This window comes from Mytilus edulis, chromosome 8, assembly GCF_963676685.1.
Source record: "Mytilus edulis chromosome 8, xbMytEdul2.2, whole genome shotgun sequence".
NCBI classification, from domain to species: domain Eukaryota; kingdom Metazoa; phylum Mollusca; class Bivalvia; order Mytilida; family Mytilidae; genus Mytilus; species Mytilus edulis.
Window position 1 is genome coordinate 53,845,529 of NC_092351.1, and position 72,089 is coordinate 53,917,617.

The 72,089-nt window shown below is 32.2% G+C and overlaps 3 protein-coding genes across 3 annotated transcripts; 1 reads left to right on the top strand and 2 right to left on the bottom strand.

Moving 5' to 3' along the window:
- The first annotated feature begins 9,993 nt into the window (after positions 1 to 9,993).
- Positions 9,994 to 11,946, top strand: LOC139484194 (uncharacterized). The gene has a single exon (XM_071267927.1). The coding sequence runs from the start codon at positions 9,994 to 9,996 to the stop codon at positions 11,944 to 11,946; it is 1,953 nt and encodes a 650-aa protein (XP_071124028.1).
- A 6,529-nt stretch (positions 11,947 to 18,475) lies between these two features.
- LOC139485875 (uncharacterized) lies at positions 18,476 to 32,924 on the bottom strand. The gene is made up of 3 exons (XM_071270524.1): positions 32,810 to 32,924; positions 22,021 to 25,226; positions 18,476 to 18,589 (listed from the first exon to the last, which is right to left on the bottom strand). The coding sequence occupies exons 1-2, from the start codon at positions 32,814 to 32,816 to the stop codon at positions 23,347 to 23,349; spliced, it is 1,887 nt and encodes a 628-aa protein (XP_071126625.1). The 5' UTR covers positions 32,817 to 32,924; the 3' UTR covers positions 18,476 to 18,589; positions 22,021 to 23,346.
- A 7,813-nt stretch (positions 32,925 to 40,737) lies between these two features.
- LOC139487043 (cyclic GMP-AMP synthase-like receptor 2) lies at positions 40,738 to 46,638 on the bottom strand. The gene is made up of 2 exons (XM_071272061.1): positions 46,562 to 46,638; positions 40,738 to 43,091 (listed from the first exon to the last, which is right to left on the bottom strand). The coding sequence occupies exons 1-2, from the start codon at positions 46,566 to 46,568 to the stop codon at positions 42,241 to 42,243; spliced, it is 858 nt and encodes a 285-aa protein (XP_071128162.1). The 5' UTR covers positions 46,569 to 46,638; the 3' UTR covers positions 40,738 to 42,240.
- Between the last annotated feature and the right edge of the window lie 25,451 nt (positions 46,639 to 72,089).

Below are 72,089 nucleotides of genomic sequence, written 5' to 3' on the forward strand. Positions count from 1 at the left end.
GTGACAATCCTAGTGTGTCTAGGATAAATAATAAATCGAAATGGCACTGCCTAGACAGGCCCACTCTGTGGTTTCAAAGATGCAGGAAACCCAGAGATACTTTCTTAAGGGGTTGATCATCACCCCTATTGTTGAGTTGGCTTTTTCTTGTTGTAAGAATGAGCCATTGGATCTTGATAATACAAGGATTTTATTGTAAAATTTTATTTGTTTGTTTGACCATGGGTTTCTGGTTAAACCCATAGGAGATGCTCAGAAATATTTAGATGATAAATGTTTTTTTTTTGTAATTCTATTGTGATAGTTGCTGCTTTTTCACATTTCTAGTTCTGATTGCAAAAAGCAAACTTGTGTTTATACAAAGATTCTAAAGCAAATTATAGATTCATTGGAAGAGGTTCCAGGTCTAACAATTAATTTACTCCCAGCTGTTATGGGAAAGGCAATATCAGTTTTTTAACTGCAGATGCTCTGTTGGTCAACTAGTGTACTATACTAGTAGGCAATTCCCTTCATTGAGAGGGAGAGGTTTCCATAAAGGGAACAGAGAATTTCGAAGAGGTCACTTTTCTCAACCAGTTGCTATATATACAGTAGATAACTTAATATTATGATTTGGAAAATGTTTCTAATGATCTATTGATATTAGATATATTAAGAAATGGTTATAAAATTATTCTTAATGATGTACCACAAGGTTTATCATTTTTGAATTAAATACATTTCACCTTTCATAAGGATGAATTATTTTCATTAGTCCAAAAATTGATAGCTAAGGGAGCTATTTAAGAGGTTGATCGATCAATGGAAAATCAGTTTATTTCCTATATTTTCTTAGTTCCTAAGAAAGATTGGTCTTCAAGGCCTGTATCTATTTGAAAAATTCAAACAAACTTAGTTTGTGGCTTATCAGCATTTGGAGCAGGACCATTTATCTTTTGTTTAGATGTAATTCTTTTTAGAATAATTATCTATATATATATAGAGAGAGAGCTAACATCTATAGATCTCACAGATGCATATTTAGGTATCATTTATGATTATATCACAATTTTCTGATTCATGTGGGAAAGACATTGATATGATATTTATGTTTTTTGTTTTGGATTGGCTTCTGCATCAAGAGTGTTTACTAAGGTTTTAAAACCTGTCTTATGTATTTATGAAATAATGTCACTTGAGGTATATACATGCTATAGTTTATACATTGATGATTCTTTTATTATGGATCAGAGTTTAGATGATTGTATTGTGAATACAGAAGAAGTGGTGCAAATGCTTCATAAGCTGTGCTTCGGAATAAATTTTGAGAAGTTGGTACTCATTCCTTGGAAGCACATTGTTTTCCTTTGTCTCATTATTGATACTGAGCTATTTAAGTTTTTTCTGACAGATGAGAAATGGTAAAATTATCTCCCTTGGGAAATTTTTCTTAAATAGAATTGTGTAACTGTATTTTAGATGATTTACATCATATATTGGTCTTGTGAGGAATGCTTTAAATGCAGTATCTGTGGGAATGATACATTGCAGAAACATGACGAGAAATAATGTTGAAACACTGTATAGTTGTTACAGTGTTTATTATCATCAATAGGTGACATTTTTTAACAATTTAAAATCAGAAATTAAAAATTTGATTTATAGACCCATCCAAATAAGTTTTTGGATTGAACCAGATTCCTCTGACAAAAGAAGGATTTGGGATCCAAATTTGAAGAAAATGTTTCTGTTGGTAGAATTTATTGGAGCTTCTTTAAGAGTATGCACTAATTTAATATAGATTTCATAGTATTGTTGGCTATATTTTTCTTTTGGAGAAAAAGTTTTAGTCAGAGAGTTATACAATCAGAAAATACTATTTCAGTAGCTTTTATTATGCAATAGGAGGTATTAAACCTCTTTGTCACTTAACATACTTACTACAAATATTTCATTATTTGGGCTTGGTGTTCAAGAAAGAACATTTTTATCACAGCTCTTTATATTCCTGGTAAGAAAATTTTTGATGCTTATCATATGTCTAAAAAATTTACAGATTCAAAAGGATGGCAATTGAAAGAAGATGTATTTGTTTTGTTGTTATTACATTTTCATTTTCAAATCTGTAGATAATTACTTCATTGTCTTTAGACCAACAAGCTCCTTTCAGAGATGTTTGTATTTTTCATGATCAGAATTAAGACCTTATATTTTCCCATCTTTTTCATTGTTGGGGATAATTATAAAGAAAATTATTTGTGATAAAGTTCAGAAGGCTCTTTTGGTTATCCTTTTTGGCTTGATCAGAGTTGGTTTTCTTTGCTAAGACCAATTTTAATTTATTTGCCAGTTAAACTGCTAAGCATAAAAATTAGTAACAATGTTGACTGAAGATAATGTCTTTCCGTCAGGAAGAGACTTAATTTAACTGTATATTGTAAAAAATATAAGTGAACCAACACCTGAAGGGTTGATTGTGCAGTAGGGTAAAAACATGTGTATTATACTCAGAAATCACTTTAATATAAACAGGAAATTTCAGAATCATTTGTAAAATATATTTACACTTCATCTTGGAGACCTTGCATCTATAATCAAGCATTATCAATATTTTTTGAGAAATTTCCTTATTTGGTGTGATCAATTCTTTATCACCATCTAAAAAGGATGTTATTGATTATTGAAATTTTTGTGAACACAAGCTTTTCATATTCAGCATGTTTAATGTGAATTTTCCTTGTTCTATGTTGAAACAGACTTTATCCTTTAAGAAAAAGATGTTACTTAATTTGTTTGTTTACTACATGTATTTGTGTAAGGTTGCTTAAACCTGAATCTGCAATTGAAGAGTTAGATACTCTTTCACTTGGGAGATGAATTTAGTGCTATCTTTTTTAGGTTCTTAATATTCATTGGAGTATTTAACATTGAAGATTGTCTTTTATACTTGTGTCTTTTTTTGCCTTGACTACATCTGCCTTAAAGTACTATCTTTATCAGCTGTAGATTTACATTCTATGTCTTTCATTCAGAGACATGGCACTTTATTTTTTCATATACATGAGTTTTTGAAAAATACTAGATCTGTTAGTTAGTTTACCTAATGAGGTGATCAAAGGTTTTGATAAACCAAAACTTTGTGTTGTTAAGACAGTGATTTATCAAGTTTTGTGTACAAAATAGGGAGAGAATTCATCTAAGTCTTTTCGTAAAGTTTAGATAGTTAGAGAAAGTTCTAATTTTATCCGAGGTTTTAAGGTTAACTCATTTAGAGGAACCTCTTCTTAAGTGCATTTTGCTTCAGGATGTTCTATTAAGGACATTATGGCAACAATTTTGTTTGGACATATGGTAAAACTTTTTCAAGTTCTATAACAGGAAAGTAAATAGTATCAGTACTAAAACACAAATACAATTCAGTTGTAGTTACTGGATGATCTTGTGATTTTTATCCTTTATTAAATGTTGGCATTTATATAAAAATTTGTTTTTAGTTTGTGTCTACACTTTAAACAAGCTAATTCATTACTTGAGACCGAAGGCGAAATATGAATAAGAATGTTCCTTCATCCAAGCATATCTTGGATGTGCAGGATGAAGGTCATTCTTAGAATATGAGCCTGAGGCTCGAAAGTAATTAATTCCCACCCTAGGGATTATCAGTCAGACCCACCCTTTTCCACTGGGTTTTATATTTGGTCGACACAAACTTGCTTTAAATTATGACAACAGGTGCTTATATACTAGGGTCAAGGTCACTGGCCAGCTATATGGTCTGGTCAGGTATAGTTTGTTTCTTTAAACAGAGATATTATATGTAAGCTTCACCCCTCAAAGAGAAGTTAAGCTAATTCATTACTTTCGAGCCTCAGGCTCATATTCTAAGAATGACCTTCATCCTGCACATCCAAGATATGCTTGGATGAAGGAACATCATGCGCAGTGTACATTGTCTTGTTTTTGGACATATATCTGGCATCTTAATTTTTATCCACCAAACATCAATATAAAAACGATCCCATTTTAGTGCAACTGTAAATTTTTATGATAAAACAGTTATTTCACGGAAACAGTATGTACAGAGGCATTAGAAGTTTGTTGCTTAAACTGTTCATAGAAGCACGATATCAGTTCAAAGTACCATTATAACAAAACAAGCCATATAGACACAGCACATTAGCAAACATGTTATGTTGGTAATAGTTTAAGTCTAGTGGAAAATAAGAAATGAATTTAGATAAAAACGTGCATACTACCGTCTACTGATGGAACAAATATTCCCAATAGAAATGATCATAAGTAAACATTTTAAAAAAGATCAACACACATATTCTTACCACATATTCTTATATCTAACCAATATAAAATTGAGAATGGAAATGGGGAATGTGTCAAAGAGACAACAACCCGACCAAATAAAAAAAACAACAGCAGAAGGTCACCAACAGGTCTTCAATGTAGCGAGTAATTCCCGCACCTGGAGGCGTCCTTCAGCTGGCCCCTAAGCAAATATATACTAGTTCAGTGATAATGAACGCCATACTAATTTCCAAATTGTACACAAGAAACTAAAATTAAAATAATACAAGACTAACAAAGGGCAGAGGCTCCTGATTTGGGACAGGCGCAAAAATGCGGCGGGGTTAACATGTTTGTGAGATCTCAACCCTCCCCCTATACCTCTAACCAATGTAGAAAAGTAAACGCATAACAATACGCACATTAAAATTCAGTTCAAGAGAAGTCCGAGTCTGATGTCAGAAGATGTAACCAAAGAAAATAAACAAAATGACAATAATACATAAATAACAACAGACTACTAGCAGTTAACTGACATGCCAGCTCCAGACTTTAATTAAACTGACTGAAAGATTATGATTTCATCATAAGAACATCAGGCACAATCCTTCCCGTTAGGGGTTTAGTATAATACCATCATAACATATATGAGAAGAACATAACCCGTGTCATGCCAACAACTGTTCTTAGAATAAATGTGTTTAGTTCCGACGCAAAGACCTTATCAGTGACTCAATATTAACGCCAAAATATGCAATCTTTAATGACTTGACAACAGTATCGTAATTATATCCCTTCTATTCAAAGGTTTTGTAAGTTTCTGAGTTGAATACTGACACCTTTGTGCTTTATAAAGAATATTTCCATAACAAATTGGATGTGAAATACCTGAACGTATAAGAAGTCTGCATGTTGAGCTATGTTTACGAATGATGTCTTTATACCGATGATAAAATTTAGTAAATGTTTTGACTAGTTTTCGATATCGAAAACCCAGGTGTAATAGTTTTTCAGTAATACATGAATTTCTCTCGTTAAAATCTAAAACATTGTTACATACACAAGCGAATCGTACAAGTTGAGATATATAAACACCGTAAGATGGTGACAAGGGAACGTCACCATCTAAAAACGGATAATTAACGATAGGAAATGAAAAATCATCCCTTTTATCATAAATTGTAGTATTCAGCTTTCCGTTAGTGATATAGATATCAAGATCGAGGAAAGGGCAGTGGTCATTGTTAGTATTATGTTTATTTAAAGTAAGTTCAGCAGGATAAATTTCATTAATTTACATACTGAAGTCGTCATTATTGAGAGCCAAAATATCATCCAAATATCTAAAAGTATTATTAAATTTGTTTATCAGATGTTGTTTTGATGGGTCTTTGCTTATTTTTGTCATAAATTGTAACTCATAACAATACAAAAAGAGGTCCGCAATAAGTGGTGCACAGTTAGTCCCCATTGGAATTCCGATAATCTGACGATATACGGAATCCCCAAAGCGAACAAAAATGTTATCTAGTAAAATTTCAAGGGCATATATAGTATCAAAGCATGTCCAATTAACATAGTTTTTTTGTTTATTGCTACTAAAAAATGACGCCTGTACTGATTCGGGTGTGTCTATTCTGTGTTGGACTTAGCTTTATTTAATCGGGTTTAGTTTTCTGTAATTAGTTAACACTTCAGTTTCATTATGTATATCTGTTTCATATTCATTTGATAAAGTTTACTGTTTGCAATAGCATGTATTGTTCTATATAATATGAATTTTCTGATCCCGGGCATAAAAACAATGCCGTATTTGGCACAACCTTTTCAACTTTTGATCTTCAGTGCTGTACAACTTTGTACTTTTTTCACTTTCGATCTTTTATATCTGGGCGTCACTGGTGAGTCTTGTGTGGACGAGGCGCGTTTTTGGCGTATTGAATTTTAAACCTGATGCTTTTTGTTATCTATTAATCATGTTTTTCTTTGTCTAATATGTTCTCCTATTTATTTGTATTGTAGTCCTGTAATATTATGTTGTCATTTCAATGTTATATTTAACTTTGCCATTAAAGTGCGAGGTTTGGCATGCCACAAAACCAGGTTCAACCCACCATTTTTATTCCCCTTTAAAAATGTCTTGTACCAAGTCAGGAAGATGGCCATTGTTATATTATTGTTCGTGTCTGTGTGTGTTGCATTTTAATGTTGTGTCGTTTGTTTTTTTCTTATTTTTGAGATATTAAGATAAGACGTGGCACGGTACTTGTCTATCCCAAATTCATGTATTTGGTTTTGATGTTATATTTGTTATTCTCGTGGTATTTTGTCTGATGTTTGGTCCGTTTCTGTGTGTGTTGCGTTTCGGTGTTGTGTCGTTGTTCTCCTCTTATATTTAATGCGTTTCCCTCGGTTTTAGTTTGTTACCCCGATTTTGTTTTTTGTCCATGGATTTATGAGTTTTGAACAGCGGTATACTACTGTTGCCTTTATCTAAAAGAGTTTGAACATATATATTCACATTCTGATTTTTTGAATACCCATTTAATTAGGTGTGTGAATTTTTTCTTAATGAGAATGTGAGGCAATGTGGTATACAGGGTAGAAAAATCAAAACTTTGAACAGCTTCAAAATCACCAATATAAGCATGCAATTTATCAAGTACTTCCAACGAGTTCTTGACACTCCAAAAGTAATTTATTCCACTATTTTCGAAGGCCTTATTTGAACAATTTATTATAAGGTTTTTAATTGTACCAAGTGTGCTGGAAAGATGAAAGAAGAATAGACAATTTAGTAGTTGAACAATGGCTTGAAGACGAAATAAATCTATATTTGTAAGGGGTTTTGTGTAGCTTCGGAAGCCAATACATAGTTGGGACTTTCATTGTATTTGGCTCTGCTTGTTAAGCGGTGGCTAAAAGTTTATGTTTGTTACAGATTTCGTTTTCTGAAAATGGAGTCAGTTGGAATGTTGGTGAATTGGTGATTTCCTGTATACTGACAAGCCATTTTAATAACACTGGTAAAATGAAATGTGTCAGATTTATTTTAAAAAAGTTATTCAATGAGGTTTTTAAATGAGTTTACAGAGACAAATTTTATTTATGCATCTCAATTTTCAAAACTGTGAAACTGTTAAGCATTTTAAGGAGTGTATTTATTAAACTAAAGCGTGATTTGGTATAAGCTTCTTTGTTTGAGTTAATCGTATGTCAGTTTTCTGTACAAACGTAAAAATGAAAACTAGACAAAATATTTATTTTTAGGTAGAATTGGGATTTTTTCTAAACATATTCCATTTCTAGATTACATACTACACACATGTGTGTACAAACCTGATCAAAATTTTAAATCATTAAGAACTGAAACGAGACGTGTAAAATTATACCACACGGATACTTTGTTAGTACCCAATGCAACTGAAATCAACAAAATTGATATAAAAAAACACCATCTGTATCCGAAAATCATTTATAGATATGGCTAGTATTTTTTTCTTATCTATAACATTGATAGATGATGGAAATACATTTAAAGTTGAAAATCCTTTTTTTTATTTTCCTCAATGAACAATGAACGTACGTGCTCAATTATCACAGGACAAATTACATGTAAATCCCACATGTAATACGTCTATGATTATGTACTTGAATCAACTCTCATCAACTAACAATGACATTTTTTCCATCAAACATGCACATTTGTAGCCATTTAAACTTGTTTACACTCTTTCCCTCTTTCCCTCTTTTTTTGTTTCCAGCGCCAAAGTATGCTTGACTATATATTGATAATGTAAACAGCATTATACCGATTTTCTTAAGTTTTAAAATAAAATTCGAAGTAGAATGAATAGTCTTTAAAATCAAGTCAGTTTAAAGACATTTATATTTGATTATGACTTATCGGTATTATCATTCTGTATCATGCATTTAATAAAATAGTTACGAGTTATTTCGATTAAAAGATTGATATACTTCATTTTTTTCTATCACAAGGAAAACAATAAAGAACCAATCTATATTAAAGCAAATATGTATGCATTACTAGGAATGAATGGACAAAAAACTTCGTATTTTTCTTCTACATATTACTTTTAACTACTACAATCAAAACAGTTTAAAAGCCAAATGAAGTATGAAATTGTAAAGCATGCAGGACCAACACCTCGAAATAAAAATAACCCATATTGTAAATTCATAAAAGATATTGCGATAAAAAAGTTGATATAAGGGATATCTTACGTGTCTAGATTGGTATTTTTCAATTTTTTTGACAAAATAGTAATTGAAAGGATCAGCTTTGATGTTTAACTGTAACTACTCATACTTCGGTAAATTATGTACGTTTTATATTAAATTTTCTCTTGTGCTTGGTAAACCTCACATTCATGTAAGACTTTCCTGTCCTGTTTTGCATCATGGTTTTGTGTGTTATGTTGTTACACTGCTGTCACATAATGGAGTTAATATATGAATTATTTATTACCAAAAATTGGCCCAAGTCGTAGCTGAGGGACAGGTTCACAAACATGTTGAGCTCCAACATGTTCTTTTTGTTCTTTTACGAAATGCCAAGAGTTTGTAATTCAGTGTTTGTTAATTATCCCTATATGTGTTATTCTATTCTATTTGTATATTTTGTTTAACACAGCGTTTTGTCAAAACCGTGACTTACGTTATCAGTATATTAGTATATGTATCGTACTTTAATATTCACATGGTGGTCTTTTGTTCTTATTGATTGTTACTGTATTGACCATTAAAGTATCAATCGTATTTTATCATCGATAGTTTAGAACACTTGTATCATATGCATTACCCAGTGGATGCATCATAAGGACATTTAAGTCATTTAAGGTTCGTTAAAAAAAAAATAACACACTTGCAAAATATAAAATAATCAGTCGAAAGTACTTCTACTTGGACGAATAGACGTTTTCTCGTTGTTTCATATTAATTTGCTTTCTGAAATAAAAAAAAGCTCGACTCATTTCCCACGAGAACAAATGTTATTTATAAAATGATTTTTCTATTACATGTAGCCAGTCGGTTTGCATCAAATTTTACCATTTAACTAGTATCATACATAATCATTTTGAATCGATCTTATGACTACTTATATTGCGATGTTTGCAGTCATCTATTGTCATAGACTTTATTCCAAAACCATGCATTTCAAGCACTTTATGTGTTTTAATAGAACACTAACAAATGTTTCTGCTATATTTATTTTCATATAATATACAAATACTTCTAAAGAAATTATTTGTTAACATTACCGATATGCTACATTATGAATTTAGATTTTGAGAAATTAACGGTTGCCATCAATATTAACCTACCCTACCGGAGTACCTCATATCCCCTAACATGAAGGTGTTTGACGCATGATGTGTGTTGCTCAAGATTTAACGTTTATGTCGTACTTTTATAGGATGCTCTTTGTCCTTGGTCGCTTTTCAAGGGTTTTCTTTTCTTAGTGTTTTCAGTTTATCTTCGACTTGAATATCACATTGGTATCTTCGTCCTCTCGTCTTAAATGGTTAAAAGCAATGTTTTCCCAATCAACAGAGTTATAGCAAAAACTAATGTATTTTCAAGATGAATTGCAATCGCAAAAATTCGTTGAAGCTAAATTGCACTAGTTAATCTATGTTAACACCAATCAGATGAACATTGTACATCTTTCTCTATAGCTTTATTGAATACATGTTTATTTCAGACACAGACACAACAATCACATCATTAGCACTGTATCGTTATATGTGTCAGAACATAGTTGGATCAGAAAATGAGGTTAAAACACTCAGACTCATGAACACAGTTAGGAATAATATTGAAAGTGACATGTTTCAAACCGTTATCACAAGTGGAAGTTTTGGTGAAGGACTCGAGATGAGAGGAAGCGATTTGGATATAATGTATGTTAAAAAAATCATGGAGGTGTTTGAAAACGTTCAAAATACTAATAATTCAGACTTTTTTTATGCGTTAATGGAAACAGATGATGTCAAACCTGGTTTCACTCAGTTGGTATTATACAACATACAGTTGGCAAACTGCGTTGTGGAACTTAACGGAAAACAATATTTCTCAAGCACAAAATTTAAACAACAGATCTTGGGTAAAACAGATCATGTAGTTCATGGACCATGTGTATCAGATTCAGAAGGAAACTATGACCATGCCGTGTGCTTACATTGTACAACATGGATATCACAAGCATCACAGTGGATAAGAAGATCCAACAACTCATGGCCAAGTTATAATGTCAAACAAAGTATTTTGAAGCATGGAGTACTATTTGTACCAATCGGAGTTAAGGGATCGCCAAAAGAGGATACTGAATGGCGAATGTCTTTTTCTGTTGGCGAAAAATTTCTAATTAATACTTTTACACACACTCAACTTATATGTTATGCCCTCCTTAAAATTCTTTTGAAAGATGTAATAGAAACTTACACCGAATGTGAAGGCTTGCTCTGTTCATATTTCTTAAAAACAATTATTTTCTGGATATCAGAAGAATTACCACAATCAATATGGAAACCAGAAAATCTTTTAAATTGTTTTATGCGATGTTTTAGCAGACTGATTTATTCTGTCGACTATTCAGTTTGCTTACACTACTTCATTCCAGAAAATAACATGTTTGAGAACAAAATAGAGGGAAGCGCTCGTGAAATACTTTTAGAGAAACTTAATCACCTTTATAGTTACGGATGCCGATGCATTTTATTTTCGGATCAATTATCCAACTTTCATGATTCAATGTATAACATTAACATAGATCAACATAATAACGCTTTTGGAAAAGTGTTGAAATCCAAATCATTATTTGTGTCAAATGCTTTAATAGATAATTTGTATTCGAAATGGAATGCATACAACACTGGAATACATCAGATAGTTTCCTGTGACAAATCATCAAACAAATATATATATGTATACTATATGTCATTGGCGTATGCCTCAGTTGTGCAGTCTATCTCATTAAACAATACAAAAGGTAATAATAAACACCAATACACACAGTACAAATCACGTCTTTGTACTCTGCTACAGAATATTCATCATGACGCTGTTACTGGATGGTTGATGTTAGCATCATTATTTTATAACTCTAAACAATATAGTAAAGCGTTACACATCATCGCATATTCTTTATCGAAGTATACTCCTGAAAAAATACACCGTATCGTTGATATGTCGAATATTCATTACCAATTGCTCAAACTGAAATTATTCCAGAAGATAAGTGTACCTCAATTGTGGAAAATAATACTTGTAGATTTAATGAAATTCACCATAAACTCTTCGCTTATACCAAAGGAACTAAAAATGGAAGTAGAAAATGGATCATATTACATTTCATCTATAGTTTATTCCTATTTTTTAAATATTTTATGTCATTATCAACTCAATAATGCCAGACAATGTCAGGATTGCCTGTACACTTTACAACATGTTATAGAAGAAAACTATTTTATAGAAAATAGTGAACAATTACACTCTAAAGCATACACTATTCTTGGAACTGTTTTTCAGTTATTAGGAGACAGTGAATCCGCCCGACAAGCATTTATGCGGTCAGTGGAAATAAATCCGGATGAAAGACACAACACTTCTGTAAAGAGAATGTCACTAATGAGCTTAGTGTGATATTAGTGTATTTGGTTGAACTATTTGTTAACGGCTGACAAACATAAGATTTAATGTAAAAATATTCGATCCTTCCTATGAACAAATAAATTGTAAATTAAAGAAACTTAATATAAATATATAAAAAAGTAATGTGTTATGATTAAATGGATTTTTTTTCTAGAAATGTTTTTTTTTTTTTTTTCAGTACAAATCTTTTAACTAGGAATTCAGTTAGGTGGGAAATACAAGAATACTGAGTGTTGTAACATATGTTTCGTTCAATGTATCAACATCTTTTTACCACTTATATTTAGCCATGTTGCACACTACCGGTATGGAGAGATATTGGTACCTGCGTGGACTAAGTCACACACATTCTTCATTGCAAGTCTTGATAAACGAATGCTGTAAGTATGACCACATGCCACGGCAGGGGTGGCAGCGGTGTGCGACGTTTATCTCACTTTTGAAGGACTTTCCTGTTTGGATGATCTAACAATAAAAATTGGCGACTACATGTATAAAAAAACTTACAGTGTTTAAAGTGGTGCCACTTATCAATATATCATAACTCAGTTAATCTTGCAGTTTGATTCGAGAAAATGACTCTTAATGTCGAAATAATGGTTGAGGACAACTCTTTGGTTTCTTTTGTTGTGATTATGTTTGTCTTCCAAAAGATCAAAATTTGATTGAATCATTGAGAATTTTTTTTTCTCAAAAATTGAATGCTGCGTTTTAAAAATGCAGTTTGTAGCATCTTATCAAAGGATTTTCATCTGTTTCCATCAATGAATCTGAAACGATTTGAGGAACCATCAACAAGACAGAAACCCAACGACACCAAATAAAAGACGTTACAAAGATGCAACCATACAGATGAGTTCTAGTTTGTTTAGTTCTTCAAAAAGAAGTTCAGAATAATAAGGTCTTTTTAGTACCTTCTCATGTATTGCTTCAATTGTGATTGATGTTGATTCGTATTTCTTGTTCTCAGGGACTCACACTTGATAAGGGTTTCTGCAAGGCATTCTGAAATCCCGTCATTGTAAAACATTTGCTGACACGTGTTTATTTATGAAAAAAAGAATTAAAAGAATCTCTGTTAGCCTAGTTCGATTATTTTCATTCATATCATGTCATGTATGTATAATACAGGAAGATAATAGCTAAAATTAAAGAAGAGAAGAAAAATGGACAGTGCGCATCCACCATTAAAGAAAGAAGCACTCGCGATCGCTGCTTATGAAATGAACGACAGTGACGTCGATGATGTGGACCTAACAGATCTAAATGGCATAAACCTACCACCACCAATAAATATTGCTTTTGAAGCTAATAACCGAATTGAAGAAGTAATGAACCAGAGACTCAGCATAGCGAAAGCCAGAGAATAAATGGTGTACGGCGAAACATCAAATAATATGCCGCCTTTTTGTCAAATGAATATGAGAAACATCCCTCATCTGGGCATTCTTGAACCATATGTTAAGGAACCAAATAAAGAACATCACTGACGAAACAAAAAATACATTTACGAACAGAATTATCCGAACATGAGACGGTTCCTTAAGGAAAATATGGTAGGAATAACAAGTATTAGAAGCGAGGCGAAGGACAAAATTGGAATTACAAGTAAGAGTGCAGGAACAGCAAGATGAATAATGTAAAAAATAGGAGATTTTAAAGACCTTAATGACAGAAATCTAGCCTAATTCAAAGCAGCAATCCGTAACAAACAATCCGAAAAACACTATGGACCATATGTACAAAGGAAAATAAACAGGGACAATTCATATAATTACTCATAAGTGTGCAAATGTGTTAGCATGTTGGCATTGGATTTTTATTTTTCTTGTTTGATAAAACAAGTGTTAATCTGTCATCTTAGATGGATTTAAATTTTCACAATATCACTTATACCACTCCTCCATACACCTAAGTGGAGTTATGCATGTTACTTAAGGTATCATTATATTTGGAAACACTGACATTAAAGGTCAGCTTAGGTCAACATCATGATTTATCATTGAGTAGATGTACGATAAAATTTATGCATTCAGTTTCCATTTGTCTGTGATTGCAGCCAGCTGGTTTTTTTCCACTGGCGTTTGTTTTGATCTCAAATATAACTATCAGAATTACAATCGTCAATATAAAGCGCTCGTAGATTTAAAAATAAAGAAAAAACTGTTAAACAAAAAATAAGAAAACTCCTTCGGGTTTCTGGAAGGAAAAGAGAAAAAAAATAGCACTGGTATATAAAGTTAACAATATGTATATAACTTAGCCAACTGTCAATTGACAGACGAACAATACATAGTTCTAGGTAGAGGTTTAAAATTTTTACCCATGCTTAGAAGTGTAATATAGGCATAATTGTAGTGACAGACTTTAATGAATTTGCCAGAAAACTGAGATGATCTGAGATGTGGTTTTCATTTTGGTAAAACAGAAAGTCGATGAATGCATGCTTTCCGACAGAAATTATTCTATGAACCAACACCTGCTTGATTTGAACTTGAAAATTAGCTAGATCTAGCAAAGTTTGAATAAGTTAATCTTGATTTACGAAAAAACTACTATAACTTCACTAAAACACAACAGCTAGGATTACGATCTTTGAGAAACATGCCTGAATAGTTTCGACAAAGGAGGCGCAATTGTTATATCATAAAAGACACACTACATTAAAGAAATTTTAAGGCAGTTAAAGTCTATCCATTAAATGGAGATGGGGCAATATATGTACTAGATTCTTCGAATGTGGTAATGTTAACGTTTTCTTCTGTTTCGCAGGCCAACTCCGGTAAACATGTATGCTGGCTCATTTTAAAACTGAGAGACTTGCACATGTGTGATGCGATTTTCGGGCTTGCAAGTGTGATTCGTTTTCCCGTCAAGTGCCCAACCCCGAAATATAGTGTCACTCTCCTCAGGAAATAACCCCAACATTCTGACTATTAAAATCATTAAAACAAAATGTCCTTCGTAATTATTTGTTCAGGTTTATTTTTGTATACTTTTTTTCACATCACATCAGCTCTATAAAACACCAGTCCTAGTTCATTTATGTCATTTTTTTAAAATCACAGCTTCCACAATTGTATGGCGGACGAATCTTTTAATAAGAGTCATAAATCTGTGTTCCTAATCTCAAGGTCTAGGTCCATTAGGCATATTGTCCCAGATACAAGAACCTTATCTATTACTGATTAGAAATAATATGCAAACACACATCAGCAGGATATTTGTCAATGGTGAGATTAATGGAATAACTCTTGATTTTCTTTGAGGCTCATTGAAAGAGAGACCCTGATTAAGTCTTTTTCTCCTTCTTAAACTTCACAAATTAAGTGAACTAGCTATTCAAGGGATATATTTAAGGCCTGATCGGGATTACATTTTAATCTCTTTTGATTGCACCAGCATGTATACCAACATGGGGTTCTATGAATTATTCAATCTGTTAGACAGGCTTATAGTAGTGCAGAAAAAGAAGATTTCCCGATAATATTACCGACATGTGAAACAATTAAATCGTTAGTAGCCACAGTACTGAAAACAATCATTTTGAATTGAGTTACCGATACTTTGTACAGAAAAAAGGCGCTAGTATTGGAAGTAAATACAGCCCAGAGCATTTGAGCATTCGAAGATATCAATTAAATTATTGAAAAAATTAAGTATAAGAATAAGATCTTATTTTACAGAAGGTATCGAGATGATGCGTTTATCATAGCTCATTCAACACGAAAACAAGTTGAGGATTTAAAAAAAAATAGCAAATGATCATCACCCTTAATTAAAGTTTACTTATGAAATTTCAAACGAGGAAAACTATTTTTCTCGATACAGTCATACATAAAGGGATGAGGTTCAGGAACACTGGTATCCTTGTTATAAAGAGCTACCTATTAGCTCAAACCTACTAATACATTTGAATATTTAGATATGACATCTTTGCATAACCAAATAGTCTTCTCTGCATTTATAAAAGGTAAGCTATTCGCCACCACCGAAACAACAGCAACAAACGGAATTCAAAAGATACAATTTGTAAATTCGTAGGCCATCTTAAGCAACGGGGATATAAGGAGCATGAAATACATCGTAACTGTGAATCGGCTCTCAATATCGAACGGTCAGAGTTACTCTACTTTAAACAAGAATCTGACATTCAGATATCACTAGTAGTTGTAACTAAATATCACTTTTCGCTAGGAAATATAAATAAAGCCTTGCGAAAACAGTATAAATAACTACTTAGCCATTTCTAAAACCACCAATGGTTGCATATAGTAGATATCGGCACTAAAAAGAAATACTGACTATCTCGGTAGTCAAAGCTTAGAATAACATGAAGGATAGGGTTGGGCCCCTGATGAAGCACTCAACCTTTATACGAGCCATGGAATATTATAGAGTGTGTCCTATTCTGTACTGCACAAACACGATGTGTTGGGTCCTGGAGAATAGGCAAAAGTAGCTGTTAGGTACGTTCAGACATCTAGCATGAACAAATATCTCCTAAATACTTTTACAAAAACTTAATTCATATGGTATGCCCTCCTCAGAAGAACTACCACAATCGATATGGATACCTGAAAACCTTTTACATTGTTTCGTGCAATGTTTAGGCAAACTGATATATTCTGTTGACTATTCAGTTTGCTTACATTACTTTATACAAGGGAACAACATGTTTGAGTACAAAATAGAGGGACGCGCTCCAAAAAATACTGTTAGAGAAACTTTATAGCCTGCATTCTTATGAAACGCGATGCACTTGATTTTCTAATCAATTTTCTAACTTTTACGTATCAACGTGGATGGTTGAAATTGAAGTACATAAATTGCATTCTACGGAGGTTGCAAACGCACTTAATTCATTATTATCATGTTTGACAAATGATGTAGTTAGTGCTTTTGATTGGGACTCTTATGCAAAATATTAGAGGTTTACATCAGATAGTTACCTTTCATCAATCCTCACTAACATACTTGTATACTTACTACATGTTATTGTGGTGTGGACGAGGTACTCAGACTATTCCACTTAACAGTACAAGAAGTAGTAGTAGACACCAGTACAAACAGTATAATTCCCTGTCTTTGTACTCTGCTACAGAATATTCAACATGACGCTGTTTCTTGGTGGCTAATGTTAGCGTCGTTTTAATACAAGATAAAACAACACGAAACAGTATCAACTATCATCGAGTATTCTATATTAAAAAAACACTCCGGAAAAACTTCTCTATGTCATGGATGTGTCGTGCATTCAACACCAATTGCTTAAATTGAAATCTTACCAGATAAAAAAAGTATTGTTCAATTATGAAAAAAATGCTTACAGATGATATCATATTTCACAGTAACTCTGAGTTAATACCATATGAACTGCAAGTGGAAATAGATATGAGCATTGTAAACCATAACATTGAGCGTTTAGCGTATGCTAATTGTCTTTTAAACTTTCTTTGTTATTCTCATTTTAGTGATGATGGACTATGTGACTATCAATTTATGAAAGATTCAGCGCTAGCATTCAAATGTAAAAAAGATGTGTTATGATTGCCAATTAGATAAATCTCCACAAGAGATCAAAATGGCAAAGAAACTAACAAATATCGGTCACCGTAAGGCCTTCAACAATGAGCAAACTCCATACCACATAGTCAGGTATAAAAGGTCCCGAAATGACAATGTTAAGCAGTTCAAATGAGAAAACTAAGGACTTTATTTATGTACAAAAAAAGAACGAAAAACAAAAGGTAACATATAAACAAACGCCAACCACTGGATTATAGGCCCCTGACTTGGGACAGACACAATCATACATAATGTGGCGTGGTTAAACATGCTAGCGGCATCCAACCCTCTTCTAACCTGGAACGATGGTATAAAAGTACAACATAAACACGAACTATAAAATCAGTTGAAAAAGGCTTAACTCATCAGATGGACAAAAATACAATTGGACGTGACCGAGTATTTGTAAATCAGAACAACACAAAGGCACTAGGTACATATCTGAGAGTACTCGCAGTTAGTTGACAGGTAGTTCTAATCCACTAAAAACTAATAAGAAAGCCTACAATAGTTTTGGTATAACGCCCGACAAGGATTCATTCTGTCAAATGAAATGCATATGTGTCCAGATGGAATACGTAACAATTCTGTAAGGCGACTGTTGTAAATGAGTTCGTTGTGATATATTTGAATTCGCAAGTTCATTCAGAGTACTATTTATCATGGCAGTAGAATGGAAAACATTTTCAGAGTGGTGTTTCGATACAATATCTTATTTGTGAACAGTTTTTTTTTTAAATAATTTAATATAAAACAAGGATTTGAAATACTATTGTGTATTGTAGCTATGGAAATATATATCCTCCTTTCACGATTTTTTGTTTGTTTCAATCAAGCTCATTTAATCCTGTACAGTATATAAAGATATGTCAACAACTGATTAAATATAATGTAACGACTGTCTATTAAAGTTGAAATCATTTATTCATTATAACTTTTTTTCTTCAATATCGTGAAAAGTAACAACATATGAAATAGACCCCAGTTCAATTGTATGTTTGCGATATAAGCACTCGTTGGAATCTTCATTTTCAAGTAACAGAACATTGTCAATATATATCAGAATCTGAAATTATAGAATTTATAGTCAAATTAAATCACTTGTCGTTGAGACGGTCTTTACATGCATCCATTTAACTATTAAAGTTAGATAAGAAATACAAAGCTTCATACTTATAGTTTGCATTGTCGCAGACTACTGAATCAGTATAATTCAAATTCTTCAAAGTCAGTTGCAGAACAAGTTTTATTCAAACCAATGGACATTAAACATTAAACACTTTTGAATCTGACGTTTTACATTAATAAGAACACACTCATAACAAATATAATTGCACATGATTATAAAACTATACTCACTACATTTTAAGTTTAAATAATTGACAAAATCTATGAAAAAACTACATATTCCCTACATAAACATGACATGTCATTAAAACTTTAAGGCAAAATATTTTTTTTCCTTATCGGTAACCTAAGTCATTTATTTGGTCATTCGCTGAAACTATATTTCTACTTTTTTTTCATTTTAAGAAAGAACACTACGCATGGATTGTTTACACAGTTATCATTTAAGTTTCAACTATAGATATAGTTCTATATATATACTTTTCAAAAACATTAAGAGATTGCAAGGTTTGCCAAATTGTTTTTTTTCAAAATTAACTACGTTGCTTTTAAAAAAGGTAATAGTAAAGTATTATTGTGGTAACAAGTTTAAACGTTCAGCAGCCATTGGTAATACTATTACATTACCTGTATTTTTTTATACGCGCATGTTTTTATTTTTCATAGTTTTGGCGGAAACATCAACCTCAAATTAAAGTTTTCTTACTTATTTCTCGATTGCATTGATAATGTAATATACTGTTTATAACAAGTATGCAATGACATACTAAATCAGACATTCGTTTATAAGAAGTCATTATAATACTACAAAGTTTGACCTTGATATATTAACATTGTGAACATCGAGAGCTATACACGAGAAAACACATCCTAGAAACCAGGCTCAAAATTTTACATTTACGCCAGACGCGCCTTTCGTCTAAAAAAGACTCATCAGTGACGCTCGAATAACAAAATGATTAAAAGGCCAAATAAAGTACAAAGTTGAAGAGCATTGTGGACCAAAAATTTTGCCAAATACAGCTAATTAAAGTACTCTATTCCTGAGGTAGAAAAGCCATAGTTTTTCAAAAATTCAAAGATTTTTTTTAACAGTTAAATTAATTTGAGTTTGCAAATGCGAGTTGGTAAACCATTTGTGATTATTTCATAATATTTAGTTTGCCATATAATATGTGTTGTCATGTAAAACCATTCAAACTGGAAAACCAACGATCTAATCTTTATGAAAAGAAATGAGAAACGAGAAATACTCGATTACACAAACAAACGACAACTCCTGTACACCAGATTCCTGACTTAGGGCAGGTCTAAACATAGATTGAGTTTAAACTAAAAACTTTCTCATACAGATCAATTAGTCTACGATCATTGTACCAATAATGATGATGGTGTAACAGACAACCCAATGTCTAGTTATCAGGTCCAACACAAATGTAGTGAGCGGACAACCCACTATGCAAATAAGAAGGGCACCCCTCAAATAATTAAGAATTACAATGAACAGTTCAAATAAATGAATGTTTTATCACTTTATAAGCTCGTTCTATTGTTGTATATGTTTATAGATTGCATTTTTTTTAAATATAGACAATGCAATTACCCATGGGAACTCCCTTTATGGTTAAATCTGTGTCATTTTTATTATGAAGTTTCGTTAATAAATATGTCATAGCATGGGAAGTTATTATGTAGTACTATATTTTCACAAGGTTAAAACATAGGGCTGTGCAGCATATTTCAACACTTATATACATCGAAAATCTAAGAGTACGAACTAATACTAATATGCAGTTTCTTTTTAAATACTTGAACGTTATCTATGATTTTTTATATATACTGAGCCAAAAAGGTTTAGCAACAAAAATGTGCATATCAACATATAATTTTAATAATAACAAAGTGGAATTATGACATTTCAGAAGCAACATGCATATGAATGTTTATCACTCACATTCATGGGGATTATCTTTGTATGGATCGCGGGAAGGTCAAAATGCGGAAATGAGTATAATGTTATTCAAAATCAATTTCTCAGCCATGCCCTAAGTGTACCAATGAAGGATTGGCGGGCACCCCAGCAGCTGCCCTTAGTCAATGCACTACTTTTGTGGCCGGAAAAACAATTGTCACGTGTTGACGTAAAGCGAAGATTGCGCTCCTCTCTGGACAATAGTTTTTTGGTCTACGAGATATCGACCTATCCTGTGCAATTGCAATTTTGGTTATCTGTTTGTTAGTCTATATAATGTTGCCTTATACTCATTAAATCGAGCCACGATGTCATTCCGACATCAACCATTCCAAGAGCTTCTGATTGTCATTTTCGGGGAGGCCTGGTTGACGCCCCACAAAATTTGTCAAAGGTGTATGTGGTTTTTTTTTACCAATGGTGTGTTTCTGGTCGTTAGTGAAAAAGAAATTTTTAATATCGTTTTAAAAGTACAGGTTCAGAAGGTAAAACATTAACTACACGTGCAAATCTATAATGGCGCAAAATCAATCACCACGAAAAAAGCACGACTGTTTTAAATTACAGGTAAAACTAAGGATTTTATCAAAGATGTTTAAATACTTTTTTTACAGAAAGAAAGAAAAAAAGTGTTGCTTAACTTTTTTTGCTCAGTATATAGGCCATGTTCATGTTGTGTCGCTACGAGATGAAGCATAACGATCATATCTGGGACCCACTAGGTTATAACAAGAAAACTATATAAAAATCATTGATGTCTCACGAAGAGAGGCATGGTTAGTAAAACAGCTATTTTTACAAAATACAATCCTTAGCAAACTCATATTCAAATCTTTTAATCCGAAGACATCATTGTGAAAACTATCACATCCTGAAATAAAGCCTTTAAATCAATCCATGTAAAACTTGAAAAATTTCCTGTAAAACTTGAAAATTTTTCTATAAAATTGGGTAAACTTTCTTAAAATAAATCAACATTTAATTGTTATGTTAGAATGCAATATAATAGTCTCAGGACTTAAAACATTACATAAATTCACATTCAATCACCAGTAAATCATAGTTATGCAATGTCCCAAAACGATGTTTTGCCAAAAAATTTCAGTATGCAAAACTGTATCTTGGTATTTGATAGTTTGCATTTAAAACTCATATTAGAAACTTTAACGGCTAAGACATGATTGACACAAAAAGATTGTATACACTGTTTTAAACTTACATGTAAACACATATCATTATAACTCAATTACCAGCAAATCAATATCTAAAAGAGACAATGCCTCTGTAGACAAATGATGAAAGATTATGCCTAGAATGCATTGCTAACCCAACCCAATGAAACAATTATCTTGAGGGTTATTTGATTCAAAGATTAATCTAAAGAAACATTTACTTACGGTGGTATGGGTGTCTTTCGCCGTCCTGGATTGTAAAAAACCCCAGAGATTCAAAGGTTCAAGCTAGCAAAATAAGATGCAGTATTAAATGTAGATAACTAATGTCAATGCATTTTAAAGAACACATTTTTAAGAATATAACTTATAAATATTAATATTTTTACAAATGTTGATTATGTCTGCTTAATTTTTGATATTTTCAAATTGTCATTTTAAGGGAGGTAACTCTTTTAGAATAGTGCATTTTCTGAAGGAATGTACATGGAATTTTGCTATTTTGTATCTTAACCGGAAAAACCGCACAGGGATCCTATTTTTCCTTTTGATAATCTCAAGCTTTTTCTCAAATCTATCTTCTCGTATTCTATTGTACAACTCTATCATTTAGTTTAGCTTCTATAAATGAAAAGATGCTATTTCTTGTATAATCCATACAAAAAGTGTCATGTTGTCACAACATGTAGCTTGATATAATTCGCTATGACCTATCATTTTAGTATATTTTTGAACATATAGCAACATCTACTACGTTTTGGCAAAGTATAAACAAATTCTATCATTTTTTTTAATTTAGACTCCTATACCACCTTGAGGGAATTTAAATATCTGAAAGAACAAACAAATAAAACTTGTATACACACATGCTGGTTAAAAGAAAGACAACTCCACTGCAGCATATGTTAATGTTAGCAAATTGCATCATTATGGTAGTAAAAGGGCGGATTACTTTCACTTGTGAATGCATTAACTTCCTGCATTTTGCTTTGCAAAATATTCATTAAAGGCTTTTCCTCATCTTTTTTGGAAAGTCATATAATCATATTAAAATTTTTTGTTTTTTTTTTAAACAGATTAACTACAAAAGGCAAAAAGGGAATAAGGAGAGTAACCCCCCTCCTCTTTCCTTTCATACCTCAATCTTCTCCTTTCACCTGACACTATTATCTTCTCTAGTACCAGAACAAAAGCATTTTTTTTTTTGTGAAAAGTTATAAATGTTATCAATAAAATTTTGCTTATTTTTCCGAAAAAATATATATACAATTTAAAATTGGTTTCAACAATCAGCATTTTCGTATTTCTCGCTAAAACAGGTTTTCTAGTTTTCAGATATGTATTGGAAGAAACACACAGATCTAGAAAACCAAACAAAAAATCATTTAATCGAAATTCATTTCTATGAAATAAGTTTGACAGTTTGACAGTCTTTTACCAATTGTTCAACTGAATGCACAAATATTACAATGAGTTCCTTAGTTTGAGTCTCTTTACAGACGTGTTATATTTTTGATTCAGCTCTATTTGAGCTGACTGTATAAATGCATGTCAGGCGGATTCTTTGTGTCCTAAAATCTGTAAAGCAATACCAAGGATTTTGTTGGCTGTAGATTGAAATAATGGATTGTTCTCAATACAATAGTTTTCAGCTATAATAATTTGTAAAGTGTGTAGGCAATCCTGACATTGTCTGACATTATTGAGATGATAATGACATAGAATATTTAGAAAATTTGCATAAACTATAGAGGAAATACGATATGCTCCGTTTCCTACTTCCATTTTTAGTTTATTTGACATTAACAAAGAGTTTCTCTCAAATTTCAGAGCATCTACAAGCATTGTTTTCCACATTTTAACAATACTTTTTCGTTTGACTAACTGCATATCGTACAATCTGTCACGAATATTCAATATATCCATGCAGCGATATAATTTTTCGAAATTACACTTTGATAAAGAATATGCAGTGATGTGTAACGCAATACTATACTGTTTAAACTTATAGAAAAACGAAGCTAACATCAGCCATCCCGATACAGCGTCATGATAGATATTCTGTAGTAGAAGGCAATCACATGAATTATATTGTTTGTAAAGGTGTTTATTACATTTTATAGTACTGTTCAGTGAATAAACCTGTGCATATTTTCTACAAAACAATGACAAGTAGTATGTAGATAAGTATTTGAGTGATGATTTGTCACAGAAAACTATCTGGTGTATTCCTCTTTTGTATGTACTAGTGTCAGGTTCAACAGAACTGACGTCATGTGCCTTAAACGATAATGCTGAATATAGTATTTTTGTCACCCCGATAGTATGTAATGCATGTGGTTCGATATGATTCATCCACATTGCTTGAATATTTGATATTTGATCTGAAAATAACAAGCATCGCCATCCGTAACTATACAGGTTATAAAGTTTCTCTAACAGTTTTTCACGAGCGCGTCCCTCTATTTTGTTTTCAAACATGTTGTTCTCTGGTATAAAGTAGTGTAAACAAACTGAATACTCAACCGAATATATAAGTCTGCTAAAACATCGCATAAAACAAGGTATAAGATTTTCTGGTTTCCAAATTGATTGTGGTAATTCTTCTGATATCCAGAAAATAATTGTTTTCAAGAAATATGAACAGAGCAAGTCTTCACATTCGGTGTAGGTTACTATAATATCTTTCAATAGAATTTTCAGAAGAGCATAACATATTAATTGTGTGTGTTTAAAAGTACTTATAAGAAATTTTTCACCAACAGAAAAAGAAATTCGCCATTTTATATCCTCTTTAGGCGATTCCTTAACTCCAATGGGTACAAAGATAACTCCGTGTTTTAAAATACGTTGTTTAACATTATAACTTGGCCATGAGGTACTTGATCTCGTTATCCACTGTGATGCTTGCGATATCCATGTTTTACAATGTAAGCACAAGGCATGGTCATAATTATTGTTTTTGTCCGATATGCATGGGCCATGAATATGATGAACTGCATGATCTATATTACCTTCATGTAAGCCCTCTTTTTTAAATAATAAGCTTGAAACATAATGTTTCCCATTGAATTCCTCGAGGAGTTCACTTAAAACTTGGGGATCCGTTTGATCCACTAGCAACTGAGTGAAACACGGTTTTACATCATCTGTTTCCATTGACAAATATATAACATTTGTATTTAAAGCTGGTCTAAAGTTTTCATAAACCTCTATGCTTTTAGATACATACAATAGATCCAAATCACTTCCCCTCATCTCTAGCCCTTCTCCATAACTTCCACTTGTAATAAAGTTTATATGCGCGTTGCTTGTCATATTATCCCTGGCTGCATTCATAAGCCTTGTTGTTTTAACCTGATTCTCTAATCCAACTATGGTTAGAAGCACATGACGATACAGTGCTAATGATATGGTTTGTGTTACCGTGTCTAAAATAAAAAAATCTATTACAAAATTATATATGTGATAAGGAATTAAATCTAATTTTAACATAAACTTTTATTGCAATTTACCTGCAATGTGGTTGAGTTGAGGGATGTAAATTTGCCTTAAAAATGAATGGGCTTTTTCTATCGGTATGTTGATTGCAATGACAAATTGATTTTAAGAATTTGAAAAGAAAGGAAGAATATACTAAAGGGATGGTCAAACTCAAAAGAAAATTATAAACTGTCAACGCCAAGCCAAAAAAAAGCTTGGAATGGAATCCAAAAACAATCATCAGTCTATAGAAAGTACGACAAAGACACTAAAAGGTGCAAAACGAACCATGCGCCAACAACAACTCCTTGCTCATATGCTCCGGTAGGGTAGATAGAACGTGTGAGAGTACCCACCAAACCATTTAAAAGTTGACTTTATTGACTTCTTAAAATCTATTTTATCTTATGATGAAGTATAAGGGTAATACGAAATTCTAATTATATAATATATAGTTTTCAATTTAGATATGTTTATATTTTTTCGTTTGGGCTTGTATCAAATTTTCCCTCCGGTTTACATGATCCGTTCATCCTATATTGACTCTTTAAATTAATTCAAGAGTCTATCTTAAATTGAGGGTAAAGTATATGGCCTTCCAAATACCGTTTCGATCCCTAACATCAACGGAGACATATATTGTCAAAATCCTGATCTGGTGTACAAAAAAATATTGACACCTTATGTTGTTGCATAACATCTTGACCAAAAGTTTATTCGGTTTTCTGTTTAGTATTAAATTTATATTACAATCAATTTTGCTACACCGTGTGATCAATTTTATTTGGCAATCGCCAATGGCAGTGAGCAGGGTTTAAGAACATCAGTTGTTCGACCTGTTAGTCAAATGCGTTTTGTTTAAATATACTTTTTCATTTTTTGATCTTTCGAAAATGTTGTTTGTGCTGCTTTATACCCTTCTACAATGAAATTTGTTTTACATGCACACGTATAAAAATTGCGATTTTCATCCAACGCAATTATAGGTTTGAACGTAGTTTTCATTTAAGACTTGTTTATATATATAGGTGTAAAAAAAAATCACATGTGCAGATAGATATGTATTCATGAAATAATTATTAAAATATGTAGCAAGTTAACAGTTCCAGTTTAATCGATTTCATTGGCATCGTCGTTAAAGAGGTGTGTGACGTTCCGGAATTGTTCGTTATTAAAAGTGCACGGGCTTTAATTTTGATTGGAACAATATGATAAAGTAACGTTACATCTTCTTTCGATAGGCTTCATCCCATCAACATTTAAAAATAGGTATTTTTTTACAATATATATATATATATATATTGGGCTAGAGCCCAGGTGGTCGTGTGGTCTAGCGGGACGGCTGCAGTGCAGGCGATTTGGTGTCACGATATCACAGTAGCATGGGTTCGAATCCCGGCGAGGGAAGAACCAAAAATTTGCGAAAGCAAATTTACAGATCTAACATTGTTGGGTTGATGTTTAGACGAGTTGTATATATATATATAGAAATCCGGATCTGGTGAACTAAAGAAATATTGACACCGTATGTTTGTGGCACAACATCATGGCCACAAGTTAACAAAATTGTTTTCTGTCTAGTATTAAATTTATATTAAGATCCATTTTGTTACATCTTGTGATCAATTTTATTTAGTAATCGCCAACTGCAGTCAGCAGGGTTAAAGAACATCAGTTGTTCGACCTGTTAGTCAAATGCGTTTTGTTTAAGTATACTTTTTCACTTTTTTGGTCTTCTGGAAAATGTTGTTTGTGCTGTTTTTAGACCCTTCTACAACGAAATTTGTTTGACATTCACACTTATAAAAATTGCGGTTTTTATCCAACGCAATCATAGGTTTGAACGTAATTTTCAATTAAGACTCGTTTATATTTTTTGTTTGGGCATTTATCATATTTTCCCTCCGGTTTATATGATCTGTTCATTCTACATTGACTCTTAAAATTCAAGAGTTTATCTAAAAATGAGGGTACTTTTTATATGTTATATATATAACGAGTCTAAATTGAAAACTACGTTCAAATCTATGATTGCGTCGTATAAAAACCGCAATTTTTATACGTGTGCATGTTAACCAAAATTTCGTTGTAGAAGAGTCTAAAAACAGCACAAACAACATGTTCCAAAAGACCCAAAAAATGAAAAAGTATATTTAAACAAAACGCATTTGACTAACAGGTCGAACAACTGATGTTCTTTAACCCTGCTCACTGCCATTGGCGATTGCCAAATAAAATTGATCATGAGATGTAACAAAATGGATCTTAAAAATTAATAATACTAAACAAAAAACAATAAACTTGTGGCCAAGATGTTATGCCACAAACATGAGGTGTCAGTATTTTCAGTACACCAGATCCGGATTTCGACAATAAATGTCTCTTCAGTGATGTTAGGGATCGAAACGATATTTGGAAGGCCTTATATATATATATATATATATATAATTATTTTCTGTGACTGTATCCTATTAATTTGTAGGATCCTTTACTATAGATAATTTAGCTGATCTGTAACAATAACATCTTCATGCCTTATATATCATGTACTGTAGTACGCCGCTACATTAAAACTGACGTGGAAAGGTAACACATGGCCAGCGAAAGCTCTTTCACTGAGAGCCCAGGTGGTCGTGTGGTCTAGCGGGACGGCTGCAGTGCAGGCGATTTGGTGTCACGATATCACAGTAGCATGGGTTCGAATCCCGGCGAGGGAAGAACCAAAAATTTGCGAAAGCAAATTTACAGATCTAACATTGTTGGGTTGATGTTTAGACGAGTTGTATATACATTATGTACACAGCCATGTATCACCATCATTGATGGCGATCCGATGGATACATCTGTTGTAGAGTTGTCACTGACTCAGACGTACTTATGAATATAATTATTTTCTGTGACTGTATCTTACATTAATTTGTAGGATCCTTTACTATAGATAATTCAGCTGATCTGTAACAATAACATCTTCATGCCTTATATATCGTGTACTGTAGTACGCCGCTAGAATAAAACTGACGTGGAAAGGTAACACATGGCCAGCGAAAGCTCTTTTATTGAGAGCCCAGGTGGTTGTGTGGTCTAGCGGGACGTCTGCAGTGCAGGCGATTTGGTGTCACGATATCACAGAAGCATGGGTTCGAATCCCGGCGAGGGAAGAACCAACAATTTGCGAAAGCAAATTTACAGATCTAACATTGTTGGGTTGATGTTTAGACGAGTTGTATATACATTATGTACACAGCCATGTATTACCATCATTAATGGCGATCCGATGGATACTTCTGTTGTAGAGTTGTCACTGACTCAGACGTACTTATGAATATAATTATTTTCTGTGACTGTATCTTACATTAATTTGTAGGATCCTTTACTATAGATAATTTAGCTGATCTGTAACAATAACATCTTCATGCCTTATATATCATGTACTGTAGTACGCCGCTAGATTAAAACTGACGTGGAAAGGTAACACATGGCCAGCGAAAGCTCTTTTATTAAGAGCCCAGGTGATCGTGTGGTCTAGGGGGACGGCTGCAGTGCAGGCGATTTGGTGTCACGATATCACAGTAGCATGGGTTCGAATCCCGGCGAGGGAAGAACCAATTTCGCAAATTTACAGATCTAACATTGTTGGGTTGATGTTTAGACGAGTTGTATATACATTATGTACACAGCCATGTATCACCATCATTGATGGCGATCCGATGGATACATCTGTTGTAGAGTTGTCACTGACTCAGACGTACTTATGAATATAATTATTTTCTGTGACTGTATCTTACATTAATTTGTAGGATCCTTTACTATAGATAATTTAGCTGATCTGTAACAATAACATCTTCATGCCTTATATATCATGTACTGTAGTACGCTGCTAGATTAAAACTGACGTGGAAAGGTAACACATGGCCAGCGAAAGCTCTTTTATTGAGAGCCCAGGCGGTCGTGTGGTCTAGCGGGACGGCTGCAGTGCAGGCGATTTGGTGTCACGATATCACAGTAGCATGGGTTCGAATCCCGGCGAGGGAAGAACCAAAAATTTGCGAAAGCAAATTTACAGATCTAACATTGTTGGGTTGATGTTTAGACGAGTTGTATATACATTATGTACACAGCCATGTATCACCATCATTGATGGCGATCCGATGGAAACATCTGTTGTAGAGTTTTCACTGACTCAAACGTACTTATGAATATAATTATTTTCTGTGACTGTATCTTACATTAATTTGTAGGATCCTTTACTATAGATAATTTAGCTGATCTGTAACAATAACATCTTCATGCCTTATATATCATGTACTGTAGTACGCCGCTAGATTAAAACTGACGTGGAAAGGTAGCACATGGCCAGCGAAAGCTCTTTTATTGAGAGCCCAGGTGGTCGTGTGGTCTAGAAGGACGGCTGCAGTGCAGGCGATTTGGTGTCACGATATCACAGTAGCATGGGTTCGAATCCCGGCGAGGGAAGAACCAAAAAATTGCAAAAGCAAATTTACAGATCTAACATTGTTGGGTTGATGTTTAGACGAGTTGTATATACATTATGTACACAGCCATGTATCACCATCATTAATGGCGATCCGATGGATACATCTGTTGTAGAGTTGTCACTGACTCAGACGTACTTATGAATATAATTATTTTCTGTGATTGTATCTTACATTAATTTGTAGGATCCTTTACTATAGATAATTTAGCTGATCTGTAACAATAACATCTTCATGCCTTATATATCATGTACTGTAGTACGCCGCTAGATTAAAACTGACGTGGAAAGGTAACACATGGCCAGCGAAAGCTCTTTTATTGAGAGCCCAGGTGGTCGTGTGGTCTAGCGGGACGGCTGCAGTGCAGGTGATTTGGTGTCACGATATCACAGTAGCATGGGTTCGAATCCCGGCGAGGGCAGAACCAAAAATTTGCGAAAGCAAATTTACAGATCTAACATTGTTGGGTTGATGTTCAGACGAGTTGTATATACATTATGTACACAGCCATGTATCACCATCATTGATGGCGATCCGATGGATACATCTGTTGTAGTGTTGTCACTGACTCAGACGTACTTATGAATATAATTATTTTCTGTGACTGTATCTTACATTAATTTGTAGGATCCTTTACTATAGATAATTTAGCTGATCTGTAACAATAACATCTTCATGCTTTATATATCATGTACTGAAGTACGCCGCTAGATTAAAACTGACGTGGAAAGGTAACACATGGCCAGCGAAAGCTCTTTTATTGAGAGCCCAGGTGGTCGTGTGGTCTAGCGGGACGGCTGCAGTGCAGGCGATTTGGTGACACGATATCACAGTAGCATGGGTTCGAATCCCGGCGAGGGAAGAACCAAACATTTGCGAAAGCAAATTTACAGATCTAACATTGTTGGGTTGATGTTTAGACGAGTTGTATATACATTATGTACACAGCCATGTATCACCATCATTGATGGCGATCCGATGGATACATCTGTTGTAGAGTTGTCACTGACTCAGACGTACTTATGAATATAATTATTTTCTGTGACTGTATCTTACATTAATTTGTAGGATCCTTTACTATAGATAATTTAGCTGATCTGTAACAATAACATCTTCATGCCTTATATATCATGTACTGTAGTACGCCACTAGATTAAAATGACGTGGAAAGGTAACACATGGCCAGCGAAAGCTCTTTATTAAGAGCCCAGGTGGTCGTGTGGTCTAGCGGGACGGCTGCAGTGTAGGCGATTTGGTGTCACGATATCACAGTAGCATGGGTTCGAATCCCGGCGAGGGAAGAACCAAGAAATTGCGAAAGCAAATTTACAGATCTAACATTGTTGGGTTGATGTTTAGACGAGTTGTATATATGTATATGTATATATAAATAATTCTTACAGAAACATTTTAAATGTACAAATAGTACAAATGGATAGATTGCATGGTTTTCGAATAAAGACTGATGGAATAATATAAAAATTAACAACGAAATGTCAGCAATCTTATGATCGATTCAAAATGATCAATTGTGTTTACTTACAAATTAGAAAAGGCAATAAAAAAGACTGGCTAATACAACTGTCTTTTTAAGGAGTAATATTTGTTGTCGATTGAAATCCATACAGTTCTGGCCTCAAAATATTTTTTCCTCTATATATATAGTTAGAATTCAGAATAGAATATTCAGTCCAACTTTGTTCCATAAAAGATATTAAAAATGGATCAATACACATCATAGAAATAAACTCATTATCATATATAGAAAACAATAATTCAAACAAGAAGTTAAAACATCTATACTGACATGATTCATGATATTATTAAACTGACCTCGGTATAGATATACGGTCGTCTTGACTACTCACATTTGGCAGTAAAACAAATGTCGAGGGGTGGGATTTGACGTTTGTGTCGCAGAGCTGGGTGAACGCTATACACACAGACATATAGAATACGTCAACCATAATGATGCATGAAAGGAGGTTGAAGACCTATTACAACACCTCATTTTGTGTTCATTGAAGGATATTTTCCTTGGATATACAACTGGCCCATGTCAACAACCATCTCTTCTCAGTGGATGTCCACATGTTTATTCCTCATAGCTGGTTAACCTTATTTGCAGAACCTACACTTGGATTGTTTGGTCTATTTGTAATCATTTGGGATAAAGGGGTATATAAATATTATCGTGCCTGGAATTTTTAAATTCTGCAATAAAAACTGAAATAACAAAAATATAAACTTTAAGGAAGAATCAACCAGACAATTCATTATCAATTGATTAAACTCCAAATCTGAAACAATTCAAGCGAATGGCAACCAACTGTTATATTCTTGCAATTGACTAGGTACATACATTTCCTTAAGTAAAAAAATGACGAATTAATCTTGATTTAAGAGCTAGCTAAAACTCACAAATATATGACCATTGCATAAAAATCCTTTAATATTGACACTAAAGTGAAAACAAAACAAAGTCCATATTACTGTCAGGCGGGGTATCTTAACTATGAATTAGTTTGTTCATACAATGCGCAATCCTTATGTTAACACGAATAGGCGTGTTTGCATTAATTTGTTATACCGTGCATTAAAGAGGTAAACAAATGTTTCAAATATGATGATTACCCATGTTACAAGTAAAATGAACATCAAACATAACAAGAAAAACATACCGTTGATTCTTACCAGATTTGTTTTGTACTTCGAAGCTGACCATTAACACATGTTAGGAGGGCCGTTATTTTATTTAATAAAGAGAACCTAGCGTTTCAGCTTTACAGTTAACAAATATACATATATAAATATTTTAGATCGATAATATTTTGTTTGAAATTCATTAAGAAAATGCCGAAATTTTAAAATGCCATCAAGAACATATTTACACTATACGTTATTATGCACACATGAAACTAAAGCTGAAATTTGAATAAGGACATTATTAGAAGATATCAATTATGCAAACGTACTGTTGTTTACTATTATATCATTTAAGGATAATACAGAATTAACAACTTCAGTATATAGCATACCTGTCATCGAAGTTGGTCTGTTACAGTCAATGAAAAAAATCTGTGTTTCCGTTTAGTCTGCATGCAATTGTTTGCTATTCTATATAAATATTACTGTACAACCTACATACGACTTATGGCTGTAGTTTATAATTGATGACCCGTATTTGTCATCGGATAAGTTTATCATTTCCACATCTATAATACATTTATAAGTAGAAGTCAAAGGTTATCCAATATTTTAAGAAAAACGGAAATAGAATTAGAGTTGGGGTTCAAAGGTGGAAAAGTGTGTCTTGAATATATTTTTAGAAAATGATAAACTTACAACAATTTACACGTTTTTTGTTAAGGGGGCTTCTGGGTATAAATCAAATTTTTTTTCTAGTATAGGATTTCGCTATATATTTTTATAAATAAACTTTATCATATACTTTAAAGAAAAATGAAATAAAAAAATGGGGTCACCGTTCATTTAAGCTCACAATCTGCCTCCAGAAGAAGCATACATTTTCGTTAATGTCCTTTTTTTCTGTTGAACTAATAGGCGAAATTGAGGTAATTTCGAAATAAAAAAATAACCTAATATAAGAAATCGCTTAAATTTTACAATTATTTAGTTTATGTACAGCTTATTTGAAAACAATAATAAAAAATATAGGTCACCGATGAGTTAAAAAAGATATTTCAAATTTAATGACAAAAAATTGCATTTTTGCACCAAAGGCAGATAATTTGGAGCTTTTTCTGTGATATAAACATTTTAAAAGTCATCTGGGGTCAAACCAAAACGATTTTTTGGCTTGATTTTTGTACCATATCATAAAGTAATAACTAATAGTGTAATAAATAAAATTGGTAATGAAAAAATAAAGGTTAAATTTTTTGCTGAAAATTTTGTACCCACGAGCCACCTTAAGTAGATATTCATGTAAGAGACATCCATAATGCAAACTCTGTCACTTTACAGATAATTAACATGCGTCAGGGATTAACACAATAATATATTATACACATTAACATCTGTATGAAGCATATTTTGTAGTAAATATCTTAAGAATAAAATACTGTGTCTCACATGTACAAACAAATCCAAACTCCTTAATAAAAACAATAAAAGACATTTAGTAAAAAGTAAAAAAAAGCGACAACATCATGACCGGAAAAAGGCGAACAGATAAATTACAGAACACAAGACACTGTGTTTCTATTTCAGTTATCAAGGAAAACATTCGTTTTATTGCAATCAGCTACTGTTTTAGATTGAGGTTGAAGAACAAATTAGAATGTTAATATGCAAAAAAGAACATACTTTCATAATGTTGGCATATACAAAGAACACATAAGATTGTAGAGCTAATCAAACATAAATGTTTAACTAATATATAACCAGAAATATGGTATGATTGTCAATGAGACAACTCTCAACAATAGACCAAATGACACAAAAAATAACAAATATAGGTCACCTTACAGCCTTCTTAAAAAGCCCATACCACATAGTCAGTTTAAAAGGCCCCGAAATGTCAATGGTAAAACAATTAAAACGATAAAAAACAAAAGACCTATATAAGGTGCAAGATGATGAAGGAAAACAAATATGCAACACATCGAAAACGACGACAAGTGAATTACAGGCTCATGACTTGTGACATATACATACATACAGAATGGGGCGGAGTTTAACATGTTAGCGTAATCTGAATCCTTCCTTTAACCTAGAACAGTTATCTTACAGTAACCAATAACTAGAACAAAGAAATAAAAAAGGCAAGTTATGTGACATGAATAAAAGAGGGACGAACGATACCAGAGAGACAGTTAAACTCATAAATCGTAAATAATCTGACAACGCCATGGCTAAAATGAAAAAGACAAACAAACAAACAATAGTACACTTCATGCAACATAGAAAACTAAAAGTAAGTATCAGGTATGTTGAGCATTTCTTACTACTTATGTTTACTTTATCCACATCAGATTTGCTATAAATGCTTTACTTTCAGAGATAAAAGCAAAAACTTCATTTTCCCCTTATGATCAATGTTTTGCCATGTTGGGATGCAGTTTTTCTTTTAACTAGCTACACTTATGATTACTGTGGACAAGTTTAATATAATTTGTCTCATTAGTTTCAGAGAAGAAGATTTGTATATATCCTACTTTGCTGAATATCATTGATGTTGACAGTTTATCTCTATCTATAATAATATTCACGATAATATGCAAAAACTGGAAAATTTCCTTCCAATTACCAACTTTGAGGCAATTACCCAAAAAAAACGCGTTGTCTAATTCGTATGACCATTTCATTGCAGATAGATGTTAACCTGATACACTTTTTCACTTCATGCTGATTTGCTTTAAATGCTTTAGTTTCAGAGATATAAGCCAAAAACTACATTTTACCCATATGTTCTTTTTTTTTCCCATGTCAGCCATGCTGGTTGGCAGTATTGCTCGATTGCTCGACGATCACATTTTTTAACAAGATGTTCTAATGATGGTTGTGGCCAAGTTTGGTTAAATTTGGCCCTGAAGTTTCACTTTGTATTTGTAAAGTTTATGTCGTTTTATATAAACGATAGCTGGAAGATATCATTTCTTCTAGACACACGAAAACTACCTTCACTTTTCACCCAAACCAAATAAATATTCATGTTTCCCTTTCACATGATTCTGAATCATCGTGGTAAGTGGTTCGTACTTATGATCTGATCTCTATTTATCAACATACTTTAAATTACTTTAAGCGTCTATACAATGTGTAAATATAACATAAATCTACATAATTATTTGAGTATTTCATTGAGTAGAGTTTGTTGTACGTATTTATTTTTTTATATCTATTCATAATCAACAGAATAGCGTATATTATCTGAAAATAAAAATTTATGTAGCTGATCTTCACAAGAAAAACATTCGTATTCTTCGGTTTGAATTCTTTGAGATTTCTTTGATATTCTTTTCCCCCCTAAGTATGTTCGCCCTTTTCATCCCACCCTAGAATTTTCTATACTTTTTACAATTTCAATTTTTATGTTTCACTAAAAATTCAGAATAACTTGTATAGTTATAAAAAAAATCACTGAGGTGAAAGTTTTTAACGAAATAGAAATTTATCTCCGTATAATAATTGGCATAAAAATCGTTTAACTGATTGAAAAACTGTAATGGCAATTCACATTCACAAAATGTTTAAAACTTTTTAAATCACATTGGACAACCTACTCACGAGCATCTTATATATGTAGGACTCAAATCTATGGTTGGTTCCAAATCTATGGCAGATTCCTAATCTATGGTAAATGTGACGTCATGCCATCCCAAATCTATGGCAAATTTTTAACAACCTAATCTATGGCAAGTTTTGTATTTCCAAATCTATGGTTGATTTATGATGTTTCCAACAAATCTATGGCAAGTTTTGTGCAAATGGAAAACAATGCAGTACTTTTTCGACTTATGGCTTGTCTTTTTTGTTTTTTAAAAAGCTAGTGAAAATAAAATTAACGGTACCAATTTTCTTGCACCAGATGCGCATTTCGACAATACATGTCTCTTCAGTGATGCTCGTGGCCAAAATATTTGAAATCCAAAGCTTATATAAAAGATGAAGAGCTATAATCCAAAAGGTCCAAAAAGTATAGCCCAATCCGTGAAAGGAATCAGAGCTTTGCATGAGGGAGATACATTCCTTAATTTATAATAATTTCTAATATTTTGTAACAGCAAATTTTAATAACACAAAAAATCCGTATGTTCAAAAATATACAACAACGGGAGCATGTCTTTAAACATTTCATCATTTGTGAAATGAACATTCCATAAAGGTCAATTAACCAAAAACAAATCATAAATGATAAATTCATATACCTTAATGGACTTCAAGATTACTCATTGAAATTTTGTGCTCTGATCTGTGCATGGTACATGTACCTGCTTAACCCATTTATTAAACCAACTAATAAGTTATTTAACAACAAGAAGACCACTTTTTATAAAAAAGAAAATTTAAAAAATAACAAATAAAAAGGAAGTTTGAATTTTCAAATAATATTTATTTCAGCGATATCGTTGATTTATATTACATCTTTTTTATTTAATGACGATTTAAATCAAACTTGTATCCGGTATTTTTTTTTATCTTTCACTTTATAAACTGTGCCAGTCGTAAACAGTAAACTACTACTAAAACTCCTTTTTAAAATACTTGGTACCGACCGGTACAGATTTTGTCCCTCTTCGGGATAATAGGTCACATCTTCCTTTCAACCTTCCACAAATTGTTGTCGGGGAAATACTTTTATCTTGAATGGTGTTCAAATCTATGGGTTCCGCAATCGCTACCGGCGGCAAAGATGCAATATGGCGCTATTCAATTGTGACGCTATATATTATTCTTTCCCCAAAATCTGCCATAGATTTGGAGAAAACAAAAATTTACCATAGATTTGAGTTGTTTGGCGTTTGTAACGTCACATTTGCCATAGATTAGGAATCTGCCATAGATTTGGAACCCGCTATAGATTTGGAACCCGCAATAGATTTCAGTCCTACATATATACACAGAAAAGAGGATAATATATTAATTGTACTATTGATGATATTTTGTCTGGCCTTAAAGAGTAAACGCTTGTTTGTCATATGAGAAGAAGCTTTGTTAAATATGCTGACGCATCATGACATCGTTGGTAACGTCTCCCAAAATATTGAGGCGTTGATGACAAGTCCTAATCACATATCGAAGCTGCGATATGCATGATGAATACACACTTTAATGATGTTATCTCATTGCAATTTATACCATACATCTCACTATAATACATGATATTGATACAATACACAAATATATTTTTGCCGATTGACCAACGTAATATAGAGGACACCGGATTTATTATGAATAAATAAACATGATTACATGTGAAATATAACAGCATGTGTGATATAACCATACAACATAAAAATACTGAGTTTTTATTAATTATAAATTATCAAAATTTTCCATCTGTAAGATCCTGCTGGCCAGAAAAATCCGAAAAATGTCGCCAAACGTCAGAAGCCTGTGTCCAAACCCTTTGATCGAAAGACCTTTTTCCGGAGTCATACTTGGACATTATACTTAAATATATGACATATGACAATAATAAAAAAAAATGTTATAAAGGGAAAAATGAAATTAAGATAACCCTGTGTTATGTGCATCAGTACAATCAACAAAAAACGTAAATTTCATACATAAGCAAATACATTGCATAAACATTACAAAAACCTAATAAAGATCGAACTCTAAAATATTACAAAGAAACGATATTTATAAATATCGTTGACAAACTTGACTGTTTCAGTGTTGGGTAGATAGTGATTAATCCAGGGGAATATTTCCCGCTCATTAATCACATGATTAATTAGACGGAACGTTAGTACAATAATTTTCCTGTATACGGCGGAAAAGTATAAGTAAACACTTTACTTGTATAATCTCATGGTAATTTATACTATAAATATCACTATAATACATAATATTAATGCAATACACAAATACATATTTGCCGACAGCCCAACGTTATCTAGAGAACACAAAGAAAGGGATGAAAAGAGTCCAAATTAGAAACTATATTTACTAAATTATAAAAGATATCTCAATACTGATAATCTCATATCTAAAGGATCAGCATCTTTGCTAATATCTGATTTCCATCTTCCATGACGTTTAATGCATGTCTCATCAACTTCTGATCTGGTTGCTGCAGGAGCACCAACACGTCACGAATGCAAACCTAAGTTCAAGTCAGGAGCTACAGTTTTTACTCTACGTACAACATTCTCTTTTGTGGCTATATAGCTTAACTTCTTATTCTTTTATATCAACTTAGCTAACCCCTTGGACCTAACAAATGGTCGAAATGTGGAATAATCCAAATTAACATCCAAATCAGCAAGTGAAACGTATCGCTTATACATAACGACTGGACATGCCAAAGTGTCACCACTAGAAACAAGTGTTTTGTTACCTCGTCTGTATTGATCGGTCTTGGACCGAACCAGAACAATAAAAATATGATCATCAAAAATTTTAACAACGCTACATGTAATAGAACTTAATTCATATTAGGGCGAAAATCAAGCATAGCCTATCAAAATCATAGTTATATCTCTAAAATTAGTAAGTCATTTTCAAATTCATTAATCTTAGAGATTTCAAGTATTATATCTTTCTTTACGACTGGTTTCCCATTAAATCTTTTACATGATTGAACTCACGAATGAATGTAAGCGTTATTTGTAAGATCCACGTACCCATGAAGTTCACGTACCCACTTTAAAGCATAACTTATCGAATATTAAGTACAAGGTGATGACTTCTTGTCAATCAATAATGTTAAAAACAATAAAACATGATTTGGATCTGCTGGTACTTCGGTAAAACTATATCCTTGAGCAAAAAAACTACAACGATTGTAACTAGCAAAGTACTCTTTTGCAGTATTGTCACTTTTAGACTGAATAAGATAAACTGACATCTTTTCTTCTAATTTCACAAGTTCACCCAAACATCCTACACGACTCTTCTTTATAATATTCACTACATGTTGCTTAAGTACTAAACATAAAAATCGCAAATATGGATCATTAGAACATAGTATTTAAAGCGATCAACCTACAATTTTGTAAACTTAAATGGTTATTCTCGAAAATGCTGTGTTTACCCGCACCCTTTTCTATAACTTTGTCATTTGTAAAATAAATTACATCTGATACAAAACTCTTGAAAATATCTTGTACAAAAAGTTAAGGCCAACATGCCGCTGATTTCCGATCTGATAAAACAAAAAATACAATTAGCACGCTGATTGCACATTTTGTTTACTATTTTTGCAATCAAAGAAGGTGCGGGTACCAACCAATTGTTGTCATTTCCCCAAAACTGAGTTTCTAAACACCATATACCTGAATTGAAACGCGAACAATATGAATTGTAATAAGTGACAAATCTGTTTATGCAACACGGACTCCAAATGTTGGTAAAGAAGCTGAATGTTTCATCGTTTACAGTCCAGTCATCTTGATCTGTATAACGACTCAATTGATCTGCATACATATTATAAGCCCGAAGACCCATCAAGTCTAAATATTAATGTTTTTCTGTTCACAAGATTCTAAAATATTAATCGCATTTTGTTTGTAGTGACAAATTTCTGCTCCCCACCGTCAAAATACGTGCAACATTGTGAATGTCACTGTTGGTTCGAACTAATTTGTTCTCCAACAACGAATCTTCAGTATACAAAACTCTCTTGACGCTTTCAAGTCAACGCAAGTTGAACTCTCAAAAGGTTCATCAATAGCGTCTGATGTGATTTTTTTATATCCCAGTTTGCTCTTCCGTTAACACAGGCATATACAAATTTTTTTCTCAATCTCACCAAATCACCAAATACTATTTGCATTGATATGAGTTGACCGACTATGCCCTCTAAAAATTCGAGCCTTTAACAAAACTTTACGTTTTTCAATCTCGGAAAGTGTAAAGTTTCAGTGTTCCAAATGAAATCTAGCCATTTCAATTTTTGGCATGGATCCCAAACACAAATTTCATGTGCAATTTGGAAACCAAGCTTTCAAAGTTAAAATTAAACAAATGACTATTTTTTTGACAACATTTCGTCCTGTTTAAATCGAAGTTATCTATTTGTGTTTTTTTTTAACAAATTAACTAGAAAAGAGAAAAGGGGGATATGGAAGAGTTTTCTCTCTTCCTCGTTTCTCTTATACTTTAATCTTCTACTTATTCCATGTTCTATTATCGTCTCTGCCACCACAAACAAAAAACACACATATTTTTCATGAACAAATCACGAATTAAGTTTAATTTGTTCTTCATAAAAAAATATATAACTTACAAATGTTTACAACAATAATTTTTTTTATATCCCACATGAACAGAATTCCTAGTTGTGAGATTTGTACAAAAATATTCACTTGTAGAAACAATGTAAAATGTATCTAAAACAGGGTTCTCTCCCTTCCTCGTTTCTCTCATACTTTAATTTTCTCATTATTCCAGGTCCTATTATCGTCTCTGCCACACCATACAAACTCTTATTTTTCATGAAAAAGTTATGAATAGGGTTTTATATGGTCATGATAAAAAACAACTTTTAAATGTTTACAACAATCAACATTTACGATAACCCCCTTGAACATAATTCCTAGTTTTAAGAATTGTACTAAATAAAATAAACACTTCTAGAAACTCATTAAAAAATCGATTGAATCTAAATAAATATCTGCGAAATATGTTTTACAGTCTCTAAAAGTTGTTCAAATGAATTCACAAATATCACATCGAGTGCATAAGAGTAGGTCTCTTTACAGAAGTGTTACCTTTAACTCGGATCTATTTCAACTGAGCGCATAAATGCATGTTGGGCCGATTCACTTTCTCCTAATAATTGTAAAGCTATTTCGAGAATTTGGTAGGAATCAAAATAAAAGAAATTATCCTTTTCAATTAAAAAGCTTTCGTCTATAATAAGTTGTAAAGTTCGAAAGCAATCCTGACAATGTCCGACATTATTGAGATGATAATGACATAACAATTTTAGAAAAAAAGCATAGATTATAGAGGAAATAGAATATTCCTCCTTGTCTTCTTCCATTTGCAGTTCATATGGTAGAAGCAAAGAATTTCTTCTAAAGTTGATAAAATCTACCAATAATACTTTCAGCATTTGTACACTACTTTTTCTTTTGAACCCTTGCAAATCGAATGATCGGACATGCATTTCCGACATATCCATGAAGCGGTGTATTTTTTCAGGCGTACATTTCGATATAGAATACACGATAATGTGTAAGGCTTTACTGTATTCTTTTTTCTTATAGAAAAACGAAGCTAACATCAGCCATCCAGATTCCGCGTCATGATATATATTCTGAAGCAGAGTACAAAGAAAAGATGTGTACTGTCGGTATTGGTGTTTATTATTACCTTTTGTACTGTCTAAGGATATAAAACTCGCACGTGAGGCACACATGATTGAAATATAGTATACGTACACATATTTGTTTAAGGATTTCTCACTAGTAACTATTTGATGTATTCCTACTTTGTATGCATTCCATTTCAATGCAAACAATTCTATTGAAGAATCTAAGTACGATAATGCTTTTGAATTCAGTGTTTTTAAAACATCGCTAGTATGCAATATATGTGGTTCTATGTTAATGGTGTATATTGATACATGAAAGTTGGATAATTGATCCGAAAATAAGATGCATCGTCATCCATAACAATGCAAGTTATAGAGTTTCTCTAATAGTATTTCACGAGCACGTCCCTCTACTTTGTTCTCAAACAAATTGTATTCTGGAATGAAGTAATGTAAACAAACGGAATAGTCGACAGAATAAATCAGTCTGCTAACACATCGCATAAAACATCGTATTTAGTTTTCTGGTTTCCATATTGATTGTGGTAATTCCTCTGATATCCAGAATATTATTGCTTTCAAGAAATATGAACACAGTAAATCTTCACATTCGGCGTAGGTTGCTATAACATCTTTCAAAAGAATTTTCAGGAGGGCATAACATATTAATTGAGAGTGGGTAAAGGTTCTTATTAGAAATTGTTCAGCAACAGAAAAAGAAATTCGCCATTGTATATCCTCTTTTGGCGATCCTTTCACTCCGATAGGTACAAAAAGTACTCCATGCTTTAAAATACTTTGTTTTACAATATAACTTGGCCATGAGTTACTTGATCTTGTTATCCACTGTGATGCTTGTGATACCCATTTAGTACAATGTAAGCAGAAGGCATAGTCATACTTTCCTTTGGTGTCCGATATGCATGGTCCATGAGCTACACAATCTGGTCCATTTAAGAACTGTCGTTTAAATAATGTGCTTGAGAAATAGTGTTTTCCATTAAGTTCCTCGAGGGTTTCAAATACAACTTGATGATTCGTTTGTTCTACTTGCAACTGCGTGAAACCAGCTTTTACATCATCTGTCTCCATCGACAAGTATATTACATTTAAATGGTTTTCAGCAGGTTTTATGTTTTCATAAACCTCGATGAATTTTATTACATGCATCGCATCCAAATCACTTCCTCTCATCTCCAGTCCTTCTCCAAAACTTCCACTTGTGATAACGGTATAAAAATCATTGCTGTACATATTATCCCTAACTGTATTCATCTGTCTGATGGTGTTAACATGATTCTCTGATCCAACTATGTTCTGACACATGTAACGATACCGTGCTAATGATACGGTTTTTGTTTCTGTTTCTGAAATAAATACGAAATCAATAAAATGTTATTTATCAAAGGAAATGAAATACATCGTTCACCATATTGATGTAAACAAAGAACAACTATTAATCTTCAATGAGTTGTTGTGATGTCAATTTATCTTAAAAATGGATGAGTATTGGCTATGACACTGTTGATGAATTTAAAAAAAAGATATCGAAGGGATACCCAAACTCACAAGTTGTATTGAAACTGACAACGCTAAGGGATGACAAAAAAAACTTGTAAAGCTATATAAAAAAACAATTCCTGGAGAGATTGTTAATATAAATGTGGAAATACATTTAACAGAAGCATTTCATTATATATTTTATAGTACAAAAATTGTACTTGCATAGTTTTTGTATAAATTATGAATACTCTATCTATATATAAAAGTATATATTTGTTCATTCTAAATTCTCCTATCTAACCTATTGCCTGTCAATACTTTTTGTTGGCATTGCATAAGTCATGTTTTCTTTGACTGTCTTTGACGTTTAAACACTAGATCTCTGAGATGTTTTAGTAGATTTTTGAATGCGTGATTTTTTTTATTCGCAATAGTTTTTAACTTGTTTTAGTAACTGCGAGTATTATCAAATCGTACATTCGTGTTAATTTGACCTGTTGATACAATTTGTAATGCTTTTTTTGGTAAATTCATGTTAAGTTATTTAGTGTTTCATCTAGTTTAACCATTTCCAATGTATACCACCTGTGTTCGGTAATGTGATATATTTTCATTTCTGTTCTTGTACTATTAACAACACAATCATTTATTTTGAAGAACATATTTCCGTACTCCATATATACCATACAACAAAATAATTTGTAGTTACCTTTTTATTTTTCGGCATTTTGTCCACGATTATGGTTGACTTTTTTAATATCATTTAACACCCCACCACCATTTTTTGTATTTTCGTTGGGTCATACATCAAATGTATTCGAACAGTGTATATGCACTTGTTTTTTTTTTAATATGTCTTCCAATTTGTATTATATAATGTGTTTTTCAATGGTGTGATGTTACATTGTTGCTTATGTGAGGGTGAAGGTTGACCCCTATCACATGCAAAACGTTTAAACCCGCACCTGTTCTAAGCCAGGAAACTTATGTTCAGTGGTTGTCGTTTGTTGATATGGTTCATAAGTGTTTTTGTTTGTCGTCTTTTTATATACAAAAGACTGTTTGTTTGGGAAATGTCTTTACTTTGTCTAGAAAGTAAACGTATAATTTTGTGAATAGAATCAGTTTCAATGTACGGGGTACAAAACCACGATAACAAACATTTACAAATATATGGTAAAGATTATACATGTTATATGTTGACGAACCCTTAGAATTACGTAATTGCCATTTGACTTTTATCCAACTGTTTACTTGGATATTTTTGGTTAATTTGGTAAATATACGTTTGTGTAGTTTAATCTAATATCATATCAAAAATGTATTTTTCATAATCGATAGTTCCTTAGGGATTATTTATTTAAGTTAAACAAAGAAACATTTGTACATTCATAGCCGTTAAATGTAACGATTTTAAAAAAAGTCACGAGATGAATACCAGTCGGACAAAAGCACGTTAACTCCAGTACAAATTGTGTAACTGGACATAGCCATTTAAAAAAAAAGGACGACCATCTCAGATGCACTTTTTTCTAACTCTGCCAAGATCTACTATCCTTTTTTTAACGAGAAGATGACTATCGAATGTATCGACCACCCCGTTTTGGATACTTTGTCCTACCTTCATTACTACTAGTATATTATGTTGACATTCTGTTATGCGTTAACCACCCTCTCAGAATATAAAAGGATAGTAGATCCTGCTTTCGATCGAAAACAAGTGTCGTAGGTCCATCTGTTAAAAGAAAGAGAGGGCATTTATTTTTTTAGCGCAGTTATAGCTTGGTAGTTCTTGAATTTCAGATGAACTGCTGGGTACTTGAAAGTATATTAATTATAGCAATTACAACAATTAATAATGAGAACAAAGTAGTGTAAGGGTACGAGTTTTCCTACTCAAAAAAGCAAAACAAGTGTCATTGGTGCCATAATGATAAGGACTGGAAATGAGAGAAAAAAGATAAAAACAGATTGCTCTAATATGAATTAAAACGAGACATATGATGGTTTCATTACAAAGAGAAATAACCTATAATTTTAATTCATGCGGACATGGCCAAGGACAACTCTTATAACTGTATTACGATCATTTAGTAAAATGCATCTTTTATTACAACAATTTGAACAGAAGATGAATGCAATGTGTATGTAAAGTGTCTCTTCTTTTTTTAATTTATAAGTATCTTATAAAAAAGGTTGATGCTTCCTTGGTTCCACGCAAGAAGCAGTAACAGTAATAATTATGACCTAATTTATGAGTCTGGTGAAGAGGAGCCGTGAGGATCCTGTACCGGAAAACATCTTTAAGTATCTTTAAGTAAGTATACATTTGTACAATAATTACACCTTATGTAAGAATCCGGGGTTTTGATTGGTTGATAGCCAGTGTATTTTTCACCAATTTACTATCAAATACATATCGTTCATTTTTAACGCCGCCGGGGTATTTGCTAAAAGGATATGCCTTTTTTACCCTCTCTGTCGTTGTTTTTTGAACAGATATATCATTTAAGGAGGAGTATTTGCGAAAAATACAAGTCGAGAGATTGTTAAATTTCACGAGCCGTAAGGCGAGGGAAATTCATTCCCAAGACTGGTATTTTGTGCAAATACCCCTCACTAACATGATATATCTGTTTAATTAATCCCAATGTTAATGTACTAAAACGCATTGATGATCGTGACGTTACAAGCGTCCAGTCGGATAGAGTATTTTTTGGCAAATACCATGGCAGAGAGTGTTAAAAAGGCATTTAATTAAACAGATATATCATGTAAGTGAGGGGTATTTGCACAACATACCAGTCTTGAGAATGAATTTCCCTCGCCTTACGGCTCGTGAAATTTAACAATCTCTCGACTGGTATTTTTCGCAAATACCCCTCCTTAAAATGATATATCTGTTCAATATACAGTTTCTAAAGCATTGTTTCGAAGGGTATATGCAATTCGTTTACAACAAGTAGGGAAAAGGGAAGTCAATTCAATTTCAGATCCTCATGAGAAGGTTCTTACTACTTCCGTTTATTGTCATAACTGTTCTATACATATACAATTAAACAGCTATCGAACAAATAAGTTTTGTATAAGTTTTTATGAAAAAAAAATGATATTTAGTTCAGTATTTCCTATGTCATTTAAGTAACGTGTATTGTTAATTATATGCTTCCGTTTCACGTATTTTATAATTTTGAAACAAAAGAAAAGAATTCCGAAAAATGACTTTTGTCCATTGATTTATGAGTTTTAAACAGCGGTATACTACTGTTGCCTTTATTTTCCGCTGAATATAAAATTTTATAAACCATTGGTCAGATAGTATTCAATGTATTACCTGTCATTTTGTATGATCACTCAGTGTCCACAGGGAGGATCTCTACTGTAAATGCATATTCTCTTTGATTGTTTTTCTCCAACTGTTATATCTATTCATATTTATTTGATTAACTTAATCATGTGATAGAATCACGAGTTTTTCATATGATTGAAATGGACTCGATATTAGATAAAGAAACACTGTTGATCAAAATTATGATCATAATTATTTATCAAAATAAATGATGATATACGAAATCTGATTCATATTGTTAAAGTTTTAAAGCTTAAATAGTGATGATCAATAGCGGTTTTGTTTTCAATATTTAGCCTGCAAACGTTCTAATTTTTTGTAATGCATACAAACATTCTATAAGTTTACCTCCCCCAATTCAACAATACATCAGATAGGTAAATTTCTGCCGGGATCTCCCCAGAAACAATTAGGTATTTTAATTTATCAAATTAATTCCTGCCAGGATCTCAGCAGGAACATTTATGTATGTTAATGTATTGACTTAATTTCTGTCGGCTTCTCTGCAGATATAGACTATCCAGAATCTCCACTCGTTGGCAATTTCACTAGTCAAGTAGCTCACTTCTTGGATCTCCTAGGTAACATTTTTATACAGTTTGAAATTTGCTGCAGGAATCTCCAAACCATTGTTATGTATCTATATTAAACTACTTATTCAAATGTTCAAATATTTTTACCATTAGGTATTTACTTGTATTGTACATGTTGTATAAGGTTTTAAAAGATTTAGAGTTTATAGTTTTCAATGAATAAATATACGTAGCGCTGTACATAAACTTAATACAAAGTGGAATCCGACTCAAAAAAATATACATTTCATAAGAAAAAGAGGAAGGACTGAGGTTTTCCTAATCGTTAGGTTTTTTTTCATACAGTTTAAACTATTTCAATATAATTAAATAATTGTTCATTCAATTTTAATTTCCGGGCGAGTGAAAGTCAAACATATGTGAAATAAAGTTTAAGGTTATAATCATGTTCTATTGACATAGTAAAAAATATAAGACATGAAAAAGTGGCAGTCAATGTTTGAGTACATTTACAAACTTCAATAGACATTTCAGTCGGCTTATGATATACGTTCAAAGTACCAAGAACACATGCATATTTCGTTTTCATTTTTGTTTGTTTATAGAATCTACCTAAAACTCGGATTTATTTTCATAAAGCACTAATTGTATACTAATAATAATTCCAGTATTCGTTGTCTGAAGATGTTGAATATCCGTTTGGTTTATTCCGCCTCTGTTATTTTAGATATGTAATAACAGACACCAACAATGGTCATCTGTTCGGTGTGTGATGTAATCTTTGACATACATTTTATCTAAATTGCATTAAAAAAACAAGATATTCCTGGTGTAACCATTTTAGTAAGAACTGCTTAACATTCCAAAACATTACAGTAAGGAGATAGCTGTATTGTATTTTAAGCTCCGACAGTATCAATTGGGAATGTGATGGTCGCAAATTAAGTTTACTGGCGACGTGTTAGCGGAGACAGTAAACGGGTATTTGCGACCATCTTATCCTCAATTCATGCCGTCGGAGCTTAAAAAAACAACATTGTTATCTCCATTCTAATGAAACTGACTGAAAACAACGTTAAACCATGTATTTAAAGTTTGCCATATGCCGTCTGCGCTTGCGCGTACATCCCATAACATCAATTGTCAATTAATACCATGTAAACATGTGACGTTATCCAATCAAAATGAACGTTACAAATTTGTTGCATTAGAATATATATTATATTTCAATTGTGACCCTGTCTTTGTTTGTTTGTTTGTTTGGTTGGTTGGTTTTTTTTATATTTTGTGTCTGAATTCTTTTTACATTAATGTGTTACCTGTATTGTTTTGTATATTCCTTGTAAGACTGACCTATTTGGTCATTTATAAAACGATAAGTGATACACACATTTCATAAGTAACTCTGTTATTCTATCTCGTCTACCATCAATATACCATTTCAACCGCCTACAAAGTATATATTTCGCAACCCATACCATGCTCAATTGTTTTTAAAACCAATCAGACCTTGATTTAACAATGTATAAGCAAAAACTAATAAGGCAAGTGTTTGGTACAAAATGGCTTTTCTAAACAAAGACCATCGAAGGGTATCAGGACTATGAAATTATATAACATAACATTTCAAATTCCAAAATCCTACAAAATGGTTTGGTAAGAGATTCTACGTGCTGACGTTATGCATTTAAAATTATACCTGTTTTTTGTATTTATATCTAGATGTCTAATTCTTGTCATGGCAAATTATTTGTGTATTCGGTTTGATTCTTGCTTTGAGCATTCATTAAGCTAATAACTCCAAATACATATTTCGGACGCTTGTATTATTTTTTCAGTCGAATGTTTATTTTATATACCCTACTTTTATATTTTACTTTATTTAATTTTATTATGAAGGTTTGTAAAAAACAGTTGAAAGATAACAAAAGGATGTTCAGATAAATTGCAACACCATGACTTTAATCAAAATAACCAACAGAAACGCAACAATACATAACATACAACATAGACAATTAACGACTGCGCAACATGAACAAAAGCAAAGCCATGGCGATGAGCTGAGGTTATTCGAAAGGATAAGCAGATTTTGCTCCATGTGTGTCACCCGTCGTATTTCTCATGCTAGTTCGAACCCGGTGATAAGTGAAATTTGGTAGCTACCATTCGGGAAAAGGGAATGGGATAGTAGTTACAGACAATTACCTTCATGAAATCATAAAACCGAGATCCCAAAGCCTAATGTCTGGCCAAAAAAAAAAAAAAAGAATAGTAAAAATGCATTGACACAGAACAATAGGACCAAGCATTTATTTCTCAAGATCCTCTTATTTATTTGTAAAGACAATGAATATTTAGGTCTTAGTAATTCAGTATGTCAACAAATCCGGGTTACAAACTAAAACATACATACATGCATACATACATACAAACATAATCCATACATCCATACATCCATAGATACATACATAAATACCATACATACATACATGCATACATAATTTTTACTTTTTTCAAATTATGATTTGTTATTATATTGTGATCCATCCATCCATCCATTCATTGATATATCCACCCATCCATCCATCCATCCATCCATCCATCCATCCATCCATCCATCCATCCATCCATCCATCCATCCATCCATCCATCCATCCATCCATCCATCCATCCATCCATCCATCCATCCATCCATCCATCCATCCATCCATCGATCCATCCATCCATCCATCCATCCATCCATCCATCCATCCATCCATCCAGCCAGCCAGCTAGCCAGCAATCCATCCATCAATCCATCCATCAATCCATCCATCCATCTATCCATCCGTCCATCCGTCTATCCATCCGTCCATCCGTCCATCTATCCATCCATCCGTCCATCCATCCATCCATCCAGCCAGCCAGCCAGCCAGCCATTCAGCTAGCCATCCATCCATCCATCCATCCAGCCGGCCAGCCAGCCAGCCAGCCATCCACCAATCCATCCATCCATCCATCCATCCATCCATCCATCCATCCATCCATCCATCCATCCATCCAGCCAGTCAGCCAGCCAGCCAGCCAGCCAGCAATCCATCCATCCATCCATCCATCCATCCGTCAATCCATCCATCCATCCATCCATCCATCCATTAATCCATCCATCCATCCATCCATCCATCCATCCATCCATCCATCCATCCATCCATCCATCCATCCATCCATCCATCCATCCATCCAGCCGGCCAGCCAGCCAGCCAGCCAGCCATCCATCCATCCATCCATCCATCCATTCTTCCATCCATCCATCTGGGGCAATATGCGCAATTGTTTCTACATAGGCGGTAATGGTAACGTAAATGGTCTCTGTTGCTCAGCCCATATCATAAACTTGTATATGTTTGATGGCTTGTTTCGAAGCTGAGACATTTTTACATATGTGGTTAAATTTTCGGGGTACGAAGTGTGATTCATTTTTCCGTAAATTAGCAAACCCCGAGTATATCCTTTTGCGATGTGGCTCCTCATGGTAAAAAATCCCATTTTTGACACAATAAGTTCTTTAAGAATTTAATACTTTGAACACATTTAATGGCTCCATAGTTTTTACACATTTATTCTGTGTTCCCTTACTTTCTAAATTAACACAAATGGTTCAGCTCAGTCATTTGTTTATCATAGAAATGTGTCAAATATCACTACACAGATTTTTTGTTTACACGTGACTTTTGAGTTCCTCATTTCAAGGCGCATTAGGGATATTGTCCCATATTGAAATCCATAGTTCTGATTTTTCCAAATATGTTTAGGTGATCTTCATCGGTATGACATTCTGAATAAATCTGTGTATTTTTGTCCATTTCAGAAAAAAAAATAAAGTCGTTTCAGCACTATATGGCAATGACACTTTTATCGCTATATTCATTTATTTTTAATACAATGTGTATGTATAATTAATTTCTTCCAGTATACCTTCACTATTCAAAACAAGAACAAAACTTCTGATGATAACCTTAAATTACAATACACAGACCCTGTTAAAGCATTCCATAACATTTTATTGTGTCTAAAAGTGCATTTTGACAGAGAAATTATGCAAAAATGTAGATTTTATAAAAAAAAAACCACCAAAATAATTATTCTTACTAGTGGACATCTGGTATCTAATACTGTGGAAACCACTCAAAACTACTGAGAAATTCATTCTTATCATGTAATTAGAGTGCAATGAAGTGCAAATTTTCAAAACATGTCATTTCACATAATTCTATTTGAGAAAAAAAGGCTTTTTACATGTATTTCAGTGAAAACTTTTATCAGTGAGAAATCCACATGAGGTATTAAAGGAAACATTGTGACATCACATGTATTATGGCGTCATTAAATAACGACAGATCAAAATAGTGCAAAATATAGTTTGCAGTGTTACATGGGAAACAGTTGCCGCAAGATTTAACTCGAAATATCGAGTCGAAAAGATCAGTAACCAAGCCTTTTCATTTAATATCAAGACCATAGCAACAGTTTTCATATTAGCATATTTCTAACATACCGACTAATTTCAATTGCACAAATACCATAAATAAATAATTTAGAGCTTGCCTAATAAAATAAAATGCTTACCAGTTATTCAGGACTTTTTAAAACCTTTAGTTTGCCATCTCATGTAAAAAAGTAATGATATGTCTGGAACTGAAATAAGACAAAAAATTTTACTCAGGCTGTGTTATCATTTAATTTAAATACATAAGTATTATTGAGAGAGAAAAATCTATCTTTTGAAAGTTTTATCGCAAAGAAAGAAAAAAGCTTCTCCCTTAGCTTAGCCACCTTTATTTAAACCGTTTATATTAGAAGCAATGAGTATTTGCTAACTAGCTTAATAGTTGAATAGCAATATTGTTTTCAAGAAGAGAAATGTCAATATCTAGTGTTTTGCTCGTGTGTATTAAAAATAGTAATTCATGATTTTCTTAATACATGTACATGTTTGTTTTCTGTTTATTTGCATATGATATCTACTGACCAGGGTCAAATCATTGATAAAAGCACATGTGATGATGTATCTCACTTTACTCGTGTGAAGTGTGTTATCTCCCTTGATTGTCAGTTATTCCTGTAGACCAGAGTGATAATTACATAACCAAGACTATATTGTGTCATGTTAACTTACAATTTAATAATATTACATGTTAGTTATTTCTTGCCTTTTTCAATTATATAAACAATTCCTTTCGGATCTCTCTGGGGTAAACAAAGTTATGATTGTGCCTAAAAAAAGTGTTCAGCCCCGTGCCAGTAATGCATTTTAAAAGCGAAAATTTCATTGCCTTTTGGCTGATCTTTATCAATAATATTTATCTTAAATTGTTTATGATAACTAGGTATAAATAAAAAAATACTAACCACCATTTTCACAATTTTCTGTGGTGTACAAGGTGAAATCATCTTAAGATATCTCTGGATTTTTTGTTAGAAGATGGGGCAATATGCGCAATTGTTTCTACATAGGCGGTAATGGTAACGTTTCTTCTGTTGCTCAGCCCATATCATAAACTTGTATATGTATGATGGCTTGTTTCAAAGCTGAGACATTTTTACATATGTGGTTAAATTTTCGGGGTACGAAGTGTGATTCATTTTTCCGTAAATTAGAAAACCCCGAGTATCCGTTTGCGATGTGGCTCCTCATGGTAAAAAATCCCATTTTTGACACAATAAGTTCTTTAAAAATTTAATACTTTGAACACATTTAATGGCTCCATCGTTTTTACACATTTATTCTGTGTTCCCTTACTTTCTAAATTAACACAAATGGTTCAGCTCAGTCATTTGTTTATCATAGAAATGTGTCAAATATCACTACACAGAGATTTTTTGTTTACACGTGACTTTTGAGTTTCTCATTTCAAGGCGCATTAGGGATATTGTCCCATCTATCCATACATCCATCAGGCCATCCAGCCATCCAGCCATCCATCCATCCAGCCAGCCAGTTAGCCAGCCAGCCAGCCAGTTATTCATCCATCCATACATATATCGTTTCTAAAATATAGATTAAAGGCGACTAGTAACCAAGTGAAGCATACATATCAATTTACGTTTTGGTTTAATTTGTTAATAGGTTAAAAAGAAAAAAAAAACATGGGGTGATCTCAGATTCTCCAGAAGGGATAGCATATTCTGCTCCACATGTGCATCTTTCAATATCTCATATCTAGATTTAAAACAACAGATGACTAGGCTAGTTTTTTTATTAATGTATTTTTAATTGAACTATTAGATCAAAATATATCGGTATCGTATACGTTTGACAATGTACTGTAAATAAAATAAACTTTTGTTCTCATTTATAATGTACTTCAGCTGAAGTATGGGCATTTGCTCTAAAATCAGATGGTTATGCAAACTTATTATTTGAATGAGGTATATTGAATTTTTAAGTTTTTGTTAACAAGTTTACGTGTAAAATGAGTGCCTCATATGGTCGATAAAATGACCTTTTATTGACATGCATAAACATTAACTAAAAATATTCGTGCCGAAACATTTAAGTTGTTTACATACATCATACATGTACAATTGACAACTCAATTGGATGGGTGTGAAAGGGTAACTTACTACTATATGTATTTTACTATGTTTGATATTCCATTCCTATACATGCTATAGTGAACAAATTGATAAAGACATGCTTGGACTAAGGCAAACTAGAACAAACATTAAGAAATGAAAACAATAAGATATATAGATAGTGATTCCTCAAAAGTATTAAATTGACATTATGTATCGTTCCCTGAAACTGTGAACATAAAGCCCAACATAGCAATTGGTATATTATTTCATCTATATATAGTATTTAGAAAATATTCGTAATGGAAATAACTAGAACTCAATTTTTGTACAATGCTTTAATGCACTTCACTTATAAGAAAAGTAATTATACCGATTATACAGATGTGCTACACATATTCGCCTTTTTGTTCCTGCAAATATGGAGTCGAGATGTCCCATATGGGTATTTATTTACCAATAAAAATACATAAACATTTTATTTGATAAACTACTAAAAAAACTCGAGTTGATTAAAAACAAACACTGAAAAAAAAAACAAATTTAACTATAAAAAATTGAGAAACATTCCGTTTTAATCCTACGTGGGGGTATTGCCCATCCTAACAAAATAAATGTCTACATAAGTATGTCCTGTTGGTACTATTAATTTGTCTTAATGCTCAAATATAGCATGAGCTCATGATATAAAGTCAGTTTAGACTGCTTCAGAATAATTACAATATTTAGCTTTTTTCCCGTCTTTTTTTAAATTGAATGCATGAATGCTTGTCGGGCTGATTCGTTTTCGCCTAATAACTGAAAAGCAACAGCAAGAATAAAGTAGGCTTCAGATTTTGAAAACGTCCTTCTGTGATAGCTAGTTGTAAATTTTGAATGCAATTCCGACATTGACTGACATTATTAAAACGAAAATAACATAGAAAATTCAGAAAATAAGCATAAACTATAGACGAAATTTGAAAGTTTCTTGTTTCTACCTTCATTTGCAGTACATCTAGTATTAAATCTGAGTCGATTTTAAATTATATCTAGAAGCATAACTTTCCACAATTGGACGGTGCTTTTCTTCTGGAATGATTTCAGTTTGAATAATCGGTGATGAATAGCATAGTTTTTCGGGAGTTAATTTCGATATAGAATACATGACGATAGTTAATACTTTACGATATTGTCTTGTTTTATAGAAAAACGAAGCAATCATCAAGCATCCATTAACGTTTTGATGATAAATATTTTTTAGCAAGGTACAAAGACCGAATATGTACTCTTTGTACTGGTGTTTAATAATACTTCTAAACATATTCAGTGGAACATACTGCGCATATTGTGAACATAAGAATGACATGTACATGTAGTAGGTATATACGTATTATAATTTGAATGAAGATTGGTGACAGGAAAATATGTGTTGTATTCCACTTTTGTATGCATTAGTGTTTTTCTCAATAACACTAACCATATAATCAGCAAAATATGATAAATTTGAATTAAGAGTGTGCGCCAACTCGATAGTATGATATGTATGTGGTTCGATATGATTCATCCACATTGATACATGAAAATTAGATAATTGATCTGAAAATAACACGCTATCCATAACTATGCAGGATATAAAGTTTCTCTAACAATATGTCAAGAGCACGTCCCTCTATTTTGTTTTCAAAAAGAGTGTTCTCTGGAATGAAGTAATGTACACAAACTGAAAAGTCAACAGAACAAATCAGTCTGCTAAAACACCGCATGAAACAATGTATAAGATTTTCAAATTTCCATATTGATTGTGATTATTCTTCTGATATCCAGAAAATTATTGTTTTCAAGAAGTGTGAACAAAGCAAATCTTCACATTCGGTGTAGGTTGCCATTACATCTTTCAAAAGAATTTTGAGGAGGGCATAACATATTAATTGAGTGTGTGTAAAAGTATTAATCAGAAATTTCTCACCAACAGAAAAAGAAATTCGCCATTCTAAATTCTCTTTTGGCGATCCCTTAACTCCAATTGGTACACACAGTACTCCGTGTTTTATAATACTTTGTTTGACATTATAACTTGGCCATGCGTTACTGATCTTGTCATTCACTGTGATGTTTGTGATATCCATGTTGTACAATGTAAGCATTCGGCAAAGTCAAACGTTCCTTTTTTATCCGATATACATGGCCCATGAACTACACAATATCTATTTTAACCAAGAACGTTTGTTTTAATAATGCTCTTGATAAATAGTGTTTTCCATTGAATTCCTCGAATTATTAACCTGGATTTTGACGATTCGTGTGTTCTAACTGAGTGAAACCCGCTTTTATATCATATGTTTCAATCGTTAAATATTAAACATTTGAATTGATCTGAGCCGTGTTAATGTCTTCATAAACCTTCGTGTATTTTATTACATACATTACATCTAAATTACTTCTTCTCATATCAAGCCCTTCTTCAAAACTTCCGCTTGTGATAATGGTACATTTGTCGTTGCTGTTTATATTCATTATCCCTGACTGTATTCATGAGTCTAAAGTGTTTGAACATGATTCTCTGTTCCAACGATGTTCTGATATTTATAAAAGGTACACGGATTATATTTTAGTACGCCAGACGCGCGTTTCGTCTATATAAGACTCATCAGTGACGCTCATATCAAAATATTTATAAAGCCAAACAAGTACAAAGTTGAAGAGCATTGGAAATCCAAATTTCCAAAAAGTCGTGCCAAATACGGCTAAGGTAGTTTATGCCTAGTCTGACACCTATAACGATACAGCGCTAATGATAGTTTTTTCGTGTCTGTGTCTAAAATGACATGAAATAGATCACATAATTAGGGAATAAAACTATCTTGGTGTAAACATTGCACTGCTATTGTAATTAAGATGCAATCAGTTATTGCAATATTAATCAATCTTAAAAATGGACGCGTTTTTGTATATTACTCTAATGATTGTAGTGAACAAAAACTTCTTTAAACCATTTTAAAAAGAGCAGAAGATACCAAAGACATAGTCAAACTCACAAGTCGAAGTTAAAATGGCAAAACAAAAGTCAAAAAAGTTCAAAAGATAAACAATAGACTACAATTCACGACATAGACACAAAATCCTGAGCATCAAGCCATGTACTTAACATGTTAAAGGGATCTTAGGTGCTCCAGTATGTTAGATATGTCTTGCTGGCACCTGTTCAGCTATTTACTATTTGACTTTGTTAATTTCTTAATAACTGTTTTATTTGATAATGCTACTTCGGGATAATGTGAACAAATAATTTCTTGAGAAATTCAATAATATATATTTTAATCAGTACAACAGAAACATATATATTGTACGTGTAGTACACAAGAAATGCTTGCAAAGTTTTTGTTTAATAAAGTTTGAATTGGAAACATCACAAAATATATGATCGATTGACAATGATCATTTGTGGTACTGATTTAATTGTAAAATTTGATACAAAACGACTAAATAATAAAACTCAACTTTAGGATTAACATATATTCTCGTATGAAATAAGTCAAACTGATGTACTATCACAGAATTAAAGCAAAAAAAATACAATCACTACAGAACTTATGAAACATGTCTACTAAGATATTTAAATGAATAAATATGTTTACCTTGATTGTCTATAAATGAACTTTCAACTTGAACAACTGATAAAAAATGTGAATGTTTGAAGGTCTTAGATAATGATTATTTGTGCGATTTATCAATTGTGGTTTTTTTTTGTTTTATTATTGATATGGTCATAATTATAGATATACGCTACCATGACGATATCGTTTAGTAAACTAGACAGTTTGAATATAAGTAACCTACTATAACACCTCTTATGTTTGACTTAGACGAAACGCGCGTCTGACGTACTAAATTATAATCCTGGTACCTTTAATAACTATTTTACCGATATCTTAAATTAAGCTTAAAATATGGTCCAGTTTTATGAAATGTGGAGTAAATCAGAGAAGAACAGAGATTATGACAGTATTTGTCACCAACCACTGAATTACAGATTCCTTGTTTTTCGTAAAGGAATACAATGGGCGTGGTTGAGTTGAACATGTGTCCCATTTTTTGCCTCACTTGGACTAGTACCAATTATTGGTAATGCAAATGTCATGTACTAGCCACACTTACCTGTGTGTTACAACATAACACACACACAACTTGTGAAATTAGAAGAAAAAGGGCTGGGCTAAAATTGAAGTCTAATCAGCACAAAAGCAAAAAATGAAAATACAGAAAACATCAATTACCGATGTAGGAGTAGTTACGGAATGTATAAGTAAAATATATTGAAAAGATGAAATAAAGTATATATAAGGTCATTACATTTACTTAAGCATGAATGTACGGGTAGGCTTTTAATCCTTAATTAGAAAGTGTCATTTATTATTACTTTGTTCTATAACTTGTATTTCCAAGTAGGATAATTTATTTTTGAATTTCATTAACATTTCCTTGTCTTTGTCATGTGTGTTACATTGATCAACCTTTGTTTTGTAAGCAGAGATTAATTTGCATTTTATATAAAGATTTCAATGTACGTGATATAGAACTCAAACTCGACAACAAATGATGGTGAACTTGAAAAATTGGTTTAGATTGTATCCAAATTGAGAACTGTTCTAAAATAACGTACCTGCCATTTTGTTTGCGCAATTTTGTGAGTTATTTCCATTTCGTTTTTAATCTACTTTTAACCAATAGTCAAATAGAAATGGTGTTTCAAAAGGACAAACCATATACACAAACATTTAAAGGGACAAACATACACATTCATAATCATTACACGTGAATATGCCAAATAGGAATATTAGAGTACAACCAGCGAAGTAAAAGAAAGACAACTCATCCGAATAAACGTAACTAGCGTTCGCAAAATACTTTTTTGTGTATTTAAAGGGCGGAGTTCTTATTATTTGTTTTAAAATTTACTTTCACTTGTTAACATATTTACTTCTTGTATTTTGCTTTTAATAATATTCGTTAGAAATGCGTGTCGTCCTGTTTTAAGCGAAGTTATCCTTTGTAGTTCTTGTTTGTTTTTTACAAATTACTTACAAAAAAGAAACTGGGCATACGGAAGATTATTCCCCCTTCCTCGTTTATGTCATACTTTAATCTTCTCCTTATTTCATAGTCTATAATCGTCTCTGCAACCACAAGTTGTGAATAGAGTTTTATTTGTTCATGGTAAAAACATCTGTCAAATGGTTACAACAATCAGCATTTACGATACCCTACTTGTACATAATTTCTAATTTAAAGATTTGTACAAAATATCCAGTTCTAGAAAACCAAAAGATCGATTGAATCGAAATACATGCTAAATGCGTTTTACAGTCTTTTACGAGTAGTTCAACTGAATGCACAAATATCACAACGAGTTCATTAGTGTAAGTCTCTTTACGGAAGTATTAAAACTGTAGTCCGGCACTATTTCAACTGACTGCATGAATGCTTGTCGGGCAGATTCGTTGTCTCCTAATAACTGAAAAACAATTCCAAGAATAGTGTATGCTTGATAATCAAATTGTTTTCTATTTTCTATAAAATAGTTTTCGCTTATAACATTTTGTAAAGTGTGGAGGCAATCCTGACATTGTCTGGCATTATTGAGTTGAAAATGACACACCAACTTTAGAAAATAACCATACACTATAGAGGAAATACGATATCCTCTATTTTCCACTTCCATTTGTAGTTCGTTTGGTATAAGCCAAGAGTTACGAAAAAATGTCATATTATCAATAAGAATTATTTTCTACAATTGTACAATACTTATATTCTGGAATAATTTCAGTTTGTCAGGTTTGATAATGAATATCCGACATATCCATGAAAAGTTGTAGTTCGTCAGGAGAACATTTAGCTATAGAATATGCGATGATGTGTAATGCCTTACTATACTGTTTAGACTCATAGAAAAACGATGCTAACATCAGCCATCCAGAAACAGCGTCGTGATAGATATTCTGTAACAGAGTACAAAGACCGGATTTATATTGCTTGTATTGATGTTTATTACCTCTTCTAGTACTATTCAGGGGAGCAGACTGCGCATATTTTGAACCCCACACTGACATGTAGTATGTATAGACGTATTTAAGTGAGGAATTGTCACTGAAAACTATCTGGTGTATTATTTTTGTGGATGTGTTAGTGTTGCATTTAGTAAAAATATATACATTATTTGTAAACGATAATAATTCGGAATGAAGTGTTTTTACCACCTCGATAGTATGCAATGTGTGTGGTTCGATGTGATCCTTCCACATTGATTCATGAAAATTAGATAATTGATTTGAAAATAACATGCATCGCCATCCGTAACTATGCAGGTTATAAAGTTTATCTAACAGTGTTGTACGAGCGCGTCCCTCAATTTTGTTCTCAAACAAGTTGTTCTCTGGAATGAAGTAATGTAAACAAATTGAATAGTCAACAGAATAAATCAGTCTTTTTAAACATCGCATAAAACAATGTATAAGATTTTCAGGTTTCCATATTGATTGTGGTAATTCTTCTGATATCCAGAACATAATTGTTTTCAAGAAGTATGAACAGAGTAAATTTTCACATTCGGTGTAGGTTGCTATTACATCTTTCAAAAGAATTTTAAGGAGAGCATAGCATATTAATTGAGTGTGTGTAAAAGTATTTATTAGAATTTTTTCACCAACAGAAAAAGAAATTCGCCATTCTATATTCTCTTTAGGTGATCCTTTAACTCCGATTGGTACAAAAAGTACTCCGTGGTTTATTATACTTTGTTTGACATTATAACTAGGCCATGAGCTATTCGATCTTGTTATCCACTGTGATGCTGGTGATATCCATGTTCTACAATGTACGCAAATAGCATAGTCAAAGTTTTCTTCTTTGTCAGATATACGTGGTCCATGAATTACAGTGCTATCTGTATTCCGCAGGAGCTTTTGTTTAAATATTGCGCTCGAGAAATAATGTTTGCCATTATGTTCCTCACACCCTAGACATAGAAATGGAGAATATACGTGTTCTAGTACTAGCAGTAACTGAGTGAAACCAGGTTTTACATCATCTGTTTCCATTAACACATATGTAACATTTGAATTGTTAGCAGCTTTAATGTCTTCATAAACCTCAAAGATTTTAAATACATTCATCACATCCAAATCACTACCTTTCATCTCAAGTCCTTCACCAAAACTCCCACTTGTGATAACGGTGAAACTATCATCGCTGATTATAATATCCCTGGCGGCATTTATAAGTCTGAGATTTTTAACATAATTCTTAGATCCCACTATATTCTGACACATATACCGATACAGTGCGAATGATATAGCTTTTGTTTCTATGTCTGAAATAACATGAAATAGATAAAATATGAAGTAATAGGGGTACATAGATCTACTATAATAAAATTGCAATTTAGCTTCAATGAGTTGGTACGATGACGATTTTTCATAACAACAGACGACGATATTTTGAAATGACTTTGTTGATTGTAATAAAAAAAATTGATTTCTACCATTTCGAAAGTAGTCATACTCAACAGCTCCATTTGCTTCCATGTCGAAGATAAACTGAAAACACACGCACAAAAAAATGTCGTTTTTAAACAGGTAATCGAACACAGTTTGAATATTTCTTATTTAATTGTATGTCCTAATTTTCTCACCTTCCATTTTCTCTTGTCTGTTACTCTTTGATGTGATTAGGTCGGGATAAAGTATTCATGCTATTCTGTTTATGAATTAAAAAAACACATTTCATTTTCCTGGTTATAATTCCTAATTTAAAAAATACAGATTAGTATTGATAAAATTTAGTTTCAGTAGCATAGTTTGATATGTATTGTTTTGTTCCTTTAATCGGAGATCTAGTTTTTAAACGTTTCCATCTTCTTCAATTTGAAACCTTATTGTGCTAATATACGTTAAAGTTATTAAAAACTGAGAAATGAAATCTAAATTTGAATTGTGGAAAAATGAATATAGTGCTTATCAGGTGGTTTTTTTTGTCTTTTTGTGTTTTTTTTTAATCTTTTTTTGTCTTGTCCATTCATACTAAGTAATGCATGCCTATTGCATTTAATGAAGATTGGTTTATCTATAAATAATGAAATCTATCAATCTTTTAATCGATAAATATACCAATAACTCGTTATATATTTTATTAAATGAAGACAGAATGATAATACGGAATACTATATCATTCTACTTCGAATTTCATATCAAAACTTTAGATTATCTGTATGATGCTCTAACATAAGCTTGAGATAGTCAAACATAATTCAGACCTGAAAACAAAACAAGAGAGAAAGAAAGAGGATAAAAAAGTTTAATTGGCTGCACATACGCATTTTTGTAAAAAAATAAATTGACAAGTGAAAAATAAATTATGCTATGTAAAATTGATGCGAGTTGATTCAAGTACATTTCAAAATTGTTTACCCTGTGGGATTTTTTGTATAATGTGTCTTGTGATCATTGATCACGTCCGATCATTGTCAATTTTCAAAGGACAAGTTAAATGGGATTTCCAACTATGATATATTTCCATTTATTGATGTTCAAAATAAAATACTAGGCATACTGAATTATTTCAAATCAAAAATAATTTGCGGAAACACAGAGTGTTTTTTTTCAATAATAATTTTGTCGACTGCAGTTGCATTTGGTCATGTTGGTAATAGCAAAGTATCCGTGCTGCAAAATGTTCAACGTCTCGTTTCAGTTCTTAATGATTTGAATTATTTGGATCAATTTTGTTCACACATGTTTGTAGTTTGTAATCTAGGAATGGAATATGTTTAGGAAAAATCCCCATTCTACCCCGAAATAAAGAATGAACTTCTGCCGTTTTGTCTTGTTTACAATTTTACGTTAACTGTGTACAGAAAACTGAGTTACAAATAACTCAAACATTCAAGCTTATACCAAATCACCTTTTAGTTTCATATATAACTCTTTTAAAGACTAAACAGCTTTTGAAAATTTAGAGACATGAATGAGATTTGTTTCTGTAAAATCTTTTATATTACCTCATTGAATAACTTATTTCATAAAGTCTGAGACATTTCAGGTCAATTAAACAGTGTAGTTAAATGGCTACTTGGTATACATATTGGTTTGATATAAGATGATATGGTATGAGTACCAATGAGACAACTCTCCATCCAAGTCATAATTTGTTAACGTATACAATAATAGGTCAAAGTATGGTCCTCAACACGGGCCTTGGCTCACAACAAACAGCAACCTATGAAGGGCCCCATACAATGACTAGTGTAAAACCATTCAAACGGGAAAACCACCGAGTTCATCTATTAAAAAAAAACGAGAAACGAGAAACATAAATAAATTTCATCAACAAACAACAACCACTGACCATCACGTTCCTGACTTATTGGTCTGTTTTTTCTGACGTTTTCTTAAAATTCGTGGATGTTGATATTTTTGTTAATGTTATTTTAACCTTTCTCATATTCATTGTTATCGTTTATTCATAAGTTTGCATTATATTGTGAATATATATTTAATCAGAAGACGGCAGCATGCAAGTGTTTATTGAAATTCTGTTTTTATTTTTTATTAGACTGCAGCTATCTTCAAAAGTAAAATCATAAAAATTATGAACTCCGAGGAAAATTCAAAACGGAAAGTCCCTAATCAAATGACAAAATCAAAAAGCTCATATACACCAAAACGAATTGATAACTGTTATATTTCTGATTTGTAACATGCATTTCTTCATGTAGAAAATGGAGGATTAAACCTGGTTTTAATGCTAGCTTAACTTCTCACTTGTATGACAGTCGTATCAAGTTTCATTATATTGACAACGATGTGTAAGCAAAACAAACAGACATAATAGGTAAAAATGTCTTTAATAGGCGTACTGCAGTCTCATTTTACAAATAAGTAAAAAAAGACAAATAAGCAAAGCACATTGACAATAATAAAAGACAAGAATACAAAATTTACAATAGCACAATGACTGTATGTTAAAGTACAATTTTGTTCACACATGTTTGTAGTTTGTAATCTAGGAATGGAATATGTTTAGGAAAAATCCCCATTCTACCCCGAAATAAAGAATGAACTTCTGCCGTTTTGTCTTGTTTACAATTTTACGTTAACTGTGTACAGAAAACTGAGTTACAAATAACTCAAACATTCAAGCTTATACCAAATCACCTTTTAGTTTCATATATAACTCTTTTAAAGACTAAACAGCTTTTGAAAATTTAGAGACATGAATGAGATTTGTTTCTGTAAAATCTTTTATATTACCTCATTGAATAACTTATTTCATAAAGTCTGAGACATTTCAGGTCAATTAAACAGTGTAGTTAAATGGCTACTTGGTATACATATTGGTTTGATATAAGATGATATGGTATGAGTACCAATGAGACAACTCTCCATCCAAGTCATAATTTGTTAACGTATACAATAATAGGTCAAAGTATGGTCCTCAACACGGGCCTTGGCTCACAACAAACAGCAACCTATGAAGGGCCCCATACAATGACTAGTGTAAAACCATTCAAACGGGAAAACCACCGAGTTCATCTATTAAAAAAAAACGAGAAACGAGAAACATAAATAAATTTCATCAACAAACAACAACCACTGACCATCACGTTCCTGACTTATTGGTCTGTTTTTTCTGACTTTTTCTTAAAATTCGTGGATGTTGATATTTTTGTTAATGTTATTTTAACCTTTCTCATATTCATTGTTATCGTTTATTCATAAGTTTGCATTATATTGTGAATATATATTTAATCAGAAGACGGCAGCATGCAAGTGTTTATTGAAATTCTGTTTTTATTTTTTATTAGACTGCAGCTATCTTCAAAAGTAAAATCATAAAAATTATGAACTCCGAGGAAAATTCAAAACGGAAAGTCCCTAATCAAATGACAAAATCAAAAAGCTCATATACACCAAAACGAATTGATAACTGTTATATTTCTGATTTGTAACATGCATTTCTTCATGTAGAAAATGGAGGATTAAACCTGGTTTTAATGCTAGCTTAACTTCTCACTTGTATGACAGTCGTATCAAGTTTCATTATATTGACAACGATGTGTAAGCAAATCAAACAGACATAATAGGTAAAAATGTCTTTAATAGGCGTACTGCAGTCAACATTGTGTTATTATCTGAATCTCTATTACAACCAACATATATGTAACAAATAAGTAAAAAAAGACAAATAAGCAAAGCACATTGACAATAATAAAAGACAAGAATACAAAATTTACAATAGCACAATGACTGTATGTTAAAGTACAGACCCACGTCATATGTTTCAAAGACTAGGCATATATTTATAGACACAGCACATTAACAAAAATAAAAAAAGAATTTGTACTTTTTGTATTGGCGTTTATTATTTATTTTTATATTGTTTAATGGTATACATTGAGTACATGGTGTACACTTCATAGACATGGACTATACAAATATTGAAGATTGGTTACAAGAAACTATATGTTGTATTTCTCTACGGTATGTTATCCGGTCACAGTCAACTCTGAAATAATTGTAATTAAACTATCTTTTTAAAAGACAATCCGTTTGTCTTCAAATTTGAAATATAAGCTGACGCAAATATAATCTAAATCATACTTTAGATACTATTGAACATTAGCAACAGATAGTCAAAAATGCTTTTGAATGGTTTTGCACTATTAAATTTGAGGCTCTTTTTGTGACTTTGATAGAGGGTTGTCTCATTGGCACTCATACCACATTTTCTTATATATCTTATTTAAGCTGGAGGCAATAGGAAGAGAGAGACTCAGCAAAGGTTTATGGCTATTACTGGGGGCGTTAAAAAAATGACAGGTTGAAAAATTGCTATGGTTAATTCATGCGAGTTGATTCAAGTACTTTTGGGATTTTAAGTTAATTTTTCCTGTGTTTATTAATCATGTCCATATATTGTTCAGAGAGGACAATGACAATTGGATTTTCAATTATAAATGTATTTCTCTCTATTAATGTTATTGATATAAGATTTACGGAAATACAGCATGTTTGTTTTTACATTTATTTAGTCGATTGCAATTGCATAAGGCAATATTAAAGTATCATTTTTTGAAAACTTAAAATATCCTGTTTCAGTTCTTAATGATTTTTAACTAATTTTGATTAGTTTTGTTGACGTATTTTGTAGTTTGTAATGTCGGAATGGACATATGTTTAGGAACAATCTAAATTAGACCACTGATTAAACATAATAAAGTTATGAACTTCCTTGTTTTTTTTTTATATAAACTAAATTACAATTAACCCAAAAATTCAAGCTGATACGAAATCAGACTGATTTAGGACTTTCCGTTTAGAATTTTCCTCGGAGTTCAGTATTTTTGTGATATTTTCTTAATTGAGGGGTAAGAGTTTGACACCCTTTATAATATCGAGTTCCATGACTATGATTTATGTCTGTAGAACCCTTCTTATTTCTTCATTGAAAAGCTTATTTAATAAAAAAAAAATAAGACAAACATATGTATTTGGTCTTAAACAGTGTTATAAGAAATACTAGTTAGTATAAACATCTGTCTAGTGGTGACTTTATATTAATCAACATGTAGACAACTACATCAAGTTTGTATTAACAATCTTTTCTTATTATCAACAGGACTTAAAATTAATTTATTCGAACGTTTGAACTAATATCTCGCCTCAAAGCACAAAAAAAAAAAAAAAAAAAAAAAAATGCCTGATGTCTCTCTTTGTGCTGTATCTGTGAAATCGTTTTTTGACCTAACAGTCCAATTTACACTTTTTTAAATATAACTATGGCTTGAAATATTACATGCCAAATGAATGTTTAAATTTTAACACTGCTGACTTCAATAGATACAGTTTCTATTTAATTTATTATGTAAATATCTGTTTAAAACTGTTTTTATCAATAATGATTTTGTTGAAAGTAAGAAAACACGATCGAATCGAAATGACACATTTTATCATATCCTTTATTTCTTCTTTTTTTTAATTGTTGTCCTGTTATGTCTAAGTTAACGTGCAATTGCTAATGGCAATAAACCGTGGAGCATGATGTTTGTATTCTACATGTTTTGTTTGTTAACTTGACAATGCTTGAGGTTTATCATTTAAATAAATTACACGATTTAATCACCAGTAAACTACTGTGTACATTTATTATCAATCGGTGATCTCGAGGCTCCTAGTTCTAAACTATGAACAAATACCGATTTTATTGCAATTTCATTGCTCATTATTTTCTTACATCTATTATCTGTTAAATATGTTTAGAGTTTTTTCAATCCCAAAAAAAGTAATGAATCTACTCGGCTGTCATGCTTTTTGCGGGGAATTTCCCCTTTACAGGTCAAGTTATTATTTAACTCTACTTATAGATGATGTTTTTTCACTAAATAATTCAAAATTTGGTGACTATGTGGAACGCATCTATCCCATCGAATTAGAGATAAAGGATACTACAGATAAAGTTAAGTCGGCATCATATCTTGACTTACATCTAGAAATTGACAATGAGGGTCGGTTGAAAACAAAACTTTACGACAAAAGAGATGATTTCAGCTTTCCAATTGTGAACTTTCCATTTCTAAGTAGCAACATTCCAGCAGCACCTGCATACGGGGTATATATCTCCCAATTGATACGATATTCCCGTGCTTGCGTTTCCTATCATGATTTTCTTGATAGAGGGTTGCTGCTCACAAGAAAGCTATTAAACCAAGAGTTCCAAATGGTGAAGTTGAAATCATCCCTTCGTAAATTTTACGGTCGCCATCACGAGTTGGTTGACCGTTATGGAATAACCGTTTCACAAATGATATCGGACATAATCATTTCGTCGTTACGACAATCCTCTTCCCTTTCATGAATATGACCTACCGAATTAGACTATTTACCGGATTTGTTATCACATAATAGTTATCAAAGGTACCAGGATTATAATTTAGTACGCCAGACGCGCGTTTCGTCTTCATAAGACTCATCAGTGACGCTCATATCAAAATATTTATAAAGCCAAACAAGTTCAAAGTTGAAGAGCATTGAGGATAAAAAATTCCAAAAAGTTGTGCCAAATACGACTTTTTACGGAAAATAAGGTAATCTATGCCTGGGATAAGAAAATCCTTAGTTTTTCGTAAAATTCAATGTTTTGTAAAGAGGAAATTTACAAAAATGACCACATTATTGATATTCATGTCAACACCGAAATGTTGACTACTGGGCTGGTAATACCCTCGGGGACGAAACGAAACGTCCACCAGCAGTGGCATCGACCCAGTGGTGTAAATAGTTATCAAAGGTACCAGGATTATAATTTAGTACGCCAGACGCGCGTTTCGTCTTCATAAGACTCATCAGTGAAGCTCATATCAAAATATTTATAAGCAACACGACGGTAGCCACATGTGGAGCAGGATCTGCTTACCCTTCCGGAGCACCTGAGATCACCCCTAGTTTTTGGTGGGAATCGTGTTGTTTATTCTTTAGTTTTCTATGTTGTGTCATATGTACTATTGTTTGTCTTTTTCATTTTTAGCCATGGCGTTGTCAGTTTGTTTTAGATTTATGAGTTTGACTGTCCCTTTGGTATCTTTTGTCCCTCTTTTATTATGTTTTGTGTACAATGTTTATTGTCTTTGGCAGTAAAAGAAGGCAAACTATAACATGTATAATATTATTGACTTAAATATTTGGTTTTCATTGTATGTTTTATTCCTCTTTCTATTGAATTGCCTACAAAGTTTAAGACAAATTATATATTTTTTACTTATGTGACCAAGGAAAAAGCAGCTTCAGTCATTATTTGGACTTTAATATAAAATCTCAATTTTGATATTTTAGACTTTAGTTCTTTGTATTTAATGGTTCACTATATTTTATAATTTCGTTTCTATTTACTTTTCGTATCCATGACTTAAAATCAACATGCTTTGATATGCATTTAATTCACAGTTTGGACATTAAGTGACATGTTATACTCTGTTAGCTAATTAGTGACATTTTACCTTATTCATAATGTAGGTTCTTAAATGTCATAATCAGATTATCATTTACTATTTATTCTTCAGGTTCTAAAAATAGTTTAATCTTTGTCAGTGAACATTATAACTCTAATTAATTGTTATTTGTTATGTTTATTATTGTCGTTTCAATTGTGTATAAATACTTGCTTATAATGTTGATAAGGAAGATTTGGACTCTGGACTTTACACTGAACACAGTCCAGAGCAATCGTTCGTTGTGTGATCAGGTGCATCACACAGGTTCAGTAACAAGAGGCCATTCAGTCAGGCTCTTGTTGTGCAACCTCCTCACAAGTCACCCAGTTTCCCCGGTGACACTTATATTATGATCAACGTTGACAGATATATCCTGTTTTGTAATGTAATAAGTCGATGGCTGTTGTATCGACATGTACCTTACTTATGTTTGTATACTTATAAAAAAGGCAGATTCATACTGTTTCTTGATGGGGGCAGTTTAACAAAAAAAAACATTATTGTTGGTATATATTGTATTATATACTGTTAACCACCTCATTTCCGCGAGCTATTTATTTTCACATCTTTCGCGAGAAGAAAAATAATGCGAGTATAAATCGTTAAACTTCGATCATATTTCATATTGATACATCAATTAAATTACAACATCGCGAATTCGAATGCTAGCAGAAACGTCTAAACGCCAAATTAAGTGTCCGCAACATGCTTGTGAATCTTTCACTCGCCTGCAATTGGGATCAATTATTGGTAATAGATAATTCATATATTAGCTCCATTCTGTGAAAACGGTATAACTTAACACAAAAGCTACATGTAAAACCGGACTAAAAGGGCTTGGCTGAACGTGAAGTTGACCAAGCACAACAGCAAAAAACAAAAAAAAAAACCACATGAATTACTGATGTATGAGTAGTTACAGTTACCACTGGTTACCGAAGACATATTTTCATCTAAAAGGGACAACCGTGTTCTTCCAGAAGAAAATATAAATCATTTTGCAAATATATACGTATACTTCTAACATCATGGAGTAAATAAACATCATATATACTTTAACCTAAAATAAAAGTATTTTATAAGAAGTATAACTTGTCGTTGTTGTCAGCGTCGTCCAAAGACATTTGGTTTCCAGACAATAAATTTAGTTTAAGTGAATAGAAATCTATGAAATTTAAACACCAGGTTTATAACCACATAAGAAAGGCTTGGATTGGTTTTAGGGGTTGTAGTCCTAACAGTTTAGGAAAAAGGGGCCCACATAAGCATTTTTCTAGTTTCAAGACAATAACTGGTGGAATTGTTTTATGAATCTCTCTGAAATTGTACCACAAGGTTCCATACCAGAAAGGGTAGTTATGGTAGGTTTTGGTGTATTTTTAAATTGGTAATTATGGTTGCAAAAAAAAAAAACCTTTACTTTGGTATACCAATGATATCACGTGTGATAATAATATAAAGTAATTTAACTGTAAAATCCTCGACTTTAGATATACAATAATTAAGGTTACAAGATGCAATAAAATTAATTGTTGAGTGTCACAATTTTTTTTATATTAAATGAGAATCCTTCAAACTATAAAATAACAATTATAATGGAAGATGCTACCAAGTTATGTTGACAATTTCTTAAAAGTACACAAAGTTCGTTTTACATTTTACGGATTTATGGCTGATTTTATAAGTAATTATGATATTGATTAATATGTAGTTTGCTTAACTTATTAGTGAAATAAATGTATGTCTTAACAATCTTACCCTACATTTCCTTAGATGATCTGTTGAGATTTAATGAGATTCAGTCCGATCAGAGTATTTATATTCTTTCTTTGTCCGCAATTTTTAAAAAGTCATAGTATTTCATTTTCCGGTTTAAACTTCCCTTATTTGGAAAGAATGTACGTCTACAATTTCTGTTATATGATAGTTTGAATGATAAATGGTAGTAGGCTTCAGAGAAAGGGTTCAAATCTTTGAAAGCTTCTTTTTTTCTGAAATTAAAAACAATATCTTATAAAAGTCAAAAATTAAAAAATTAAATTGAAGTTGCAATTTTAAATACTGAATATTCAATCTCTGTGCTTATCAGTTTTATCTTTATCAGTTTTGTCTATCCACAGTGAACAATGCTGATTTGGTTATGCGTTAAGTTGTTATAAAGTTAATCTTTATTGAGTGATTGTCTAATCTAATGAAATGTATATATTCCAATCGATTAATATGATCATTAACACATTATTCATCTTAAAAAGATAATTTTTTCAGGAATAAGCATGCTCATATGTCTAACTAACTTTCAAATGTCGTTGAGATCCTTTTAAGAATATTTACTCTATTTGAAATGTAAAAATGAATATGGATTTAAGAATGAATTGTTTATATAGTAGTATTAAATGATCAAATACTGTGTAGCAGGGGACATTCAAAAGGGTGATAAAAAAGTTATGGCTTTTGATATGTGTGCCTGGTGTAAAAAAAAAAGAAAGTAAAAAAGATATGGTTAACTCATTTGAATTATTGCTATAAATTATTTAAAAAAAAAAACAATTTATTTTGGATTTTAATACCATTTGTCCTGAAATCACTGGTCACGTTCGTCCATTGTTCACAGCGGAAAATAAACACGGGATTTTCAAGCAATGTTCATTAGAGCTTGATATTTCCGTCTAGTTATTCTATTCACAAATGTATTTTTAGCTTTTAAAATGATTTTGTAGATTTAAATTTTGTAAAAAAAACCCGCTTTTTTGTCAATATTAATAGCGTTTTTTGAAATATTATTAGGTAATAATTAAGTATCCTTGTGGAACAAGTTTAAAACGTCCTGTTTCGGTCTTAATGAATTAACTGATTTTGATCAGTTTCTTATACGCATCTCTATTGATTATAAATAATAAGTAGTGTAATGCTTTTGGTGGTTAACGCTTTTATAATTAGATGCCGACAACCCAACAGGACGATAGTCTAAATAATAATAAATTTGAGTGTACATTTATTTTTAATGGTAAAAGTGTATCTCATTTTATTCCACTCTGTAAATATTTCAAATTATAAAATATCAGCACAATACAAATCAAAGCTATCTTTGGTCTGTTCAAATCTATTCAGTTGATGCCAGTTATTTCATCAGTATCTTAATGTTTAATAACAAGTATCATTATAAAGTGGGTGCTAGTGTTTTCATCTTCTAAAATTTAAGGTGACAGGGTGATATCAATACATAGTATAGGATTTTTGAATGGTTACAGTTTACTGGTTTCCGGTCAAGGTCACGATAGAAATGGTAGGGAAATTAATGCAAAGCTAATTTGATTGAAGAATCTCGAATCCTAGAAAGTTTGCCATTTAAATATGCTCCCTGTGAATGTCAGAAGTGTGAGATTTGATGAGGAGCGAGTCTGAA

Bases quoted from the DNA above. Each gene is read 5' to 3' on its own strand.
- LOC139484194 (XM_071267927.1), top strand. From the start codon at position 9,994: ATGTTTATTTCAGACACAGACACAACAATCACATCATTAGCACTGTAT.